The following is a 72089-nucleotide window of genomic DNA, read 5'->3' as shown; positions in this document are numbered from 1 at the left end:
GCTCCCTTTTCCTCTCAGTCTCAAAATGTGCAGATTAGGTGGATTGGTCATACTAAATTGCCAGTAGTGTCCAGGGATGTAGAGGCTGGGTGGGCTAGCCAGGGGAAATGCAGGGTTACGGGGATAGGGTCTGGATTGGATGCTCTTTGTGGGCTTGGTGGGCCAAATGACTTGCTTCCACATTCTATGATTCTAAATTGGACAACTTCCGTTCAATCCAACTATAATCTTCTCCACTCCATAGGGAACCAACCTCATTTCTTCAGTCTATCTCTCTGTATAGAACTGATCACTCCTGATCTAGATTAGAGTGGCGCTAAAAAAGCACAGCAGGTCAGGCAGCTTCCGAGGAGTAGGAAAATCAACGTTTCAGGCAAAGGCCCTTCATCAGGACTCCTAATACCCGATCACTCCTGATACCATTCTGGTTAAATGCCCTCTGTGCTTTCTCACTGGGCTGAATATCTTGCCTCACGTGTGGAAATCTACACCGTATTGTCAGCTGAGGGCCAAACAGGGATTTTAAAAGTTCAGTTAAATTTCCCTATTTTATTATTATTCAAATTCCCTAATTACAAAACGAAGTATCTCATACATTTTCTGAACAATTTTAATAACTTGTCCTGTCATTTCCAAGAATCACACCTCCCCATCCCACTGTCATCTACTTCTTTTGAAATAGAACAATTTGGATCAGATAATCTCCCCAGAGCCCTCCACGTTCTGCTTTTTTAAAAATAAGTATCTTCCCTTTTTTTTAAAATTCCCTTTTAAAAGTTACTATTGAGTCAGCTTCCACCTTTGAGCAAGTGCATTCTCTTGCTAGGACAAACAAATTTCATTATTGTTTGATACTTTTCTCAATTACAGTCCCGAGAGAATTTGAACGTTGCTCTAGGAACAAGAGTTTGAATCCTACCACAGCAGATTAAGTTGAATAGAAATCTGGAATTAAAAACGAGCCTGCCATTGCCCGTATTATCACTGTCGATTGTCATCAAAGAACGTTTAGAGCTGAAATTTGCCGTCCTTCCCTGGTCTGGCCTACATATGACTCCAGACCTACAACAATGTGATTGACTCTTAACTGCTGTCTAAAATTGGCATGGACAGCCAATTGGTTCAAGCGCAACTAGGAATGGGCAACAAATGCCAATGGTGCCCACATGCCATGAAAGAATAAACAAAACAAAAATCTTCATTCTGAGGTCTTGGGTCATCTTACATGGCTCGTGGATTTGATGGTGAATTCTTGTAAACTGCTGTTTTTGCAGCCAACCATCAGCCCTCTGTGACCTTCTGTCTGACAAGATGTTGGGTTAAATTGGGGTCCACTAGCTCTGGGCGGTATCTGAAACAGCTGACTGGCAAACAGCCTCAAAAGCAGGCCCAGTCTGTTCTAAGAGGCTGGTGTGGTGTGCCTCCCACAGTGACAGCAGCTCTCCTGTACAGGAGGGTAACAGAGGGCAGGATTGGGTAGGCCTTAGTGGTGATCATCCTTGGACTGGGCAAGGAGTGGGTAGTCACAACAAGGGACTCGAGTCGTTTCTGTGTAACGGGCACTCCCAGCAACCCAACCTCGGGGCTCAGCATGGGCTGGCGACACATGGAGGGTGAGTTGTGTCATGAGGACTGGTGTAAAATGGTGCCCAGGTGACCAGTGACCAACCAGACCGAGATAGCCAATCTACATCGCCAACAAGGCTCTGAGCCGGTTTCCTGACGAAGGGCTTTTGCCCGAAATGTCAATTCTCCTGATCCTCGGATGCTGCCTGACCTGCTGTGCTTTTCCAGCACGCACTCTCGGCTCTGAGCCGGTCACTCCTGCCGCTTTGAGCCAATCCCTTCCTGTTCCACCATTCAAGGTGCCCCACCCAAATACCTCGCTGACTCATGCTTCTGTACAAATATGGCTTTGCAATTCACCATTTATTATGTAACCGGCTTTGAGAGAGAATTTTTAAAAAAATAAATGAAAAGGCCGAAGGAGGGTAGCTATTGAAGGCCGTTTGAGAATAAGAAATAGACTCTGGATAGGCTATTCGGCTTTTTGATTCTATCCCATCATTCGATGCAACCATTGGTGATCTTCTCGATCAATTCCAGCACAATACCACCCAACCAGTCTTCATACTTTGGCGGGGTCGGGGGAGGGGTGGGAAACCACAAAGTCAAACTCCTGAACACAACAAAAAAAAACTCCCTTCACAGTGCTCCACGCTGCAGCTGAGCTTTATACCAAAAAAGGCATTTTTTCAGCAATGTGTTCACACATTTTCCCCACAGAGAAAACATGAAACCGTTAATTTGGGCATTGGTTTTTAAAATACAACGTAGCCACTTAAGTGTGTAGCGATGTAAGCGTTTTGGAGAAAAAGGTGCGAGCGATCAGATTGTTAAGGAATGCAAATGAGAGGCCGTTTGTCATTTCGTGACCCTGTAAGGCGTGAAATAATTTATCCGTTATCTCAGCAAACTAAGGACACATTGCACAGACTGCATCCTGCTGGGTGTAAACAGTTCGGGGGTAAAGGAACAGACACACTGAGCTCCTCAGACAAGTGGACACTGTGCAAGAAGACAAGATGCAAAGCCAAAAGCAGAAATTGCTGGACAAACTTTGCAGGTCTGGTGGCATCTGTGGAGAGAGAAAGCAGAGTTAACGTTTCAAGTTCGGTGATTCTTCACCTGAAATGTTAGCAGCTAGGAATCCAGAGAAAGAGAGAGAGATGAAAGGGGTAGCTAAACAAGGGGATTATGGCGAGCAGGCCAGGACAGAAGGAATGCTGAATAAGGGAGGTAAGAGTGGGGAATACTCAGGAGGAAAACAGTGGACATTTCTGAGGAATTCCTGTAGAAAGGTGGCTTCGTCAAGGATACACAAAGTTAAAAATCACACAACACCAGGTTATAGTCCAACCTTCCTGACTTTTGCCTGAAACGTTGATTTTCCTGCTCCTCGGATGCTGCTTGACCTGCTGTGCTTTTCCAGCACCACTCTGATCTAAACTCTGATGAAAAAGCAGCGCTCTGAAAGCTAGTGCTTCCAATTAAACCTGTTGGACTATAACCTGGTGTTGTGTGATTTTTTTTTAACTTTGCACACCCCAGTCCGACACCGGCATGTCCAAACCGTCAGGGTATATGTGACAGAGATGGAAAAGCTGGGAGAATGGAATAGAGTCTTTACAGGAAGCAGGGTGTGGGGATGCATAATCTAGGTAACTGTGAGAGTCAGTGGGTTTATGGTGGATATTGGCGGCCAGCGTATCCTCAGAAATGGAAACAGAAATGTCAAGAAAAGGACGTCAAGAGTCAGAGATGGACCAGGGTAGAAATTGGAAGCAAAATTGATTATTTTTCCAATCCCAGATGAGAGAGAACCAACAATGTTGGCTGTCTGCTATATTTAAACAAATAATTAAGGGTCAATTGGCATCAATACCACACCATAATAAGGTTGGCATGGACAGAGTAGATGGGGGCAGATAATTCTTCTTTTCAACAAGTTTTTAAGAGTGCGGTTACTAAGGGCACTGGTGGGATTTGAATTCACTAAATAGCTGGAATTAAGCACGACCACAGATTCTTTATTGATTGTCAGGAAAACCAACTGGTTCACTAGTGTCCTTCAGGGAAGGAAATCTGCCATCCTTACTTGATCTGGCCTACATGTGACTTCAGACCCACAGCAATGTGGTTGATCCTTAACTGTCGTCTGGGTATTTAAAGAAGGACAATAAATGCTGCCCAGCCAATAATGCCCTCATCCTGTGAATGAATCTTTTTCTAAAAAGTCCCAGGATCATGGACCAATTGTAACGAGGCCTGTTTATTGACCTATGTGCATCACATACAGACCATAACTACCTCAACTTTCGGAGTGCTGTGTGTCACATGACTTGATGGTCACTTCCTGTGATGTCATACAGTCACCTACTGACAGACACTGGGATGAATCCTCGGATATCCCGATGTGGACTCAATCCCTGAAGGAAGTATACTCAGTCCTTGTATGACCCAGTTTGATACTGTATTCACCACCCCAGAAATGAAACAGTTTCTGGTTCAGAGAAAATTTCTAACACAGAAGGAGGCTATTCAATCCATCATCTCTCTGCCAGCCCATCCAGTTAAATGCCATTTTCCAGCTCCTAGCCCCACCTCTGGAGTTTGCATCCATTCAAATTGTATATCCAAAATAAAAAGAGGGTTTCAGTTTCCACCGCTGTTTTTAGGCACCCCAAGTAGGATCACAGAGCTGAAGGTTTGGAGACCTGACCACTGAGGCAGTAATTCCTGATCTGAAGCTCTCTGGCTGACTGAGTGATAAGAGCTGTACTCCCCAATCTAACAGGCCTGCCTTCGCAAGCGCCCTCACCCCTCCCCACTCTCACACTCCACTCTGAGGGGCTGTGACATTTTCAAGGCTTGATACGGGGTCATGGTCGAGAAGGGTTTGGGAATCAAGGCTTTTCAGAGAAAACACTTCTCTCAAAAATCTTCCTAACCTTTTTTACTGATTCAATCGACATTTCCCCAGGTTACTCGGTGAAGGGAAGTAGACCCTTCTTCTCCGAGCCCCTCACAATGTTATGCACCTCGATTAAATCTGCCCTCGGCCTCCTTCGCTCTAAAGAAAACATTCCAAGTTCTGAGCTTCTCCAATTCTTTATTCCCTGCAACTTTCTAGAAGATCTCTCCTGTATCCTCTATCATACAAGCTCAATATTCCTATAAATGTGGTGACTAGGGACAGCATCAATTACCCCAGCTAAAGCTTCATTCGTATTTTAGAGAATCCCAGGGTAACATTGCTGCTCTTTTATCCTAGGCCTCAGTTAATCCAGGCAAGTGACTGGGTGCTTTCTTCACCACCTTGTCTTTTTTTATTGTATCATGGTATGTGTGTGTTTCTGGTTGGGCCAGCATTTATTGCCTATTCCTTGTTGCCATTCTGAAGGTGTTGGTGAGCTGCTTTCTTGCACTGCGTTGCAGTATGTATGGTACTTATTGGCTATGTTATGTTCAGGGTAGACAGGCAGGAGGCTGGAGGAACACAGCAAGCCAGGCAGCATCAGGAGGTGGAGAGGTCGACATGTCAGGTTGGTGTAGGGGGGAGCTGCAGATAAAAGGAGTGGCAGGAGCAGGGTGGTGAAGTGGGGATAGGTGAAGACAGGTAGAGGGTTCGACCTGGTTGGTCAATGGGAGGAATGAATCCGGTTGGTGGCAGGGAGGAATGGAAAGGAGGGGTAGGGGCTGGGAAGGGAATCAGGGATGGGAAGGGAAATTGGAGAACTCACCGTTGAGTCCTGTGGGCTGTTGCCTCCAATTTGCGGTTTGGTTCATTGTGGCAATGGAGGAGGCCAAGCATGGTCATGTCGGAAAGGGAGTGGGAATGGGAATTAAAATGGGCAGTGACTGGGAATTCTGCTCCACCGCTGCAGGCACGGCTGAGATGCTCGGCAAACTGTTCCCTAAGTTTATGTTTGGTTTCCCTAGTGTAGAGAAGACCACATCGGGAGTGCCTGATGCAGGCTGGGAGAGAGGCAGGTGAACCTCTGTCTCACCTGGAAGGAGTGTATGGGGCCCTGGACAGAGGTGAGGGGGTGGTATACTGGCAGGTGGCCTGTGGCCCGATGTTCGTCAGGTCCTTGATTCCTTTACTCATTTTGGAATCCACACAGAAGTGGAATCAACTCCAGGAATCAATCCTCAAGAGAGGACAGAAGTAAAGGAGACTAATCATGGGCCTTTGGTTGCAGTGACCCCGATACAGGGCTTGGTACCCAGGGCGCACAGTCTCACTTATTGGGATGATTTGCAAACTGGAACGCATGAGAATTCCTACTATTTCAAAAATAACTAAAAATGTTCCTCAGAATGCTATACTGGATTTGTCTTGGTTTTAGCAGTGTCCTGGCTTAAAGCAGCAGGAGGACTGGGGTCTAGAGATGAGAGGTTCACCCTCAGCACTCCACATACACAGACGTACAAACACACAAGACTGACACACACACACGCTCTCACTCGTGCATACACACATTCACATGCACACACACACAAACTTACAGACTCATTCACACACACACACACAGAAACACACTCACATACATACACAGACACACACATACAGACACACAGACACATATTCTCACTCGTACAGACACACATCCACAGACACACTCATTCACACACACACTCACAAACACAGAGGTAGCATCCTCCTCAAGTAGCTACTGCTTCACTTCAGTGTTGACAGCACTAGGTCTGCAGTAGAAAAATGTTTTGTTTTAAAAAGACGATAACCGCAGGGAGGTTGGAGTATGATTGGGTGTGTCAAACAGGATGCTCAATGGGTTTTAGTGCAGCACTCATCAAGATCAGGAGCAGACTATCAAAGGCCATGCACTGTGTATTGCACAGTGAACATTTAACACCTCAAGGCTTGGAGCTCACAGGTTGTGAACAAACCTCCCCGCCTGAAGGACTGTGAGGTTTTTTACACACACACACGTTTATATTTAGTTTAACATTCAATCAACTCTGCAGCAAAAAGCTCACTTCAGTAATTCCCCCTCTCAAAACAGTGCAAGTTGAATGTCATGTTTCAAACAAGGATGGCTGGTCAGGGGCTTTTTGACTTCCCTGAAAAGTGTCAGGTCGTTCACCCGTCATCTCCAAAGGTATTTAGAGAAAAGCGTTTCATTTCTGTAGCGTCTTTCACGACCTCAGTAATCAGACAGCATTTCACAAGCCAATGGAATGCTTTCAAAGCACAGTCACCACTATAACACAGGAAGTTGGGGTGACAGTTGTGCAATGACAGGCTATTCAACTCTGGATGGCTTCACAGGTTAGCTCATTCATGTTCTCAAATGAAATTCTCTCTCTATCTACACACACACACACACACACACACACACACACACACACACACACACACACACACAGTCCATAGTAAGTCCGCAGGGAACAGTTAAACCCAAAACGTGCATCATGAACAAGAAACAATCGAGTCAGGCGTCCAATTAATATCCGGGACATAACCATATACACATTGACCAGAAAGAGCCCTGAATACCCTGGCTCAGTGTGGGTGAGTGGTGGGGTTTAAATCAAGCCCATTGTGTCAAAGCTAAAACCTCATACCAGAGATCTGTAACAATGCACAACAACACAAACTCCCTGCTCCACCAAGGCCTTGGAACTTACCATGGTGCAGTTCCCCAGACACCTCACCAAACTCGCTCCAGCAAGCATCATGAGACCTGTGAGGGTGAGTGACATCGAACAGATTCTGAGCTCCATTTTCACACCTACCAAGAGACTAAATGTTAGGACACAAACGACAACACAAGCCATTTATCAAACAAATATCTGTACCACTCAAACAATATTAACCTGCATTGCCAGAATAACTGTTCTGAGGTAGCACCACATTTTTGGAGGGTCAGCGCCGGGGAGCGCCACGTTGTCCGAGGGTCAGCACCGGGGGAGTGCCGCGCTGAGGGTCAGTTCCGGGGGAGTGCCACCCTGTCCAAGGGTCAGCGCCGGGGAGCACCACGTTGTCAGAGGGTCAGCACCGGGGGAGTGCCGCCCTGTCCGAGGGTCAGCACCAGGGGAGTGCTACCTTGTCTGAGGGTCAGTGCCGGGGGAGTGCCGCCCTGTCTGAGGGTCAGCGCTGCGGGGGTGCCACCCAGTCGGAGGGTCAGCGCTGGGGGAGTGCTGCTCTGTCCGAGGGTCAGCGCTGGGGGAGTGCCACCGTTTTCTGAGGGTCAGTGCTGGGAGAGTGCTACCTTGTCTGAGGGTCAGTGCTGGGAGAGTGCCACCCTGTCTGAGGGTCAGTGCTGGGAGAGTGCCGCTCTGTCTGAGGGTCAGTGCTGGGAGAGTGCCGCTCTGTCTGAGGATCAGCACTGGGGGAGCACTGCCCTGTCCGAGGGTCAGCGCCGGGGAAGTGCCGCCAATTTCTGAGGGTCAGTGCTGGGGGAGTGCCGCGCCATCTGAGTGTCAGCACCTGAGAAGTACCATGCTTTCGTAGGGTCAGCGCCGACGGAGCATTGTGAAGTCCAAGGGTCAGCGCCGGGGGTGCGCCATGCTGTCTGAGGTTTAGCGCCGGGGGAGCACCGTACTGTCTGAGGGTCAGCGCTGGGGGAGCACAACGCTGTCCAAGGGCTAGCCTGGGTGAGCACCGCACTGTCCGAGAGTTAGTGCTGGGGGAGCACCGCGCTGTCCGAGGGTTAGCACCGGGGGAGCACCGCGCTGTCTGAGGGTTAGCGCTGGGGGAGCACCGCTCTGTCCAATGGTTAGTGCTGGGGGTGCACCGCGCTGTCCGAGGGTTAGTGCTGGGGGAGCACCGCACTGTCCGAGGGTTAGCACCGGGGGAGCACCGCACTGTCTGAGGGTTAGCACCGGGGGAGCATTGCACTGTCTGAGGGTTAGAACCGGGGGAGCACCGCACTGTCTGAGGGTTAGTGCTGGGGGGGGCACCGCACTGTCTGAGGGTTAGTGCTGGGGGTGCACCGCGCTGTCCGAGGGTTAGTGCTGGGGGTGCACCGCACTGTCCGAGGGTTACTGCTGGGGGAGCACCGCACTGTCCGAGGGTTAGCACCGGGGGAGCACCGCACTGTCTGAGGGTTAGCACCGGGGGAGCACCGCACTGTCTGAGGGTTAGTGCTGGGGGGGCACCGCGCTGTCCGAGTGTTAGCACCAAGTGTTGGTGCCGGGTTAGCGCCGTGCTGTCTGAATGTTAACACCGCGCTGTCCTAGTGTTAGCGCCGCACTGTCCGAGGGTCAGCACCGGGTGAGTGCCGCGCTATCCAAGGGTCAGTGCCGGGGGAGCATCACGCTATCCAAGGGTCAGTGCTGCACTGTCATATCAATCCTTAAAATGCAGCAAACAGATGCAGAAAATAGTGAAGAAGGCTCCTGGAATGCTGATCATTCAAGCTAGACACTGGGATGCTGACATTATACTGCGCTTTAAAAAACTCCCAGGTTAGATCCCAGTTGGAGTACTGTAAGCTTGAGAATGTGTATAGGGTATAAACAGCAGGAAAAGAGTTAAGTTCTGAGTTTTGCAAAACATGAGGTTCAGCTGAGTATGACTCCGATCAGGTAAGAACTTACAGTTAACAATGGGGTGCTGGAGGCAAGGGTAACGGGTTAACAAGGTGGAAAAGCAGTCATTATGTAGAGCCATCTAACAATATTGGAAGCATTCAGTATGTAAGGTCAACTAACAAGGGGAGAAGTATCCATTGTAGGAATCCAGTTAACATGGTTAAGAACATTAATTGTATAACAGTAAAGGACTTGGTCTCTGCTATTGATACTCATTGATTGTAACAGTCATCCAATCAATATATATGTTGCCTTTTCTGGATGCTCCTTCCTGTAAAATGACTATATTGAGAAACTGCTGTTCCGGAGAGGAATAAGAACTCATGACCCTGTGCACATGGGCGATTGTTCTCTTCCCCCTTCAGGGCCCAGAATAAAGATGAAGGACGTAAAACTATACTGTGTCTCTGAACGCTTTGCTTCCACTGAGGGGAGAACAGGACAACAAGTTGATCTGGGATCCACACCTTAGGAACGCTATATTGGCCTTGGAGAGGTCAATTCAGCTTTCAAGAACTACACCTGGATTTCAGGGGTGACGTTATGAGGACTGATTACACAAATGAGGTCTGTTTTCTCTAGAATTTCGGAACTTAAGGGGCAAAGTCTTTACGCTATCAAAGTCTTCAAGACGTTAACAGGAAACAACAGGGTAGATAATGATAAAATATTTCCACAGGTTGGGAATTCTCGAACCAGGCGGCACAGAATTAGGGCCAGACTGTTCAGGAGAGATGTTAGGAAGCACTTGTACACACACAGGGTGTTTCACAAACGGCAGTCGGTGGTGGGTCAGTTTTTAAATTTAAATCTGAGGTAGGTTTTCGTTATGAGTCAAAGGTAGGCATATGGAGTTAGTCCACAGATCATGATCTCAATAAGTGGCAGAACATGCTCAAGGGCCTGTACTTAGTGGCCAGAACTGAGGAAGCTGTATATTGTCTGCTGCAGGGATACTGCCAATGCGAGAATCTGTACACCAATATTGCTGAGATGTAACGTTACCCCTACATCAGTGACTGCTAAAAGAGACTCAAACTGAATGGCAACATTGCTCCTGTCTCATGGAGAGTTTTACCACACCATGACATTGCAAGTACCACAACAACCACATCACAAGGACTGCGTCATTGTATCACCAATATTAACACACTGAGACAGAGAGAGAGAGAGAGAGAGAGAGACACAACGAGACCATTCTAGGGTACATTTCCACAGCAACCATGCTGAGGTTTCACAGTGGGAATATGTGATCCCATTGTGGTTAGCATGGTCGATGCTGAATATCGACCACCACACAGAAGAGGACTTTCTCTTGGAGCCCACACTCACTGAAACTTGGCCGTTGTGAGATCTTCCAATGGTCCACCTGAAACCATGGTTACTGCCACTAGCCCCACCCTCTCACCACAACCCAACCAAATGAAATCCCAGAGGGGTGTGTTAAGATAAAGCCCTGGGTTGATGTGCCCTATCTTGGTAAAAACAAGGGCTGCAGATGCTGGGAACCAGAGTCTAGATTAGATTGGTGCTGGAAAAGCACAGCAGGTCAGGCAGCATCCGAGGAGCAGGAAAATCAATGTTTCGGGCAAAAGCCCTTCATCCCTACCTTGGGACAACCATTGGGGACGATGGACTTTCTTGGACTTTGGTGGCCTATGGGCAAAATGTATAATTGTTGCAATATTCTGCATCAACGTGCTTTCATTCACTGCTTTTCCCCACTGTCTCCCATCTTAATCCATCGGACTGGTTTCGCACAGGGATCATGCACCCTACTTTTCTGGCTGCCTGGCATTCAGTGGCCTGTCACAATCCAGCTGAGTACATTTTTCCCATCCTTGAGCAGATTGGTAAACGTTACGCACTGTGGAAGCTGTAACAACACTGCACACTCACGCCACAATGGGACTGTTATACATGCAGTTGTCATAACTCTACCTCACTCTAAATCTCAGCTCACCTTAGCTATGGTCTATATTTATTTTTAAAACCACACCCCAGACCCCGTCAGGGATTATCATATGTTTAAAAAAAAACTCCACATTTGAATAGAATCCAGGATGACCCTCCAGTGTGATATTCCAGGACTGTTCGCACTGTCACTTTTGACCAAGATTAAGCACCCATAGAATCACATGAAAATCCCCAGAGTGTTTTTCGTAGAAAAGCTCTCTTGGCTAACACACCACTGTCATTTAACGCTGCCAAAGTCATAAAATCGGTCGTTGATCTCAAAGCAGTTGATGGGATCTTGCTGTGCAATGACCCACTGTCAGCCTGCAGGACAACAACTGTGGTTCTTCAGATGTGAAACTGTGAGAGCAATGCTGAAAACGTAAAGACACACTGTCACTTTAAGGTATGATGCCTGTGCCCCCCTGCCCCTTTAGACCCTAAACCCAACTAAGATGCAGGCACTGGGGTTGTAGTAGCTTCATCACTCTGAGGAGTTGTGCTGCCCCCTATCTCCAGGTGTGCGTCATTTCTGAAGGTTAATTTTTGATTCTCCCTCCTCAGTGCTTTTTTTTTCATAGAATCTCTTGCAGTGTGGAAGCAAACCATTTGGCCCAACAATTCCACACCGACTCTCCAGAAAACATCCCTGTAACTGTGCCTTCCCTATGGCTAATCCACCTATTGTGCACATCCTTGAACATCACGGGCAATTTAGCGTGGCCCATCCACCTAGTCTGCGCATCTTTGGACTGTGGGAGAAAACCCATGCAGACCAGGAGAGAAGTTGCAAATTCTCTATCAGCCGTCAGCACTTTCACCTCTGACATAGGTTCGGAGTTGCAGTCCATACAAATCCACACCGACTGCAGTGGGGTGGGGGGAGCTGCACTGTCAGAGTAATATGGGAAGGATGCCAAGGCTCTGCCCAATTATCCTTGGTGCCCTCGGCCAATGTTTATCCCTCAATCAACAGTTTACTCTGGTCCCTATATTTATCCTCTCCAGAGACACTATTACACGCCTCTGAAAGGTTTATTTTCCTTAACCCCCCACCATCGAATCGCTGTGGGGTTTGCTAAATGCAAATTGCATGTCTTTCGGAAGTCAGATGAAAGGTGCCTGGAGGCAGCCTGGTGGTCCTGGGAGGCGCTATGCAAATGCAGGCTTCCCCCCCCAAAGTCCGCTGCCGCTACTTCTTTTATGTTCCGGACGCATCTGCGGGCCGACGACAGACACCGAGTAGCGCCCAAACCCGTCCCCGAGGTGACACTTACCGAGCGCTCCACCCCTCCCCACCCCCCCCCCGCCTTTCAGAGCAGTCAGGGAGCGGGGGCTGTCTGAGCCGGGCTGCCCGGCTGCAGGATCACCACTGAGCAGCCCATCAGCCCGGAGGGTTCACTCACCGCTCCGGAACACAACAAGCGGAAACGTAGTCACATGGAGAGACTGAGAGAGCAGGCAGTGTCTCTGTCAGCAATCCAGAGATCCCCCCACCCCCCAGCTCCCACCTCCCAAACTGACTGTCAATTCCACAACAGACCCTGGATGACTGACTTTTTGTCACTTGGTCAGTTGTCCCTCGCTGCACTTGGCCTGTTTCGACAGGATTTGCCAGCAGTTTTGTTTTTGTTTAAGGAGTTAACACTAATCACGCTTCCTCACAAAATATTCACGAGATTCATTGCAACATCAGTCTGTTGTTGTTTTTTTTCCACCCTCACCCCCCCCCCTTCTCTATTTTGGATGGTGTTGAGTCTCTGGTTTTGGAATTGATTCGTCTCTGGGAAACGGCCAGTCAAAAGGCAGATAGATCCAGTTGATCAGCTTCTGATTTCGGATCCCAACTGCGGGTTGCCCAGTTTGAAATTCCGAATTAAGAGAATTTGCCGTACTCCCAGATTTCAGCAGAAGAGATTTGACAGTACCAGCGAGGGGGGGAGCTATTTTGAAAATATCCTCTCATACCTTGAGCTCCTGGTGATTGACAATTTGATAACTGCCAAGTTGATGCTCATTTTGGGTCCGTCTGCTTCTGTGCATTTTGGAGTAATCCTGGGGGTGGGATGGCTGTTAATTTTACCCGAAAGACCGCTGCACAGCCGAGGGCCAATGAGACAACCCGTGGGTGTGTTATTCCAAAATGAGAAACAGCTACCGAAGAAAGATCAGGTCATCGCAGCAGCGTGAAGTTATTTGAGTCCTGACCTTGTATCAGTCATCTTGAGTCTGTGTAAACTGTCAGCGTGTGAAACTGTGCTCTATCTGAAAGTATCTTTGGGCCCACCCATCCTGTTTGAGATGCCCTGCCCGATAGGCAGCAGTTGACACCAGTGCCTGAAATGTTTCTGTGAGAGGTGTGAAAGATAAAACAGCAGCTCAGCGAGTTGCGCTCAGGACTGACAGGCTCACCGTTCTGGGTGTTAATTCCTGTCAAATCTCTTTCCGCTTCTTCGCTCCCACTCTGCGGTGCCTGTGAAATAAACCTCACACCGGCGCGTTTCTCCTCGGTAGGCAGTGCAAAGAGAATTTTGCAAGGCTGCCACTAAGAGACTGGATTGAGAGGCCAGGTCACTCTTACCCTTTGGCCATGGAAAGCTGAGGGGTGGCCTAATTAATTGAGCTTTCATCGCAGAAACCCTAAAGCGTGGAAGCAGGCCATTCAACCCATCAAGTCCACACTCACCCTCTGAAGAGCATCCTGCCCAGACCTAATTCCTTTACCCTATCCCTGTAACCCTGCATTTCCCATGGTTAACCCATATAACCCTGGACACACACAATTTATAGCATGGCCAATCCACATCTTTGGACTGTGTGAGGATACCGAGGCATCCAGAGAACCCCCCCCCCCCCCCCCCCACCCCTCCCCACACACACACACACACACAGGGGAGACTGTGCAAACTCCACACAGACGGCTGCCCGAGGGTGGAATCGAACACAGGTCTCTGGCACATTGAGGCAGCAGTGTCACCATTTGTAAAACCCTGTGACGTTTTGGTAGAGTGAGCGTGGACAGAGTGTTTCCTCTTGTGGAGTACAGCCCAGGCCATCAGTATAAGAGTATCAGCAAGAAATCCAACAGGGAATTCAACCAAATGTGGCTGAGAATGTGGTACTCCCTGCCACAGGGTACAGTGAACATCAGTGCATTTGAGAGAAGGTTAGACCAGGCAACAGGGAGAAGGGAATAAGGGGCAATGTACTCGCCCACTATTGCTGAAGGATGTACAGAGTTTCAAGTGGAACATGAATGCCAACAGGGACTGATAGGGCCAAATGATGTGTTGTACATCCTGTGATTTTTAACATTTTTTTTTCATTCACTCGTGGGATGTGACCGTCACTGGCTGGGCCATCATTTATTGCCTGTCTCTAGCTGCCATTGTGAGGGTGATGGTAAGCTGCCTTCTTGAATCGCTGCAGTTTGTCTGCTAACGGTAGACCCACAATGCTCTTGGAGAGGGAATTACAGGATTTTCACCCAGCGACAGTGAAGGAACAGCAATATATTTTTAAGTCAGGATGGTGAGTGGCTTGGAGAGGAACTTGCGGGGGGTGATGTTCCCATGTATCTGCTGCCCTTGTCCTTCTAGATGGAAGTGGTTGTGTGTTTGCAAGGTGCTGTCTGAGGATCTTTGGTGAATAGATAGTACACACAACTGTTGCTGAGCGTCAGGGGTGAAAGGAGTGAATGTTTGTAAATCTGATGCCAATCAAGCAGGCTGCTTTGTTTTGGATGGTGTTGAGCTTCTTTAGTGCTGTTGGAGCTGCACCCATCCAGGCAAGTGAAGAGTACAGTCAGTTCTCCTATAACGCGGTAGTTCTGTTCTCATGCAATCCCATGTTATAAGAAAATCACGTAATAGCAGCATCATTTAAACTAATGGGGCCGGAATCACGTTATAACTAATGTATGCTTTAAAACTTTGCAGTTTAGAAACAGTGTCCCCAATTTGTCAATCATATTACAGTGAATTCACGTTAACGAACTGTATAATAGCAGAACTCCATCACTCTCCTGACTTGTGCCTCGGGGAGTCATGAGGTGAGTTACTTGCCACAAACCTAGCCTCTGTCCTGCTCTTGTAGTCTCTGCGTTTATGTGGTAAGTCCAGTTGAGTTTTTGTTCAATAATAACCCCCAGGACGTCATAGTGAGAGATTCAGTGATGGTAACACCATTAAATGTGAAGGGGCGCTGGTTAGGTTGGAGATGGTGATTGCCTGCCATTTATGTGGCAATTGCTTATAGGAGCCAAGCTAGGAGCTGGATAATAGATACCACTGCAGAGTGGGAACCGGGATAGGAGCTGGGAATATACACGACCGAGGGTGGGAACCGGGATAGGAGCTGGGAATGTACACGACCGAGGGTGGGAACCGGGATAGGAGCTGGGAATATACACCACCGAGGGTGGGAACTGGATAGGAGCTGGGAATATACACCACCGAGGGTGGGAACTGGATAGGAGCTGGGAATATACACCACCGAGGGTGGGAACCGGGACAGGAGCTGGGTAAGATACACCACCGAGGGTGGGAACCGGGATAGGAGCTGGGAATATACACGACTGAGGGTGAGAACCGGGATAGGAGCTGGGAATATACACCACCGAGGGTGGGAACTGGATAGGAGCTGGGAATATACACCACCAAGGGTGGGAACCAGACAGGAGCTGGGAATATACACCACCGAGGGTGGGAACCGGGATAGGAGCTGGGTAAGATACACCACCGAGGGTGGGAACCGGGATAGGAGCTGGGTAATATACACCACCGAGGGTGGGAACCGGACAGGAGCTGGGAATATACACCACCGAGGGTGGGAACCGGGATAGGAGCTGGGTAATATACACCACCGAGGGTGGGAACCGGGATAGGAGCTGGGAATATACACCACCGAGGGTGGGAACCGGACAGGAGCTGGGAATATACACCACCGAGGGTGGGAACCGGGATAGGAGCTGGGAATATACACCACCGAGGGTGGGAACCAGACAGGAGCTGGGAATATACACCACCGAGGGTGGGAACCGGGATAGGAGCTGGGTAATATACACCACCGAGGGTGGGAACCGGGATAGGAGCTGGGAATATACACAACTGAGGGTGAGAACCGGGATAGGAGCTGGGAATATACACCACCGAGGGTGGGAACTGGATAGGAGCTGGGAATATACACCACCGAGGGTGGGAACCGGATAGCAGCTGGGTAATATACACCACCGAGGGTGGGAACTGGATAGGAGCTGGGAATATACACCACCGAGGGTGGGAACCGGATAGGAGCTGGGAATATACACCACCGAGGGTGGGAACTGGGATAGGAGCTGGGTAATATACACCACCGAGGGTGGGAGCCTGGTTAGGCTCTGAACCGTACAGAGCTGCCAATTTCAATGGGACCACTGGGAGACTAACAACAAGGGAACATTGACCCCCCGTGACACCAGATGTAGAGAAATTAAGTGCAGCTGGTGAGCAGTTTACACAGTTCCTCATTAGCCCTTCTGGTGTGAACAGTGAGTTAAAAACAAACTCCTAAAATGAGGTTGCCCTTTGTATGAACCTTGTGCTGAGAGGTTTTTTTCTTTTGTTTCTCTGAGTTATGAAAAGTTCAAAGAACTGTTAGCGACGGTGGTTGTGTTGGTACAGGAGCTGTGTCATTCAGTGGAAACCATTTAAACAGAGTGGCAGAAGACTCACCAAGTTTTGTCTCAGACTCTGACGTTACGACAGATATAATACTTCACAATCCACTTTGTTGGCAGGGAAGTACATTGAAGGCGTTAAATTAAAACAAATCCTTTCCCCTTTCCTCTCAGAAGCTGTCCTCTTCCAAATAGCCCACACACTGTATTCCTGGAGATTAATCCCATCTCAGTTTTTAAAACCATGGGATCAAGCTCAATGCCGTTTGATCACCATCAATAACATGGAACCATCAACGCAGTCTCTCAATTTGCTGTTGTCTTATTCCCTCCAAAATTCACCTTTGTTACTGAGATGAGGTACTGACCAAGACCTCATTCCTACTTCTGTAAAATACAAAGCAAGTGCAGCAGTAGGCTGAAATAACTCCACAGAGGCGTGTATCCTGTCACCAAGTCACCCTTTATATACACGTGGAGATTCCTCGATATTCACCCAGCTCCCTCAGAGCCAGCTCTCAGAGTGAACAGAACCTCTGACACTCCTGTTCTTATCCATCAGCCAGGGTTCCTTGATTGGACCAGGTTAACAGCCCCAATCAGGGAACTCATATTGTATGAGATCCACCTGGCTGACCTCATTACAATCACTGCAGGCTATTCAACCCACCAAGCCTGTTCTATCATTCAAGACAACCACAACTGAACTCGGGCTTTAACTCCACTTTCCTATAGCCCTTGATTCTCTAAGAGACCTCAACTTTGCCTTTTCTTCTGCTTTGAATTTCATTTCCACCCACAACACTCTGTGGTACAGAATTCCAAAGATTCACATCCCTTTAAGTAAAAAAGCTTCCCCTCATTTTTTGTCCTTCATGAACTGCCTCAGTCCTGAAACAGCATCCCCTTGTTCTAGATTCCCCTACCAAGGGAAACATCCTCTCAGTGTCTACTCTGAGTGTGGGTGAGAGAGAAGTGGTGAAAGCGAGAGTGAAAAGGAGAGAGACACACACACAAATAAAGACAGAGTGAGATAGAGAGAGAGAAAGAGAGAGTCAGAGTGAGGACAGACAAATGGGCGGCACGGTGGCTCAGTGATTAGCACTGCTGCCTCACAGCACCAGAGTCCTGGGTTCGATTCCCACCTGTCTGTGTGGAGTTTGCACATTCTCCATGAGTCTGTATGGGTTTCCTCCGGGTGCTCCGGTTTCCTCCCACAATCCAAAGGTGTGCTGGTCAGGTGAATTGGCCATGCTAAATTGCCCACAGTGTTAGGTGTGTTAGTCAGGGGTAAATATAGGGTAGGGGAATGGGTTTGGGTGGGTTTCTCTTCAGAGGGGCGGTATGGACTTGTTGGGCCGAAGGGCCTGTTTCCACACTGTAGAGAATCTAATCTTAAAACAAAAGAAACAGAGTAGCAGAAAGAATCAGAAACAGAGAGTGTGCGCGAATGATTGGGAGGGAGGGCAGAGAGAGAGTGGGTGGAGAGGGTAGGATTTAAAGATGATCAGGGTAGAAAGCGAGAAAGTAGTGAATCTCTAGATGCTAGTGTTGTAACTGTACTGGAACAGTTTGCGTGCTGTGGAAAGTTCTGGAGCACAAGCATTCAGCACTATGCCAGAATGTTGTCAGACCCCACAGCCTTTGTAGTATCCAGTGCCTCCAACTGTTTCTCATATCATGTGGAATGAATCAAATTGGCTGAAGGCTAGTATCTGTGATGCTGGGAAAAACTGAGGGAGGCAGTTTGGGGAAATATAAATAAAACTGAAGTTTGAGAATGAGGGCCCTGGTTCTAATAAATATCACTCACACCGAGTGTACAAACCAACCCTAATGATGCAGCAGTTTTGCATCTAAATAAGGGAACTGAAATTATAGCACGTTACTTCCAAAGTGATCAATCCACTTGGCTGAAAGATGTCTCATTCCCATATTCTTCAATATCACACCCAATCTAATTCTCAAAACCCTTTAATATCTAACTGGGTCTAATAACACTTGCCTGATTGTCACTTCTAATCTTTAATCTCCCACCTGCTCTAAATCCACCCGCTTGCAACACCAACAACAACTTGCATTTATATAGCTTACTGTATAAAGCCTTTGTGGTAGCACTATCCTCCAAAATGCTACACAGAAGTGTTACTGAACAAAATGTGACACCAAACCCACATACAGTCAGTTCTGCTCTAACACATGTTTCTTCAATGCGAATTGGCTGCAATGCAGACAGAAGAATTTAGACCATTATTTGTCGTACACAAACTTTCCTTACCTGTACTGGACATAACGTGATTCCAGCGCCATTGGTTTAAATGGTGCTGCTATTACACGATTTTCTTATAACGCGGATCGCACGGGAATCAACTATCGCGTTATATCAGAAAAAACTGAGATATCAAAGCAAAAGTTTGGTCAAATGGTCAACTTTAAAGAATGTCTTAAAGAAAGAGAGAGAGAGAAAGAGAGAGAGAGGTGTGGAAATAGAGATGGAAACCTATAGCCTAAGACTTGGTCAGTTAATGCTGGCAAATGAGACTAGATTGGGTCGGTGTGGACTTGTTGGGCCGAAGGGCCTGTTTCCATACTGCAGTGAATCTAATCTAACCTAAAAGCACATTCACCACTGATGGAGTCAATAAAATCAGAGAAGCTCGAGAAATCAGAATTAGAACATTGCAGATATCACAGAAGGCTGGAGAAGAATACAGAGATAAGGAAGGGAGAGGTTTCAATGTAAGGATGAGAATTTTTAAATCAAGGCATTGATTTACCCAGAGCTAATGGATGTCAGTGATGACAGGGATGATGGGTAAATAGTATTGTGTTAGATAACCATGGTCAGAATGTAAGGATACCTTCAGCAAACCTGCTCAGGATATTATCCTGCTATCATAGCATGTGATCTGAGGATATAAATGTCTCAGACTCCATCTTATTCTGGGATCATTTGAAGCATGACATGCTACTGGAGCATGCTTCTTTTTTATAACTGACGAACATTAATGTTGGCCCGGATTCTGGTGTGCCTGCGGATGGGATGATTGTCCAGTGTAGCCAGTGTCGGATTCTCCAATACTACGATGGTCCCATCCAGTTTCTTGTTATGAGGGATAGTGTAAGTATTGCTGCATCAGGCAATATACCCTTTTTGAGGTAAATTCACATCGAACTGCAAATTAAGATGCATGGAGCAAGGTTTATGGTGGGGAGAACATTGGAAGATAGTTAGGGTTGCATTGAAATAATAAACATGAAGCAATGAGCTGAGGCGGGAGTTGAGTTAGGCAATCTTACAGGAACAGAAATAGACCGGCTTAATGATGGATATGCGAGCAGGAGATAAACACAGAGGGAAATGGGACACTAAAGCTGGAAAGGAACTGCTTTAGACTCAGACAGTGGCCAGGGTGATCAGGATTGTGGCTAAGGGGTGGAGTTTGTGGCAGGAATATTTTGTTGGAGGAATTTTCTGTTTTTTGGATGATATCACCAATCCTTGGGGCAGGATCAGAAGGGGAAACCGTTGCAAGTGACTCTCTGGTGATAACTAGATAGAAAAGAATAAATCCAAGTGTCCTCCCTACCCAGCTGAACGATGATGGAGAAACATTGGAGGAAGATGGTATTGTCAATTGTGTCAAAGGCTCGAAACTGTTCAAGAAGGATAATGAAGGAAAATGCAGTCAGTTACATAGGATGTCTTTTGTTCAGAATCATCTTGGTACTGGCGCAGGCACAGACATTTGACCAGACACATTCAGGCATGCAGTTCCAGGAAAGCTGGGAACGAAATTGGAAGGGAATAATATATTCAGTGACTTTGGAGAAAAAGAGGAGGTGAATGATTGGATGATGCTTTACAAGTGAGGGTGGAGGGAGGGCTGTTGTATCACTTTAGGAGTGATGTCCCTTTAAGAAACTTGGCATGCAGATGAGCCATGTAACTGGATGCCGTCACATGACCAGAGGCTTTGGTCAGTTTGCACGGATGTGTTTAGAAATTTCTCTATACTATCTGTACTAGTTTAACTGCAAATGAACCCAGCAGAGATCTTCATGTAGGCAGAATTAATGTACCTCATTTGTGTTACAACTTGATATCCCAAAAATATGTCACATGGTGTAAACTGATGATTCCTCTCTTTACCTCCCTTGCCTAAGAGAATGTATCCACTTCTGCCTTAAAAATATTCAATGATCCCACCTTCACCTCCTCCTTAGACAGAAAGTTCCAAAGTCTCACAACTCTTGGAAACAAAATAAAATATTCTCCTCATGTCTCTCCTAGAAAGGTGACTGCTCTCTTTAAAACAGTGCCCCATCATCTGGACTGACTCACAAGAGGAAACATCATTTTCATGTCCACCTTTTCAAGACCATTCAAGATCTTACACACTTTGATCAAGTCACCCCTCACTCTTCTAAACTCCAGGGGAAACAAGACCGGTCTGCCCAACCTTTCCTCACCAGACAACTCACTCTTTTCAGGTATCAGTCCTCCTCTAACCCACCTTCAACACACTTCCATCAGTCCTTCAATAAAGAGATCAAGATTCCACTTGAGATATGGACTCACGAATACCTTGTATGAATTAAAAATAACATTCTTCATCTTGTGTTCAATTCCACTTGTGAAAGAATGATAAGCATCCTATTATCCAGACTCATTGTGGTCAGAGCAGTTGAAGAACTCATTTCTCATAACGGGTCACAGTATGTGGGCAGGACTTCCAGTGATAACATGGGTCACAGAGGTCATGAATCGTGTCACATCCCTATCACATTACCCCAGATCAAATGTTGTCACCAAGCAAATGATTCTCACTGTTAAGTTGCTCATCCTGAAATAAGATGTTTATGTTGCCTATGTTACATCTCGGAGCTATACCTCTGGAGATGGGGTTACTGGAGATCATATTCTGAAGACAAGGGAGAACTATTTACCACCATCCAAATGCTCCAAGAAGCAAGATCAGCAAATGAGGGAGAGGATGGTGCATGGCCCACAAGCAGATATGGAACTATCTCAGCTACTCACAGGACAGATTGTGAGAGTCATCCACCCTACAATGGGAACAACCTTACTACAGAGGCATTGAGCCCAGGTCTTAGGAAGTCATGACACCTAATGGATCAAACAGGGAGAAAACAGTCTCAAAAAAAGGATCAATTGCAACAACATTGGGCACCAGAGAACAGAATCCAGATGATGAGATCAGTGTGGTGAAATGTCAAGGCAACAACCAATGACATCCAGCCAAGGGGGAAATCAACATCTCTGGAGGGTTACACTATAGCAATATCTGGAAAAGTTGTCGAGTTTTCAATCCTTATTTCTGCCTTTCAGCAGTTTAGTGGCAGTAGGATTGCAGGAAGAGTCCATCACGACCTCATGTAAGGTCTGCACTCATTGATTCTAAAGGGGCTGAGATCAGGACTGAATCAGGAGGAAGAGTGATTACAGAAATGCAGTGGTGAATTGACAGCCTTCAATTTGACAGAGTTTATTTTGACAGAGCAGTTGTAACTGAGAGGTTGAAACTGACGTTTTGATTTCCCAAGGTAAAACAGAGGGCAGTTGGAGTTGGGAGGATTGAGGGGCATGTGCTGGAGAGTGGCACTGGAGCTAACACCACTTCACTGTTTGTTTGTTCCTTTTCACTCTTAATACCTTTCCTCCCCAGTCTCCTCACTCTCTAAAACCTATATCTCACCCTTCCCCTCACCCTAGAGATGATTGAGTCATTTGGAAAGTATCCACACCTCACTGTGTAAATAGATGAAAGTTGATGTGTAGCCTCGTTTCCTGTTTTGTGGGGACTGTTTTCTGATTATTTGCTGGCTTGACAACAGGCATCAGTCTAAAATAACGGTCAGTGCAGCTGGCTGCTGCTGCCAGCTTGTGTTTGGTGCATTGCTGTATCAGAGGGTCTGCACAGGCTCCTGACTGATTATACATCGCATCTAGTCACTTTTCTGTGAGGTATGTTTATGTTAATGAGTAACTGGAATGAGTGGACCATTTGGAGACCACTGCTCCCCGGGTATACACACTTAGGAGTTTGGAGCATTTTTTTGTTTGTTTGGATAGAGTGTTTGTTTGCTTTTTTGATGCATTATTATACAGAACCGAACTGCATTTGTGACAGCGTATACATACAAAGATTTGTTTTTACGAAAAAAGTACATTTTTGAAATAAAACAGAAGTTTAGAGAATTGATTATTTCACAAGGTCCCACATGAGAAACTGATAAAGGAGGTAGAAGTTCACAGGATCCAGGGTAACCAAGATGGATCCAAAAGTGACAGGAGACAGAGAGTGGTGGTAGAAGGCTATTTGTGTGATGGAAACCCAGTGTGCAGAGGTGTCCCACAGGGATCCATGCTGGGTCCCTTATTGTTTGCGATATTCATAAATTACGCAGATGAGAATACGGAGGTGAGATGATAAATAGGTTTACGGACGACACAATGACTGGCCAGGGTGGTTTACAGTGAGGAGAAAGGTGTGAGGTTAGGAGAATGTAAATGGATTGGTCAGATGGGTAGATCAGTGGCAGATAGACTTTAACCCTGATAAATGTGAGATGATGCACTATGGAAGAAGGAACAAAACAGGGGAGCAGTCAATGAATGGCGCGACACGAGGAAGCTCAGAGGAACCTTGGAAGGTTCCACACAGCCCTGAAGGTAGCAGGAAGGTTAATACAATAGTTAAGAAGGCTAATGGGATACTTACCTTTACCAGTCATGGCAGAGGTTATCAGAGCATTAAGATGATGTTGGAGCTGTACAGGACTTTGGTTCAGCCCGCAGCTGGAATACTGTGTGCAGTTCTGGTCCCCGCTCCATAAGAAGGATGTGACTCCCCTGGATTTGGAGGAGATTCACTAGGCTGTTACCTAGGCTGGATCAGATTAGTTATGAAGAGGGACTGGATAAGCTGTTTTCTATACAGCAGAGAAGGGTGAGGGGGGACCTAATGAAGATGTATAAGATTATGAGGGGTATGGGCAAGCTGAAAACAGCTGTCCCCATTAGACAAAGGGTCAATAACAAGGGGACATAGTTTTAAAGTGAAAGGTAGGATCTTGAGAAGGGATTTGAGGGAATGTTTTTTTTCACCCAGAGGGTGTTGGGGACCTGGACTGCACTGCCTGGGAAGGTAGTTGAGGTGGGAAACCTCCTAATCTTTAAAATGTACTTGGACACACTGGATAGTGTCCTTATCTCTGAGCCAGGAAACCTGGATTCATGTCCTACTGCTCCAGAGGTGTGACTTCACATGTCTGAACAGGTTGGTTAGGAAAATATCAACAAACATGGACATTCAAAGGATCCAATTCGACTGAGAAAGATGGACAGAGTTAAGGCTGGGCTGGGACATACCCAGTGAAGAGGTCATCAGGCTCCTTAATCAGCAATAGTGGGCCATCAACAATATAAAAGCCTCGCTTCAGGGTGTTTCCATCACATTTGCCCTTGAATCTGTTGAACTCTCTCAATGAGAAAGCTTGAGTTGGTTACACAGGCATAGAGTCAGAGAGATGTAAAGCATGGAAACAGACCCTTCGGTCCAACTTGTCCACATATCCCAACCCAATCTAGTCCCACCTTCCAGCACCACCCCGTATCCCTTCCTATTCATATACCCATCTAGATGCCCCTTAAATGTTGCAATTGTACCAACCTCCATCACTTCCTCTGGCAACTCATTCCATACATGTACCACCCTCTGCATGAAACAGTTGTCCCTTATCCTATCCATGCCCCAAATGATTTTATAAACCTCTATAAGGTCACCCCTCAGCCTCTGATGCTCCAGGGAAAACAGCCGTAGCCTATTCAACCTCTCCCTATAGCTCAAATCCTTAAATATGCCTGTAAATCTTTTCTGAACCTTTTCAAGGTGGTGAATTTATTCCATGATCTTCCCTATGAAGTCTGGCTGAAGGATCTGAAAGTTCTTCTGAAGGGACTGGGGCCCAATATTACAGGAGAGTTTGATCACTGATGGGATATGTGTCATGTCTGAGCCCAGGCAGCTGATTTAAAGTTAGAATTAATTCAACTAGGAGGATAGAACTTTCTCTTTAAATCAATCTTCAAGCTGCCTCTAACTATCATTCACCCTGAGGAGTAACTGTACAGATACCAACTATTCCAGGGACGAGGATTGAAATAGAGATTGAAAGACATGTGAGTGAGCTCAGTGGCTCTCACGCCTCACTACAGACTGAACATTGGGGTGGGTGACAGACCCAGCTGAAGAGAGTTGAAAGCAGAGCAGGTCATGCTGAGAAACAAGATCCTCAGGAAGTACATTCCTGGGAATTAGATTAGATTTGATTCCTTACAGTGAAGAAACAGACCCTTCGGCCCAACCAGTCCACACCGACCCTCTGAAGAGTAACCCACCCAGACCCATTTCCCTCTGACTAATGCACCTCGCATTATGGGCAATTTAGCATGGCCAATTCACCTGACCTGCACATCTTTGGACTGTGGGAGGAAACCGGAGCACCCGGAGGAAACCCACGCAGACACAGGGAGAATGTGTAAATTCCACACAAGGCTGGAATTGAACCTGGGATCCTGTTGCTGTGAGGCAGCAGCGCTAAGTACTGAGTCACTGTGCCTCACGTTCCCCACCAAGTCACTAACCCAACTGACTCGAACAACATGACCATGTTTTTAGCATCATTGGGTCAAAATCCTGGAACTTGCTTCACAAGAGCACTGTGGGTTAAATTGGTACAAAAAGGTAGCTCACAATCACCTACCCGCAGCAGCTCATCAATGTCAATGTTCAGCCATTTTAACAATCACACTTACAGTCCAACAAGTTTATTTGGAAGCATTAGCTATCGGCTCGCTGCTCCTTCATCAGGTGGTTGGAGCGGCGCTCTGAAAGCTAGTGCTTCCAAATACACCTGTTGGACCATAACCTGGTGTTGTGGGATTTTTAACTTTGTACACCTCAGTCCAATACCAGCATCCCCAAACTATGTTCAGCGCTTTCTTACACCCCTCTGGAGCAGTTGGGACTTGAACCTGGACCTCCTGACTCAGAGGTAGGGACACTACCACTGCTCCACAACAGCCCTGCAGCAACTAGGTAATAGGCAATAGATGGTAACCTCGTCAGCCACAATCACAAATTGAGAACAGATAGACAGACACTGGCGGAGTCTTGACTGTTTTCTCATGTAAACCTGTCTCACTGAAAAACAGAGACTTTTGAATATCGGGAGTCTGCCTCGCACCTGGCGACACTAAACACAGCAAGGAAGGGGAGAGCACGACTGGCTGAAGGAGCTCAAAGGGAAGCAGCGTTTTGTACCTTCCTCTTTCTGCCTCCCGGAGCTGAGCCTGCCCGACGAGCAAAGCACAGGCCGCCTCATAGAAGACCCTTCTTCAATGGACCCTGCTCCCCCTCCAGCACCATCCCGAAGAACCGTATCCCACGTCCGTCTCTCACGTTGCACACGGGGGTGTCTGTGCAGACGGTTTCTGTTTCCGTGCCTCTATAATGTGGTGTGTATGCACCTCCTCCCTGTGGGCAATGGTTACGAGGTTTTAATTTTTGACCAGCATATTCCACTCTGCTCTTGCACTGTTACTCGTGGCTTTTCAGGTTAGGGTGGCTTGCGGGAGAGTGCTGGTAAACCACTCCCACAAGTAATGCATCCTCTTCTTCACTAACTCACAGTTACAGAGAATACTTGTGAAACACTGGGCTCTGTCCCAGCCAGAATACTGTATCGTGTCCCGTGTTTCTGCACACCAGATCTGACGGCTCCTGAGAGGGTGCAGAAAAGACTTACAATGGTTCCGGGACTGAGCCGCTTTGCTTTTGTGGATAGATCGGTGAATAAGGGACGATAGGATTGAGAGGGAATGTGATTGGCTTAGAAGAGTCTACACAGTAGTTAGGGCAAACCATTCCCGCTGGCAGAAGGATTGAGAAAAGGATCCGGTCTTGCCTTGAGTTGAACGATAAGAAAGGAAGCAATAACGTGAGGAGAACATCTTTTACAACGACTAGTTGTGACCTAGGAGGCGCTGCCTGAGTGTTTGATGTGGGCACGTTAAATCTCGGCTTTCAAAACCAAATTTGATGAAAAGAAATCAATTTGAGGGGTTGGGAAGACAGGGTGGAGAGCTGAACTGCTCTTTCAGAGAGGTGATGGGCCAAATGTCCTCCATCTCTTGTCTCAATTCTACTGTTATGAGAGAGACCTGCAACAGCAAGCCTTTTGATAAACTCAACTGAGTCACTTGAAATAGTGGGAGACAGCCCCCCCTGTGGGTATACTGTGGAAGAGCCAACTCTCTTCACCACAAATCCAATAAGACAGATTGCTTCAGTATGAACAATTTCCCTTTATTAAGTTATTAAAAGGACAAGTTTCTGTGGTACAGAAGATGTATTTGTTCCATGCTGTGATAATTAAAGGGTATGTTGAAGGGTGTTCTGTGTCCAGGCCAAGAATCAGAACCTTAAAACAGAGCCAGAATGTTTCAGGGCTAATGTCACGAAGCACAAAGGGAAAAGTGAATCTGGAGCTCTCTTCCCCAAAAAGCTGTTGAGGTCAAGTGAAAATGCCAGAACTGAAAGTGACAATACTTTTACTTCACAGAAACCTAAGTGGCTTAGAGAGAAGGCAGGTAAATGGAGGTTAAGGGAGAGACCAACCACAGTCTAACTTAAGTGATAGAGCAAGGTCAGGGAATAAAGAGCCTCTTAAAGTCATAGAATCATATAGCACAGAAACAGACCCTTTGGGACAACTTGTCCATGCCAACCATAATCCCAAACTAAACTAGTCCCATCTCCCTGCATTTGGCCCATAACCCTCCAAACATTTCTTATTCATGTACTTATTCAAATGTCTTCTAATTGTTGTAACTGAACCCGCATCCACCACTTCCTCTGGAAGTTCATTCCGCACACAAACCACTCTCTGTGTAAAACAAATTGTCCCTTATGTCTTTTTAAAATCTTTCTCCTCTCTCCCTAAAAATATTCCTCCTAGTCTTAAAATGTCCACCCTAGTGAAGAGATACCTGCCATTCACCTTATCTATACCCCTCATTATTTTATAAGCCTCTGTAAGGTCATCCCTCAACCTCCTACACTCCAGTGACAAAAGTCCCAGCCTATCCAACTTTTCCCTATAACTGAAACTCTCCATTCCCACCAACCTCCTGGTAAATCTCTTCTGAACCCTCTCCAGCTTCATGATATCCTCTTCTTTGTATTATCATTATAAACATTCCAATTCTGTAAAGTTTGAGGCTCACACTCTTTTTAAAAAAACTGAAAAAAACTGTGGCCTTTGGAACTCTGAAATAATTTGAATCGATGAATTATTTAATTTTGTAATGATCTGCTGCAGTGTGTCTTACCAGATGATAATGATAATGTTATACAGAAATAAAGTTAAAAGTCACACAACACCAGGTTATAGTCCAACAGGTTTGTTTGGAAGCACTAGCTTTCGGAGCATCGCTCCTTCATCAGGTAGTTGTGAAGCAGAATCATAAGAGGGTGAGCTTGCCAATTGGATACAAAATTGGCGTTACAATAGGAGACAGAGGGTAGTAATGAAAGGTTGTTTTTCAGACTGGACGCCTGTGATCAGCATAGTAATCAGTACGGGGTCCACTTTTATTTGTCATTTTATATAAACGATTTGGATGAGCATAGTCAGTAAATTTGTGGGTGATACCAAACTTGGTAGCAGAGTGGACAGCGAAGAAGATTATCTGAGATTATGAAGAGATCTTGATCAATTGGGACAATTGGCTGAGGAGTGGCAGATGGAGTTTAATTTGGATAAATGTAAAGTATTGCAATTTGGTAAAACAAACATGGGCAGGACTTACACAATTAATGGTAGAGCCCTGGGTACTGTTGTAGAGCAAAGAGATTGAGGGGATCAGGTACATAATTCTTTAAAATTTGTGTCACAGGTAGACAGGGTGGTTAAGAAAGGGTTTAGCCCTTAAGAAAGCACTTAAGAAAGTGCTCAGACATTTGAGTAAAGGAGGTGAGATGTTATGTTGAGGTTGTACAGGATGAGGCCTCTTCTGGAGTACTGTGTGCAGTTCTGGTCACCCTGTCATAGGAACGATGTTATCAAACTGGAGAGGGTTCAGAAAAGATTTACCAGGATGTTGCCAGGAATGAAGGGCCTGAATTATAAAAATAAGCTGGATAGGCTGGGGCATTTTTGACTGGAGTCCTGGAGGTTGAGGGGTGACCTTATCAAGGTTTATAAAATCATGAGGGGCATAGATAAGTTGAAGAGCAAAGATCTTTTCTCTAAGGTTGGGGAGTTCAAAATGAATAAAGGTTCCTTTTGAAATAACATTTCATTTGCTGTCCTTATTACCCACTAAACTTGGCAGCTAGCTTTTTGTGATTTAAGCAGTTTTTCTCCATTTAAATAATATCGGTTCCTCTACTCTTCCCGCGAAGTGAATAACCACACAGCCATAAGATGGAGGAACAGAATTAGGCCATTCGGTCCATCAAGTCTGCTTTGCCATTTGATCATGATTGATATGTTTCTCCTGCCTTCTCCCTGTTACCTTTGATCCCCTTAATAATCAAAAACCTATTTCTGTTTTAAATATACTCAATGACTTTGCCACCATAGCCGTCTGCGGAAATTAGTTCCACAGACTCATGGCTGATGAAATTCCTCCTCATTGCAGTTATAGAGGACCATTCCTTCACTCTGAGACTGTGTCCTCATGTCCGAGTCTCTCCTAATAATGGAAACATCTTCTCTACATGCAATCTATATATAATATTCACTTTTCTCATCCAAGTCATTAGTACATAGACAGTGAAGGTATTCTGCAAGTTTCAATCAGATCCTCCCTCTTCCTTCTAAATTCTCTTGAGTATAGGCCCAGGGACCTCATCCGTTCCTCATATGTCAAGCCATTCAGCCCATGGACCAATCTTGCACTCCTCCAAAGCTGTTCACAATATTCCAAATATAGTCTGACCAGACCCTTTTCAGCCTTGGCAGTACATCCCTTCTCTTGTATTCTACCCCTCTTGAAATGAACACTGCATTTGCCATCCTAACCGCCAACAGAACCTGCATGTTAACCTTAAGAGAATCCTGAAGTAGGATTTCCAAGTCCCTTTGTGCCTCAGATTTCCACAGCCTTCCCTCATTTAGAAAATATTCTATGCTCCTATTCTTCTTACCAAAGTGCATAACACTTTCCCACATGGTATTCCATCTGTCACTTCTTTGCTCACTGATTTTTGTACACAGTATTCCATTTGCCCACTTTCTTAATCTGGATATCTCTCTGCAGGATCTCTGTGTCATCCCCACTTCCCAGCTATTTTTGTGTCATCTGCAAACTTGACTATAATACATTCACCTCCTCTTCCAGGTCATTATTATATATTGTAAATAATTATGACCCTGACCCATCCTGAAAATGTCCCCTTGTCATTACTAGTGAGCCTTCTGTTAGCCAATCCTCCATCCAAGCTAATATACTACCAAGTATCCCGAAGTCTATTGCACCTATTAATGATGACATGCTGATTTGTACCTCAGTTCTAATTATCCACCTATGCTCCAGTTTTTTAATGTATCTGAGCGATGACATCCTCCTACAATGTAGTACTCCACTGTACTGCACTAGGGTATCAACTGGGTATCAATTTTTGTGTTCAAGCACTATTAATACATTTATGATTGGAATGCAGGCATCACTGGCTGGGCCAGCGTTTATTATCCATTTCCATTTGCCTTTGAGGTGGTGTAGGACAGCTGCATTTTTGAACTGCTGCAGTCTTTGGGACATAGGTATAATGCTGTCAGGGAGTTCCATGTTTTTGACAGAAGTGACAGTGAATAGATAGTTCCAAGTCATATACATAAATGATTTGGACACAAGCGTAAGAGGTACAGTTAGTAAGTTTGCAGATGACACCAAAATTGGAGGTGTAGTGGACAACGAAGAGGATTACCTCAGATTACAAGAGGATCTTGACCAGATGGGCCAATGGGCTGAGAACTGACAGATGGCGTTTAATTCAGATAAATGTGAGGTGTTGCATTTTGGGAAAGCAAATCTTAGCAGGACTTATACACTTAATGGTAATGTCCTAGTGTTGCTGAACAAAGAGTCCTTGGAGTGCAGGTTCATTGCTCCTTGAAAGTGGAGTCACAGGTAGATAGGATAGTGAAGAAGGCATTTGGTATGCTTTCTTTGTTGGTCAGAGTATTGAGTACAGGAGTTGGGAGGTTACGTTGTGGCTGTACAGGACATTGGTTAGGCCAGTATTGGAATATTGTGTGCAATTCTGGTCTCCTTCCTATCGGTAAGATGTTGTGAAACTTGAAAGGGTTCAGAAAAGATTTACAAGGATGTTGCCAGGGTTGGAGGATTTGAGCTATAGGGAGAGGCTGAACAGGCTGGAGCTGTTTTCCCTGGAGCCTTGGAGGCTGAGGGGTGACCTTATAGTGGTTTACAAAGTTGAGGGGCATGGATAGGGTATATAGGCAGTCTTTTCCCTGGGGTGGGGGAGTCCAGAACAAGAGGGCATAGGTTTAGGGTGAGAGAGGAAAGATATAAAAGAGACCTAAGGGGCAACGTTTACATGCAGAGGGTGGTACGTGTATGGAATGAGCTGCCAGCAGAAGTGGTGGAGGCTGGTACAATTGCAACATTTAAGAGGCATTCAGATGGGTATATAAATAGGAAGGGTTTGGAGGGATATGGGCCAGGTGCTGGCTGGTGGGACTAGATTGGGTTGGGATATCTGGTCGGCGTGGACGGGTTGGACCGAAGGGTCTGTTTCCATGCTGTACATCTCTATGACTCTAAGTCTAGATGCTTTATAGCTTGGATGAGAAGTTTCAGTGGTGGTTCTCCTTTCTAGGTGGTAGAGTGGTGTTGATGGAACCTTAGTGAATTATTATCGTGCATTGTAACTAGCTTTGTAACTAGTCATTTATGTACAGTTCTAGCAGATCTCAAATTCTATGCATTACCTCAGAAATGCATGTATTGTGATGCCTGCTTGACTACCTTATCTACATGCCTCATATTTTCAGGGATCGATGGATATGCAATCCTTGATCTCTCTTCCTTTCAGTATCCTACCATTTATTGTGTATTCCCTTACCTTGTTAGTGTTCTCAAATGCATTATCTCATTCTTCTCCAGATTGAAGTTTGTTTGCCACTTTTCTACCCTGCTGACCAATCAATCAGTATCTTGCTGAAGTCTATACATTTTTTCGTTAATGATGACATAACCAATTTCTTAATCATGATCCCCTACATTTAATTCTATGTCAAAATCAGATGATTCAGCCCAACAGCTTCATACTGACCTTTGTGCATTGTAGGAGTCTCTATCCAGCTAATTTCATCTTGCCTTATCAACATATCCTTTTATTCCTTTCTCCCTCTTGCATTTATATAGCTTCCCTTTAAATGTATATATGCTGTCCGTGTTCACTATTCCATGTGAACAAGTCCCACATTCAAATCTCTGAATGGAAAAACTTCTCCTTAATTCCCTTTTAAATTTATGTTTTGGACATCTCCAAAGTTCAAAGTTCAATACAGGGTGAATATAATTTCCAGCAACAGCAGAACCTATGGTTGGTCCAGTTAGAAATGGCGAGCTTTTAAATGTCAATGGTGAAGCAATCAGAAATCGTAGAATCCCTACAGTGGGGAACAGGCCATTTGGCCCAACAAGTCCACACCAACATTCCAAAGAGTCACCCACTGAGACCCATTCCTCTATTACTCTACATTTACCCCTGACTGATGTGCCTAACATACACATCCATGAACACTAGGGGCAATTTAGCATTCCGAATTCACCTGACCTGCACATCTTTGGATTATGGGAGGAAACCCTCACAGACACGGGGAGAATGGGCAAATTCCATGCAGTTTCCCAAGCTAGAATCAAACCTGGATCCCTGGTGCTGAGGCAGCAGTGCTAGCCACTAAGCCACTGTGCTGCCCTTACTTTAGACACCATGAGGTGGTGGCTAGATTCCCTTATTGATCCACTTGTTTAATATTAATGTAAACACAAGTTAATCACGCCAGTGCTGCATAAATTTGAGTGAATGCACACCAGGTTTCTTACTTTCCGTACTTGTGCACCATAGTTTTAGCAACTTGTGTACAAAGACCCAAAGTCTGTCTGCTGCTCCATGAGTGCCTTGTTCCATTAGGAGAAAAAGTGAGAGATTTATCTTTCATGAATCCAAAATGAGTGTTCTGATACTCTTTCACAGATTAGACTTCAGCCAGTTTATACCCACTCACTAAATCTTTTCACATCTCTTTTTATGTCTCCTGCACTCTGCTAATCCACTTATGGTGCCTTGTAACTCAGTATCTTTTGCAAACTGGATCTGTTCCATCATTGACAGAAATAGTATAAAGTTGTAGCCTAATGCAGATCCAGAAGGAATACTACTTAGCTCATGAATTCTATCTCTACCCTTTGTCTCTTGCTTCTCAGCCACTATCAGAAGGTTACCCTCAATTCTAAGTGTTTCTTTTTCCTAATAATCTCTTATATGGAAAGCTAATAAAAGCCTTCTGGATATCTATCTGAACAACATTGACAGACACTTCCCTAAGCATTATCATCTCTATCCTCCTGTTCCAGTACCCATCCAATGAAAACAATTCTTCACATTTTAATGTCTATTCTTATTTGGAATATGTGCACCTTGTTGATTCACTAAGGAAAGCTATTGAGCATCTGAGATAAATGATAAAACAAAATGGCAGTGGTGAACAGGAGGGTTACCTTAGGGTACAACAGGACCTTCTTAGATAGGCAAATGTGCCAAGGAACAGCAGTTGAATTTTAGTTTTGATAAATGTGAGGTGCTTCATTTCAGTGCAACAAATCAGGGCAGGACCTGTATACTTAATGTAAGGTCCTGGGGAGTGTTGCCAAACAGAAGAGCTACCTGAGCTACAAACCTTGCCATCCGAGAGTTCCACCCGCGAACAACTGTACTTCCTGCATGAATGTTTAAGAAAGCAGGTACTGCCACCTCAACCCTAATCAGGAGGGGCCTTGGGGCACAGGTTCATAGTCCTTCAAAGGGGAGTTGCAGGTAGACAGGGGAGTGAAGGTAGCGTTTGGTATGCTTGCCTTTATTGGTCAGTGCATTGCGTATGAGTTGGGAAGTCATGCTGCAACTGCACAGCATATTGGTTACACAACTTTTGGAATACTGCATTCAATTCTGGTCATCCTGCTATTGGAAAGATGTTGTGAAACTTGATTCAGAAAAAAATTACAAGGATCTTGCCGGGGGGAGGGATTAAGCTATAGGAAAACGCTGAATAGGCTGGGACTATTTTCCCTGAAGCGTTGAAGGCTGAGGGGGACCTTATAGAGGTTCATAAAATCATGAGGGGCACGAATAGGGTAAATAGTCAAGGTCTTTTCCCAGGGGTTGGGGAGTCCAAAACTAGAGGGCAAAGATTTAAGGTGAGGGGGGAAAAAAAAAAGACTTTAAAAGGGACCTAAAGAGCAACGTTTTCATGCAGGTGGTGGTGTATGTGTGGAATAAGTTGCCAGATGTGGTGGAAGAGGTTGATACAATTACATTTAAAAGGCATCTGGATGGGTACATTAACAGAAAGGGTTTAGAGGGATATGGGCCAAATGTTGATGAACTGGACTAGATTAATTTAGAATATCTGGTTGGCATGGCCGAGTTGGACCGAAGCCGTACATCTCTATGAGTCGATAGAGTCTATGACTCTATTTAAATGCTGAGCTAGGCTTTCTTTTAATGCTATCATTGCAAGAGAAACAAATTCCAGCTGCAAGACCATTGTCCAGACTGAAAACTACTCCAGATTTATTTACAGATAAAACTATGTACAAAGGCAGAAATAGATAGGTCAGGTAAATTTCAGCACAAACCAAAAACAAAAGAGACACTCTGGATTGACTGCTTAAAATCGAAGACTCCTCTAGGTGAATCTCTGGTGAAACGATTTCTCCAGGGTTCTCATTCTCTCCCTAATACAGAAATGGCAACTGAAGTATCTGAAGGTCAGATGTCCCCTTTGGATCATAAGGACACTGTCTAGTTTAGTACACAGAAACAGATATTTGAGGATCTTATATTCTAAACTAGCTAAAGCATAAACAAAATGATTTTACTATTTGACAATAGAAAGCCTGAAAGAATAGGCTAATTATTACACTTCCCTCAAGTTCCTTTGTAATTTATTTAACGTGCCAGTTGTGACTTTTGAGCTAAAGCAGTGATGACCTTATTCTAAGACACATGAGGTCATGTTTTACATGAGGATAACTGGAAAACATACATTTAATATAGTGCAGAATTCCAACTCTCCTCATTGTGTCTTAATGCCCATAAGAAAGGTGTAGTGTATTGTCAAGCAGCCTCAGCCATGCTCTGCAATCTCACGGTCAAAGTTAAAGATCTCTCATCTTTTACCAATTCATTCTCAGGGTAAAATGACTCCTTTACAAAGTCTGTGCGAAGATTTGTAGCTCGGGTGCTCATTGTTGTGGTTCTGTTCGCTGAGCTGGGAATTTGTGTTGCAGACGTTTCGTCCCCTGTCTAGGGGATATCACCTAGACAGGGGACGAAACGCCTGCAACACAAATTTCCAGCTTGGCGAACAGAACCACAACAATGACTCCTTTACGTTACAAAACAAAAATTCAGGTCATTTAAAACTGCTCACAAATTAAAATCCATGACATATGCACAAATAAAAGATCGTAAATAGCAAAATACCATGTTCATCATGTCCGTAACACAAAAAATTAATCAAAGTTACAAAAATACACAAAAATAACGGAAATACAATTCTATAGCAGCAATACATTTCATCAAGACTGCCTTGTAGTAGACAGAAGTGCGCAGTAAATCCACAACTTCACATTTGGATACTTTCTTTTCCAAATAAATACCCTCCCATGTTCTAATTGGAAATTCAAATTAAAATCAGGCCCAGTTGTCATTGTACAATAGTTGGGCTAAAGGTGAAGGCTCCAGGCCTAACCACTGGGGTTGCTCTCATCTACCGAGTAGCGTATTTCTAAAACAGACTACTCCAACTCCACTGGTATGGAAACCGGATCAACAAACGGACCCCCAGAATCAAATGAAATTTGTGGGAAACCTGAGAGGGGGTTGCACTATATAGCCAGGGCATATCTCCATTTCCTGACCCCAGGAATGTTTGGAAAGCTTTCCAGAGAAATTTCAGGTGTATAAAATGGCACCCAGTACCATTCCCCAGAATGCCTAAAATCACTTTGCAATCCTGTTTGAAGATCGGGGCCTTCTGAGAAAGGGTGACTCGACCTGAAACGTTAACTCTGATTTCTCTCCACAGATGCTGCCAAACCTGCTGAGCTTTTCCAGCAATTTCTGTTTTTGTTTCAAATTCACAGTGGAATTAGATTCTAGTCCATGCTGTATGACTCTTTAGTCCTGTACATTTTATTCAGGCGCTCCAGCAAGATTCAAACAGAAACAAATAACATGAATAACTCTTTAACTGGTGCATTCATCAGGGAACTGCCGAAAGTTATGTGCACTTCAGCATACAACATGCATCTGAATTTGTCAACTGGCTGTATTCATCGCAGAGCTCGCAAAACAAACTCATTTTTTAAAAAGCTGAAATGTTGACCACTAACACTGTCCAACAGCCCCGAGAATAAGCCACCCAGTTCAAAAGAACTTGTCAGTTTGTGCTGCAGCTTTTGATGGGTTCGGTGAAATTGAAGTGAAACTGGATATTAGGTCAACCCCCTTGCAAACCATTTTCTAAACAGGCATGGCTCAGATTGTACCATTAGATACAACTTTGCACTTTGCTCTGTAAAACTTGAAATAGGAACAAAGAAGTAAATGAAGAACTGGTGGTAAAGAGGGCAGAGAGAGTTCCTTTACCGTTGATAACACAGCCTGAAATTGGATCAACAAAATGTGATCAAGGACAAGAGAATCAGGATACTGTCAAGTGGCAAAGTGTCAACTGTTTCTTTTAAGGAATCAACTGTTAAAACGTTTACATGTCAGTCTCCACCACCAACACCTACCCTTTGGCATAGACCTGCCATGCAGCGATCCACGAGACGTTATCCACACTACTTCATTCAAATTCCCACCCTCCCATCCCCAGAAGATACCTCCTTGCGAGTCCAGCCCGTGTCACAGTAATAAATAATTTAAAATCCTGAGCTGTGCAGCATTCGATCACAATCAAATGTGTTTCAAGATGCAGCTAGGGTACACAATTTTACGTGAAATCTCCAGTTAGCAAAATGATTTGAGTTACAGCCTGACTCTGTTCCCACCCCCCACCCATCATTATAGCGAAATTGTACACAGCATGTTACAGTAAAACAGACAGCCAACATCACTACATACGCACAGATTATTTAGACATATATACAATGGTGATCCAGCCATATGGGTTCTGCCGGTTGGCAGTCCTCACTGCACTCCCTTGGACTACTGCACATCGCTCCTTTTGATTGCCGGGAATTGACAAGACTATCCACGGCCCTTTGAGCAGCTTCCTTTGGTTCTAAGACGTAAACTCATGCAGTTTGCCCACTATCAACCATCAAGTGGTTTGCCCAGATACACCATAGTCACCTCAGTGTTACCATAAACCGCTGATACCGCCGGATACAGACATGCTTTTGGCAAGCCTCGGAAAGCTACACCAAGGAATTCATAGCCTCGTTCAAATGCTAAAGTCTTGTCTTCCATATCGAGAATGACACGTATCCTTTCCCCAATCTGTAGAAAGAAGTAGGCAACAGATTTATAAAAAGAAGAGACAGAAGATTCATCAATATAATCAAGATTTATTTCCATTTGAGATTTCAGCTGAGTTTCTCTCTGTGTATAGTCAAGGTAGAGTTTAACTCCCCAGAGTACTACGATTTTGAGGGTCACTTTTTAGTATATTTGGCTTACACAGTATTTCACACAACTTACAACACAAGAGCTATTCATTAACGAAACAGGTTATTTATGTTCCAACTCCGTATACTTATCTTGCTACAGCATAATGTTCTTTCTCATGTTGCTAATCTAGCCTCCTTTTATATATGCCAATGTTGGATGCCTTGGCTAATCCACATGGTTACAAATTCCAGATTCTCACCACTTCCTGGGTAAAGACTTTCAGATTCACGAATGACTAGCTCATTTCATGACTCCTTACTGTGGCTATCTTCTCTGTGTGTTCAATAAAACTATGTCATAATTAAAGAGTTCTATCAGATCATCCTTTTGCGTATTACCACCACTCCCCCCCACGCAAGTGTTTATACCTTATAGAAGCTAGGAGAAAGTGAGGACTGCAGATGCTGGAGATCAGAGCTTAAAAACGTGTTGCTGGAAAAGTGCAGCAGGTCAGGCAGCATCCAAGGAGCAGAAGAATCGACGTTTCGGGCATAAGCCCTTCTTCAGGAATGAGGAGGGTGTGCCAAGCAGGCTAAGATAAAAGGTAGGGAGGAGGGACTTGGGGGAGGGGCATTGGGAATGCGATAGGTGGAAGGAGGTTAAAGTGAGGGTGATAGGCCGGAGAGGTCGGGAAGAAAACTGAAGTTTCCAATACGCTTAGTCCTTTCAAGAACCTAGGGAATTTTGGAAGATTACAACCAATACATTACTATCTATTCAGGCTTTAGTCCCATTAGGTTTCCTGGTACTTTTTGTTTCGTGATTGTGCTTGTTTGAAAGCCCCTTTTTGAATCTTGATTTTCTACTGTTTTTAGAATTGTGCTTGCACCTTCTACTGTAAAGATACAAGATATTTGTTCAATGTCTCTGCCATTTTCATATTCATTATTTCATTATTCATTCCCCAATCTCATTTCCTAAGGGACTGACACTTACTTTAACTACCCTCCTTTTCACATATTTGTAGAAACTTTTACTTTGTTTTAACATTCCTTATTAGCTTCCCACATCAAACTTCTCCCTTTTTAAAAAAAAACATCTTTGCTGTTTGTAAAGTGTTATTGCTCTGGGCGACAACGAAGCTTTTTAGCACCATACTTCTTTTCTATCAATTTGATACAATTCTAAATTAGCCTTAGATGATGCCTGCATCTCATGGTACCTCCCTTTCTTAACAGAGTGCATCTTTTGAGTTATAGCTCCTTAAATGTTTGCTATTGCTTCGCTCTCATTTTTAAACCAATCTTCTCACATTAAACTTCAGTCATTTCTGCCTCTCTATCCTTACAATTGACTTTGCTAAAGTTTAAAGACACTCATTTCAGATCAAAATTACTCATCTTCAAACTGAATGCTTTTATTATGATTTGACCACTCTTACCCCAAGGATCCTTTACTATGAAGTCATTCATCAATCCTGTTTCATTAGACATTACAGGTCTAAATTAGCATAAATCTGGTGACGAGAGGAATTGTGGATGCTGTTCCTTAGAACACAGGAAAGGAAATGTTAACTCTGATTTCGCTCCACAGACGCTGCCAGACCTACAAAGCTTTTCCAGCAATATCTATTTTTGTCTCATAATCCTGATGACATCTGGTCTACTAATCCTAAGAAACAGTATTCTCCTATGAACCCACCCCAACTGTTTCGTTTCAAGCTCTCTACGCAGTGCCGTTCTGATTTCTCTCTTTAAAACTTCAAGTAGACTTTTGATATTAACAGGACATAATACCTTTCAAAAGAGAAATCCACACCTGCAGATATTAACTATTTTAATTAAATTTGCATCAGTATTTACTGTGGAAAAGGATATGGAAGATATAGACCGTAGGGAAATAGATGGTGACATCTTGCAAAATGTCCAGATTACAGAGGAGGACGTGCTGGATGTCTTGAAACGGTTAAAGGTGGATAAATCCCCAGGACCTGATCAGGGAAGCTAGAGAAGTGATTGCTGGGCCCCTTGCTGAGACATTTGTATCATGGATAGTCACAGGTGAGATGCCGGAAGATTGGAGGTTGGCAATGTGGTGCCACTGTTTAAGAAGGGTGGTAAAGACAAGCCAGGGAACTATAGACCAGTGAGCCTGACCTCAGTGTTGGAGGGAATCCTGAGGGACAGGATGTACATGTATTTGGAAAGGCAGTGACTGATTTGGGATAGTCAACATGGCTTTGTGCATGGGAAATCATGTCTCACAAACTTGATTGAGTTTTTTGAAGTAACAAAGAAGATTGATGAGGGCAGAGCAGTAGATGTGATCTATATGGACTTCAGTAAGGCGTTTGACAAGGTTCCCCATGGGAGACTGATCAGCAAGGTTAGATCTCATGGAATGCAGGGAGAACTAGCCATTTGGATACAGAACTGGCTCAAAGGTAGACGACAGAGGGTGGTGGTGGAGAGTTGTATTTCAGACTGGAGGCCTGTGACCAGTGGAGTGCCACAAGGATCGGTGCTGGGCCCTCTACTTTGTTATTTACATAAATGATTTGGATGTGAACATAAGAGGTACAGTTAGTAAGTTTGCAGATGACACCAAAATTGAAGGTGTAGTGGACAGTGAAGAGGGTTACCTCAGATTATAACAGGATCTGGACCAGATGGGTCAATGGGCTGAGAAGTGGCCGATGGAGTTTAATTCAGGTAAATGCGAGGTGCTGCACTTTGGGAAAGCAAATCTTAGTAGGACTTTTACACATAATGGTAAGGTCCTGGGGAGTGTTGCTGAACAAAGAGACCTTGGAGGGCAGGCTCATAGCTCCTTGAAAGTGGAGTCGCAGGTAGATGGGATAGTGAAGAAAGCATTTGGAATGCTTTCCTTTATTGGTCAGAGTATTGAGTACAGGAGTTGGGAGGTCATGTTGCGGCTGTACAGGACATTGGTTAGGCCACTGTTGGAATATTGCGTGCAGTTCTGGTCTCCTTCCTATCGGAAAGATGTTGTAAAACTTGAAAGTATTCAGAAAAGATTTACAAGGATGTTGCCAGGGTTGGAGGATCTGAGCTACAGGGAGAGGCTGAACAGGCTGGGGCTGTTTACCCTGGAGTGTCGGAGGCTGAGGGGTGACCTTATAGAGGTTTACAAAATTATGAGGGGCATGGATAGAATGAATAGACAGTCTTTTCCCTGGGGTCGGGGAGTCCAGAACTAGAGAGCATAGGTTTTGGGTGAGAGGGGAAAGATATAAAAGAGACCTAATGGGCAACTTTTTCACACAGAGGGTGGTACGTGTATGGAATGAGCTGCCAGAGGAAGTGGTGGAGGCTGGTACAATTGCAACATTTAATAGGCATTTGGATGGGTATATGAAGAGGAAGGGAATGGAGGGATATGGGCCAGGTGCTGGCAGGTGGGACTAGATTGGGTTGGGATATCTGGTTGGCATGGACAAGTTGGACCAAAGAGTTCAACTCAAAGATTTTGAATAGATAATTTGATTATCTAGAGACACAGATAGTCTATTTATAAGCAGTCATCCGCATCTTCCGGTATACAGCAAAGTACATTAATGGAATGTGCAATAGTGTCAACATTAGAAGTCACTAATTCTAATGGCATGCAAGTTTCATCTATTCAGTCAGTAATTGACCTCATATAACTGAATCAATATCAAATGCTATTATGTCAATTGCAAGCTGCCTCCACGAAGGCTGGCTATGAGCAATTCAGACTCTGATTTTAATATGCAAGGTTTCCTCTTTCCTCTCTAGTCATTAGAAAGGGTGAAAATGGTCTTGCTGTGTCAGTTTGTTGCTTGGTGGGTCTTGTAGTTTTAGTTTATAGGATACGTCAAACATGAATAAAATTACCGCAAACAAAATCTCCTGAACACGGCAGGAAGAATTTTTCCCCCCAGCACCATGTAGTAAGTGAAGGAGAGTTATATAATGCAAATTATCTGTGCAAAATCCATCCCAGGTACTTCCAGCAACATAATATTTGGGTTTGATTGACAGGGGATTCCATTCATTGCCACTGAGGCCAGGATTTGTGATGTCATGATTTGCAGCTGAAAACAAAACATAATGCGTCTAGTTGAATTCTGAAAAAAGTGATAACCTTGTCTAATGGAGGGTGGAGAAGCTACATTGAAATGATGCACGAGTTTGCTGCCCTACATATTTTCTTAATGTTGGAAGCTCATGGAAGACAACATGCAAAGATCCAGAGTTAGATGCTCAAAAGGTAGAAGAAACATAAAAGGCGAGTAGAAATGGCAGTTAAAAATCTGAAAAGTTAGAATGAGAATGCAAGTGCATATGACTAGAGACAGTAAACACACATTGCAAATGAGGTAGACAAATGTTCATCCTTGACATTGTTAAGTGTCATATAGTGCATTGAAAGGGTTTGGAAAAAAACTTCTCTACTTAGTAAAAATTGTGTTTTGTTTGTGTTCCTGAAAAGTAGTGAATTTCTGCTATCAAACATGCAATGTTTTCTCTTGCAGTATCACTACACAGACATGCAGGAAGCAAGCTAACCCATCTGTTGAGATGTATGAATCCATAAAACACATTAAAAAATCTTCTGACTCCTCTACTCTCATCTCCCCTATCTCTCCCCATCGTCCTTTCTCTAAACCCTCCTCCCCCCTTCCGTGTCTCCCTGAACTCGACACTCAATTCCTACTGACACCCCTACCCCATTCCTTGAGCCTCTACTCTCCCCGACCTCCTTAGACACTCACCCCGATCTCCCTCCGTCCTCTCCCCAGCCCTTACTCCTTTTCCCCAGTGCTCTCCCCTTGTCCCTCCAACATTCCCCCCCCCCCCCCCCCCCACCTCAGCACCAGTACCTGGTATTTGGGCGCGTTGTTACACTGCGGGAAGCTGCCGGCCGCCTCGCCGCTGTGCAGCAGGTTGTTGTCCACCAGGTTCCAGCCCCAGCTCTGGTCGTCGCTGCCCAGCAGGGCCACGTAGCCCTGACACTGGAGCGGGGCGCGGCGGGTGGCCACACCGATGACAGCCACGGTGCCCAGGGGTCCCTCCCACCAGATCTCCCAGGCGTGGCGGCCCTCGCTGAAGCCGATGTGAGCGCGGGCACCGTCCGTGCTCTGGGCGATCGGGTTGCGGTGCAGGGTGAAGCCGTTGCGCTTGATGTAGACGTTGCGGGAGCAGTCTGCCGAGCTCCAGGCGTGTCGCAGGGCCCGGGCCTTGGCCTTGTAGCTGCTCAGGTTACACAGGATGTCCGAGCTCAGCGCCTCTTCGCTCAGCAGCCGCTGGCACACGCTCCTCCAGACCTCGCTGTTCTCGTCCGCCTCCAGGCAGCGGTTCCAGTGGCGGCAAACCAACGAGCAGCTCAGCAGCTCGGGCAGCTCCAGGTAGGAGAAGAGCAGCTCCAACACCCGGGCCGGCAGCTTCCCGGCCGCCATCTTACCCCGCGCCCCCCCCCCGCTGGGGAGGGAGGGCGTGCGTGCGTGCGCGGTCCCGAACTTCCTGAGTGCGCGTCACACCCACCACTCAGCCCGGCAGGCGTTCGCGCGGGGCTGTGATGTCATGACGCACTGGCGGGAACGTGCCCAGCCCGCCCCGCAGCCGTGACTCCACCCCGCCCCGCAACCGTGACCCCGCCCCGCAGCTGTGACTCCACCCCGCCCCGCAGCCGTGACCCCGCCCCACAGCCGTGACCCCCGTCCACATCAGGACAGTGACACAAGAATCACAAACCGGAAGTGACCCAAACCTTCAACACATTATCTGGGCTGACGCCAATTGTTAAAGTTAACCTGAGAATGTAACTTTTTTACAAAAAGATTTGTGATTTAAATATGAAAGAAGTGAAACTAACACGGTCATCCTAACAGATGAGAGACTTAAACAATCAAGGTAGTTTTTAATGTATAATTTCAGTTACATCACTTTTGCTATCAATTCTGTGTCTTACAATTGTGATCTTTAACTTTGTACCAACCAAAGAAAAGCAAGAAGTGCTGGAGAGTGGAGAGTGTTGAAGTTTCCAGTCTGCTCTGAATCTTCATCAGAACTGATGCAACTAGGAAAAAGTAATATTTATGCAGAAGATGGGTTGCTGAGGCAGGTTGAGTGCATAGATGGAGGCAGAGTCCACACAGAGAGAAATGAAAGAGGTAGACAGATTATTGATCAGCCAGAACAGAAGAGAAGCCGAATAATTGATAATGAGTAGGATGGAATGGGTAGGTTGGGCTGAAAGCAACCTGTGTCATTGAAAGGACCACCATGGAAAAGTGGGTAGAAAACTTGGAAGGATTGAATCAAGTTCTAAAGTTATTGAAATCGATGTTGAATCTAGAGGCTGCGGGGTCCTCGAGTGAAATATGAGATGCTGTTCTTGGGGCTTGCACTGAGGCCTATGACAAAAGTGTTGGCTAGGCAACATGGTGGCATGAAGTGGCAGGCAACTGGAAACTTGAGGTTATTTTTACAGACTCTATCCCTTTCTCTCAGCTCTTTCGCCTCTGCTGCATTTGTTCCGATGAGGCCACTTTCCAAAGTGGTGCTCTTAATATGTGCTCCTTCTTCTCTAACTGTGGCTTCCCACCTATAGTAGTCGACAGGGCTCTTGACAGCTCTTGACATCTCCTGCACCACGACCCTCACTCCCTCCCTCCCCTCCCAGAACAAGGATAGATTAGATTAGATTACTTACAGTGTGGAAACAGGCCCTTCGGCCCAACAAGTCCACACCGCCCCGCCGAAGCGCAACCCACCCATACCCCTACATTTACCCCTTACCTAACACTACGGGCAATTTAGCATGGCCAATTCACCTGACCTGCACATCTTTGGACTACGGGAGGAAACCGGAGCACCCGGAGGAAACCCACGCAGACACGGGGAGAACGTGCAAACTCCACACAGTTAGTCACCTGAGGCGGGAATTGAACCCGGGTCTCTGGCGCTGTGAGGCAGCAGTGCTAACCACTGTGCCACCGTGCCGCCCACCGTCCCTCTTGTTCTTACCTTTCACCCCACCAGCCTTCACATGCAAAGAATAATCCTCCACCATTTTCATCAACTCCAACACGACACCACCACTAAACACAGCTTCCCTTCTCTTCCCCTGTCCCTCCAGGACAATCTAGTCCACTCCTCCATCACACACGGCACCTTCCCATGCAATCGCAGAAGGTGCAACACCTGCCCCTTTACATCTTCCATGCTCACCATCCAAGGCCTCAAACACTCATTTCAGATTAAGCAGCGTTTCACTTGTACCTCTTTCAATTTGGTCTATTGCATTTGTTGCTCCCAATGTGGTCTCCTCTATAGCGGAGAGACAAAATGCCGACTGGATGATCGCTTTGCTGAACACCTTTAGTCTGTATGCAGTCAGGTCCCGGACCTTCCCGTGGCTTGCCACTTCAACACACAATCCTGCTCCCATGCCCACATGTCTGTCCTTGACCTGCTGCAATGTTCCAGTGAAGCTCAATGCAAACTGGAGGAACAGCATTTTATCTTCAAACTACCTGCCGGTCTCAACATTGAATTCAACAACTTCAGATGATTATCCCATCTTGACCCCTCTGTTTTCATTCTGCTCCGTAATTTTATTTCATTTATTTTTAAAATATTTTTTCACTGTTCTGTACCTCTTATTTATTGACTGTCTCTCTCTTGCTCCCCACTCTCTCATCACCTTTTTCCTCTGATTTCCGTTTTGCCTCTGCTTCACCCATCCCCCCCATATTTTGTCACATAGCACTGGCTTCAGCCTTGGTCATTCACAGCTCCTAATCTCCCTATAATCTCTCTATGCATTATCATTATCACCTCTTTATTGCTACCTTTGTTTCTGGAGCCATGACTCACCTTCTCTTAGTCTAGTATAAATACCTCCCTATTTCTCCCTCTTTTTAGCTTTGACAAAGGGTCAGTTAGACTCGAAATGTCAGCTCTTTTCTCTCCTTACACATGCTGCCAAACCTGCTGAGATTTTCCAGCATTTTCTCTTTTGGTTTCAGATTCCAGCATCCGCAGTAATTTACTTTCATCCAGAAATATCACATTTTGACGCCAGGCAAACCCATCCTCCACCCCGACCAACACTGCCGATCAACTCCATCAGACCTGACCCAACATGATATCCCCCAATCCCAAATCAACATTTTGATCAATTTTGAAATATTATTGCCAATTTGAGGAAGTGCACTGGATTCATCAGACTTGTCCTATGAAGAGAGATGGGGGAAGAGGCAGCCTGTATTGCATAAAGTTTATAAGAATGAGAAGTGATCTCATTGAAATTTACAAAATACTTATGCTTCCCCTAGTTGGAGAGTCTAGAACGAGGGGCACAACTTCAAAATAATGGGGATGTCAGATAAGACAGTGATAAGAAATTATATTTATTCAGAGAGTGGTGTAACTTTGGAACTCTCGACCCCAAAGATCTGGGTTTAGTCTTTGAGTAAGTGTCAGGTAAAGATTGATAGATGTCTGATTATCAATGGTATAAAAGGTTATGAGGTTGCCCACATTAGCTACCTCCTAATGTGGTCTTTTATCCTTGAGTTTACAGACTGTGGTTCAACACAGTTCTGTTGCTGCTGATGGCCCACAGCACCACATGGATTACCAGTTTCAAGTTTGCTGGATTTGTTTGAAATATATACCAGTCAGCATGGTGCTAGTGTCATACAACACAATGGCGTGTTATCCTCAATGTGAAGACAGAATTTCATCTTAGCTCAGACTGTGCAGTGGTATTCACCAAAATTAGAATTAGATTAGATTGCTTACAGTGTGGAAACAGGCCCTTCGGCCCAACAAGTCCACACCAATCCTCCGAAGAGCAACCCACCCAGACCCATTCCCCTATATTTACCCCTTCACCTAACACTCTTGGATAAATGCATCTACAATAGATAGATGGTGAGGATGGGGGTCAAGTAAGTTTTCCCTCTGCAATTGTTTTGAAGATGAACAAAAACGAGGTGTTGCATTGTTATTTTGGTAAGATGCTTTATTGCACAAGAAGTAAAACATATAGAACATGAAATATGATTAAAGTCAATTGATACAATCAGTCTCTGTGTATTGTTCCAAAATTAATGTCCATGCTTACAACAGACCACTTGAAGGATTTGTATTTAACTTAGAGAGAGGCATGTGCTCCACAATCTGACCAATTGACGTGCAGGGGTTATTTCTCTCTCAGTCTCTGCCACTGCCTCAACTTTTTTCAAACCCAGTGTATTGACCAAGATTTATGGCGTTGATTTGAACTCCTGGAGTGAACCGATGATAACCCTGCACAAAATGAGTCAGAGCCTGAGCAATTTTTATCTTGCAGGCTGACAGGCCATTTCCTGTAAAAAGCAGCAGCTGATTGGTAGGCAAGAATGCTGGTATTGGAAGAATGCTACCAGTAACGAGGGCAAGGTGGAACAGGGAGCACTGCCACAAATTTGCAGTTGGGGGAGAAGTAGAGTCCAGACCAGCAGAGGTCCCAAGAGGGGAACCCAGGCAAGAAGCCCAAATATTTACAATGCTATATGCCTTTGATGAGGAGTCAATCCTGTTGTCCAGAGATAAGAACATGGGCAATAATGCTCACTGACTACTCATACCTGTCAGGCCAGCACAGCCTGACAGCATAGCACAACTCTAAAAGCTAAGAGTCCTTTCTTTATGAAATTGTAAGACTGTAAGATGGGTGCCCAATTTCAGCACTCGCACTTTCCCCCAACAATCTCAGCCCTGTTAAGATACTTCTCAAAATTATGGCTCTTCTGTGTCTGGGTTTAGATGTATTTTGATCATCAATCCCTTACCGATCCACAGAGTTACTCAAAACTAAAAGTAGTGACGACCACCCATAAAATAAGATACTGCTGGAAGACCAGCATAGACCTGGAAAGACTGGAGAGTTACAATACTTCAGCTGGGACACTTGTCTGAACTTCACTTTTAGATTTCCAGTGTTCAGTTTCTCTTTTTAACTCTGCTAATTCACATATAACACAACAACAAGCAGAAGCCACATAAAACCATGCTTTACTTCTGTCCAATCCTCCTCCCTCCTTTCTTGCTTGATAACACAATATAATTCCACACAGAGCTGGACAGGGAATATCAGCTCATCACTCAGTATTTCCCAATGGTCTGCACAGTGGTGTAAAGATTCAACACTCTGCTCTGAAACTCGCTCAGACTCCTGGACTGAGGTTGCCCAGTCTTTTGACTATAAGAATTCTGTATGAACTTTATGCAGACTCAATCAGTTCGTAGTGGACATGGGCCCATTGACAAAACATGTCACAGTGCCTGGTCACCTCTAAGAAGCTGGTGGCTTTAAAAGGGCTGGGCTGGGTAGCTAGTTGTCAGCCTTGCCTCACTGTGCCTTACCTCAGATTGCAAGATTATGGGTTCAAGTCTCAATCCAGAAACCTGCTTCCAGTGCATTGCTGAGGGAGTGCATTGTCACCGAAGTCCCATCTATTCTTGAGGCGAGTGTAAATTCTGAAGAATAGGAATAGATGTCTCGCTAGAATATTGGCCAATGATCAATAAAAAGCTGAAACAGATTATCTGGTCATGATCACACTGCTATACATGATGTGCATGATGAACTTGATATACATGGAACTGGTTTCCAGGTTTGTGTAATGACAACAATTAAACAGAAACTAATTAACTATGAAGTGTTTCAGCTCTCCCTGAAAGTGCGAGATAGATACACGTTCTATTTTTCTTCAAACAGAAGTGCAACTTGGAATTGATACTGTGTTAATTCTTCCTCAGCTGCAATTGTCTCCATCATGATGAGCACAAAATTAGCAAAAATCAAAATCTTGCAGCCAGGTCTTCTAATAAAATCTATGTTCTCATAAGTGAGTTCACTGAGTGAAGGCTGGGAGGGTTTTATAGGGATTTAAAATTCCTTTTGGATCCAGAATCGCTTTCATCTGCTGCATCATGTGCACTGCTGCCCTGGACTTACTGAAATAGATGCAGTTCTTCTTTTTGAAGCCAAGTCCATGCTCAGCACTGATACTGCCACAATGTTGTGCGATCCATTCATACAGATAGGGTTCAATGGAGTCCAGCAACTGCTGGTCAAATGCGGGAGACACAATGTTCAAATGTAAGTTTCCATCGCCTAGAGGAAGTTAAAAAAAAGACCTTTAAATACTGACAGCCCATTCCTCGCCTTTAATTAGTGATGTTGCTAATTATGTATCACTTACTTGTTTAATTATATATTCAGGCAATGGGCATTAATGAGGTTCTTGTCTGTGCTCTGGCCAAGATTCTTGTGGCATAGTGGTAGTGTCTCTACCTCTAGATCAGGACGGCTCGGTTCAATCCCACTTACTTCAGAGATGTGCCATTATGTCTCTGAACAGGCTGACTCAAATTATTTAAATTACAAATCAGGGGGTGATATGGCAGAATGAAAAGTTCCTATCTCCAAGCTAGAAGGTCTGGCTTCAAGTCCCATCACCAGCTGTGATGGCCATAGAGGTATCATGACATGTCAAATAGGTTGGCCCAAGAAACACACAAGGAGACTAGGAGGCCTTGAAGCACAGTGGTAGCTACCTCTAAGCCAGAGATCTAAGTTCAAGTCTCATCTGCCCCAGAGATGTCCCATACATTCCCGAACAGGTTGATTAAAAATAATTTAAAGGAGCAAATTAGTGGAGGTGTCGTTGGGCGAAAGTATACAATATGTAAGATTGGCTCTATAAATAAACAACTGGAAGTGTAAAAGTCATTTATATAAATGATTTGGATGTGAACATAGGAGATATAGTTAGTAAGTTTGCAGATGACACCAAAATTGGATGTGTAGTGGACAGCGAAGAGGGTTACCTCAGATTACAACAGGATCTTGATCAGATGGGCCATGGGCTGAGAAGTGGCAGATTGAGTTTCATTTAGATAAATGCGAGGTGCTGCATTTTGGAAAAGCAAATCAGAACAGGACTTATACACTTAATGGTAAGGTCCTAGGGAGTGTTGCTGAACAAAGAGACCTTGGCGTACAGGTTCATAGCTCCTTGAAAGTAGAGTAGCAGGTTTGAAATTAGATTAGATTACTTACAGTGTGGAAACAGGCCCTTCGGCCCAACAAGTCCACACCGCCCCGCCGAAGCGCAACCCACCCATACCCCTAACCTAACACTACGGGCAATTTAGCATGGCCAATTCACCTGACCTGCACATCTTTGGACTACGGGAGGAAACCGGAGCACCCGGAGGAAACCCACGCAGACACGGGGAGAACGTGCAAACTCCACACAGTCAGTCGCCTGAGGCGGGAATTGAACCCGGGTCTCTGGCGCTGTGAGGCAGCAGTGCTAACCACTGTGCCACCGTGCCACCCACGGTAGATAGGATAGTGAAGAAGGTGTTTGGTATGCTTTCCTTTATTGGTCAGAGTATTGAGTACAGGAGTTGGGAGGTCATGTTGCAGCTGTACAGGACATTGGTTAGGCCACTTTTGGAATGTTGCATGCAATTCTGGTCTCCTTCCTATCAGAGGATGTTGTGAAACTTGAAAGGGTTCAGAAAAGATTACAAGAATGTTGCCAGGATTGGAGGATTTGAGCTATAGAGAGAGGCTGATAGGCTGGGGCTGCTTTCCCTGGAGTGTCAGAGGCTGAGGGGTGATCTTATGGAGGTTTATAAAATCATGAGGGGCATGGATAGGATAAATAGACAAAGTCTTTTCCCTGGGATGGGACAGTCCAGAACTAGAGAGCATAGGTTTAGGGTGAGAGGGAAAAGATATAAAAGAGACCTAAGGAGTAACTTTTTCACGCAGAAGGTGGTATGTGTATGGCATGAGCTGCCAAAGGATGTGCTGGAGACTAGTACAATTACAGCATTTAAAAGGCATCTGGATGGGTATTTGAATAGGAAGGGTTTAGAGGGATATGGGCCAAGTGCTGGCAAATGGGACTAGATTAGGTTGGGACATCTGGTCGGCATGGACAAGTTGGACCAAAGGGTCTGTTCCCATGCTGTACATCTCTATGGCTCTGCAGTATTGGGAAATGGGTTTGGGTGGGATACTCTTCAGAGGGTCGGTGTGGACTTGTTGGGCCGAAGGGCCTGTTTCCACACTGTAGGGAATCAGGGAATCTGTGACTCTATGACCCAGCTCCAATTCTGTCCTTCACACAATTTGTATTTTCTCTTCACCAAGAAAGATGCAGCCAAATTCATAGTGAAACATAATGTAATTGAAATGGATAAAGAAAGCTAATGTCACCAGAACAAGGATACTGAGGGACGTAAAGGTAGAAATTGTGGAATTACTGTCCATAATCATCGAATCTTCTTAGATACAGGGTTGTTTAGGAAGACTGGAAATTTGCAAGTATTACATATTTGTTTAAAAAAGATGTCAGGATAAACTTAGCAATTACAGAACAGTTTATTTAACCTCATAATTGGGGAAACTTTTAGAAGCAATCGATTCAGACAAATTTAAAGGTCATTTGGACAAGTATGGATTAATTAAGAAAAGGTAGCATGGACTTGTTAAGGCAAATCACATTTAACCAACTTGATTCAGTTTTGAGATGAGCAATGTGGTTGATGTGTTGTATCTGGATTTCCAAAAGACATTTGAATAAGTGCAACATTTGGCAAGAAAGTTGAATCTCGTGTGAAAAGAGGATATATTGTTGGCTGACTAAAAGAAACAGAGTAGTTAACAGTTGTTTCTCAGTCTGGAGGACAACATACAGTGGGTTTCCACCCAGTGGTTTCAATTAAGACCTCGATTTTCCAATCTACATACATTATATAGACAGGCACAGTATCAATATTTACAGATAATACAAAATTTGAAAACATTGTGAGCTGTGAGAAGAGTAGTGATGTACTGCAATAGGACATAAACAGGGTTAGTACACGGAGTGAACCCCAAGCAGATGAAATGTAACATGGGGAAATGCAAAGTCATACAGTCTGGTAGGAAGGACAAAAAGAGGCAATATTAACTAAAGGATACAATTCTAGAGGGATGCAGTAACTTGTGCACAAATCGGTGAGGGTGACAGGGCATGTGTAAGAAACTGCTTAAAAAGACAAATAGCATTCTGGACAAAAACAGTGAATATTTTATAAAACACTGGTTTGAATTCAATTGGCATATGGTGTCCAACTCTAGACACCAAACATGAGGAAGGATGTGAAGAGTTTGGAGGGGGTGCTGAAAATTAATTATGAGAATATCTCCAAGGATGGGGGATTTCAGTTACATAGATTGGAGAAGAAAAAGTTGACTAGCTGTTCATAACATTATTCTGAATATTTGCTGTCTTGAAAACTCTTGATCAGTAGTTAAAAGGGACCTGAGAGACAACTTCTTCCACACAGAGGCTGGTACATGTATGGAACGAGGAAGTAGTAGAAGCAGGTACAATCATTTAAAAGACGTTTGGACAGGTACATGGATGGGAAGGGTTAAGAGGGATATGGGCCAAACGCAGGCCGATGGGACTGGTTCTGTTTAGGATATCTGGTCAGTATGGACAAGTTGGACTGAAGGGTCTGTTTCCATCCTGTATGATTCTAAATATACTCCTCTAAATAGTGCCAGGGAGGCAGCAAGTTTTAAAAAAATGTGGAGTAGCTTCATTCTAAACACAGTTCTGACAGAAGAGGCAACATGTTTAAAAAAGTGTGCAGAGAGCAGAGATCGACTTCATTCTGAACACAGCTTCAAGTCAGGACACGGCAAGTTTAAAAAGAGGTTGGACAGCAGGGAGTGGCGGGACAGAGACAGGGTGTGAAAAAAAAAGTTAAAAGGATTGTGTCTATGTAATGGAAGTTCATAAGGGGTTGGAAAAAGTTATAGAGGAGGGCGGCTTAGGAGAGTTTAATCCAGAACAAGTAATAGCACAGGAAATATGGCAAGTGCCAGGAATCTAATTTCAGGCACAGTGGGTAAGGGAACAACTATGGGAAGGGCGCCAGTCAGTGCAGGATTGGGGGTGTTGTTCTTAAATGAGTGCACTATAGTAACAAGGTATTGAGCTTGTAGCGCTGATTAAAATTGGCAAGTACAATGTCGTGGGTATCACAAAGATGTGGCTGCAAGGGGATCAGGGCTGGGAACTCAATATCCAAGGGATACACATCCCATCATAAAGAAAGGCAGATGGGCAAGTGTTGCCTTGTTAGTAAGAAATGAAATTAAATCAACAGCAATAAGTAATCTAGGGTTGGAAGGCATAGAATCTGTGCGGGTAGAGTTGAAGAACTGCAAAGGAGAAAAGACCCTGATGAGAGTTATGTACAGGCCTTCTAGTAGTGGTCAGGATAGGGAGCAGAAAATAAATCAGGAAATAGAAAAGACATGAAAGAAAGGCACGATTACAATAATCACGGAGGACTTCAACATGGAAGTGGCCTGGGAAAATCAGATTGGTAGTAGATAACAAGAAAAAGAATTTTGGAATGTCTCCCAGATGGTTTTCTGGAGCAGCTTGTGGTAGAGTCCACTGGGGCAGCAGGCAATTCTAGATTTGGTGATATCTAATGAGGCAGACTTGATGAGGAGGTTTAAGGTGAAGGAACCCCGAGGGGGTAGCAGCCATAATATGTTAGAATTCACCCTGCAGTTTGAGAGGGAGAAGCTGGAATCAGATGTAAAGTAATACAGCTGAGTAAAGTTAACTACAAAGACATGAGAGAGGAGCTGGCCAGAGACGATTGGAAGAGGAAGAAGATGGAGCAGCAATGGTAGATGTTTCTGGGGATAATTCAGGAGGTGCAGCAGAAATTAATGCCAAGGAAGAACAAACATACTAAAGGGGAGGATGAGACAACCATGGCTGACAAGGGAAATGAGGGTTAGCACAAAAACAAAAGAAAAAGGATACAATGTGGTGAAGATCAATGGGAAACCAGAGGATTGGGAGGCATTTAAAGACCAGCACTGAATAACTAAAAAAAGCAATAACGGGGAGAAGACGAAATATGTGGATAAGCCAGCTTGTAATATAAAGGAAGGTTGCAAGAGGTCTTTTAGATATCTAAAAAAAAGAGAAAGATTAAGGCCAATCAGGGATAATAGTGGGAAGTTGTTTGTGGAGTCCAAGGAGATAGGGGAAGTGCTAAATAAATATTTTTTGTCAGTATTTGCACTGTAAAAAGACAATGTTGTTGAGGAGAATATGGAGATACAGGCTAATAGACAGGATTGAGGTTCACAAGGAAGTGTTAGCAATTCTGAAAAGTGTGAAAATAGATAAGTTCCTTGGGCTGGGTGGGATTTATCCTAGGATTCTCTGGGAAGTCAGGGAGGAGATTGCAGAGCCTTTGGCTTTGATCCTTATGTTGTCATTGTCTATAGGAATAGTGCCAGAAGACTGGAGGATAGCAAATATTGTTCCCTTGTTCAAGAAGGGGAATAGAGACAACCCTGGTAATTATAAACCTGTGAGCCTTACTTTGTAAATGGGTAAAGTGTTGGAAAAGGTTATAAGAGATAGGATTTATAACCATCTAGAAAGGAATAAGTTGATTAGGGACATGGTTTTGTGAAGGGTAGGTATAAGACTCTGTTCAGGCTGCATTTGGAATATTGTGAGCAGTTTTGGACTCCTTATCTAAGGATCTGTTGGCATTGGAGGAAGATGCAGAGGAGTTACAAGAATGATCTTGGGGATGAAGGGTTTGTCATATGAGGAACAGTGAAGATTCTGAGTCTGTTCTCGATAGAGTTTAGAAGGATGAGGGGGGATATCATTGAAACTTACAGAATACTGAGTGGCCTGAATTGAGTGAACATGGAGAAGGTGTTTCCACTAGTAGGTCAGACTGGGACCCAAGGGAACAATCCTAGACTGAAGGAATGACTCTTTAGAACTGAGATGAGGTGGAATGTCTTCAGCCAGAGGATAGTGAATCTGAGGAACTCATTGCCACATTGTGGACTCCAACTTATTGAGTGTATTTAAGACACAGATAAATAGGTTCCTGGTAAGTCAAAGGATTAAAGGTTATGGGGAGAAGGCAGGGGAATGGGTTCAAGAAACATATCAAGCATGATTGAGTGGTGGATCAAGCTCTATAGGCTAAATGGCCTAATTCTGCTTAAATCTATGGTCTTATGCATTGGAGTTTTAATGAGTAGAGTTATATTATTCATAACTATTTACTCATCGCTAGAGTCAAACTACTTGTACCAGTAATTTTTGTTATGTATGGAAACCCAGTCTTTTCTTTCTATCAACCTGGGTCTGGAAATCAGGTAAATTGTGAATTCTGCATATTTTTCAAAATCTTCACCTCTTGTGACGACTTGTGTGAATTGTGAGGCTTGATTTCCAGGCCACACCAGTGACTCGTAACATCTAACAAAACTGACAAATGGGACTCAATAGTTTAGTATATTCAGATTTTCAGAAAGCTTTTGATAAGGTTTCCCACAGAAGGTTGACTACAAAGTTTAAAGCACATGGTATAAAAGTATAAAGCACATGGTATACTGGCTTGGATTATATGGATGATACAAAGCAAAACAGGAACATCTCATGTGTGGAAGATGTAAAATACTTTCAAAAGGATTTGAATAGGCTTAGTGATTAGACAAGAACATGTGAGATGGAATATGATGTGGAAAAATGTGAAGTTATTTGGTTGGAAGAACAAGGATGTACAGAATATTTCTTAAGTGGTGAGATGGTGGAAAGGGACTTGGGTAACCTTGTCAATAAGTCGGTGGAGACTAAGAAGCTATTGGAAAAGCTAATAGAATATTAGCTTTCATTGCAAGAGGATTTGAATATAGGAGTACTGAAATCTTGCATAATAACAGAAATACAAACAAAAGTAAATAGGAACCTATCTGAAAGGAATTCTTACTGTCTACCCAAATAAGCAGCACATCAGTAAATCTCACCAAGGTGCCCATAGCCAACGACACGTTTGGCCCTCACCCCCAGTCTGTTCCTCATGTCAATGACAATCTCATGGAATCTCTCCAGCGGTAAGGAGATGTCATATTTGTATACAAAGCCATCGTGGACCAGTGCTTCGGTGATGCGTTCCCGTAGAGCCCAGAGTGCCTTCAGAAAAGAAACAATTGACATATTAGAATACACAGAACCTCTAGCACATAAATACATCCTTGTGAATCCTCCTAGCAACTACGACTGACTGATTCCGACATCGTGTTTCCTTTTTACGGTTTAGCTATATGATGAATGCTTTCTCCACCATATACTTTACACTGTCCCCAAGGAGACAGTGAGTCAAAAGGCCTCTTTCTATGAAATGCACATCACTGAGAGAATCATTAAACTGAACCTTCAGTTATTGATTAATGCATGCCCACCCCACACAAGGCAGGTTTAGTTGCTCTAGCAAGTTACAGTTCAGAGGAAAAGAACAGGTTATATATACAAAGAAAAGCAAAAATACTGCTGATGCTGGAAATCTAAACACAGAGAATGTTGGAGAAACTCAGCACATCTGGCATCATCTGTGGAGAGAGAATCAGAGTTAACATTTAAATTCAATATGATTCTGAAGAAGAGTTTGTGTTTGTTCAGTTCAGTATACACACAGATTAGTGAAAGGTCAGACCTACAATAATGGTCAGGCAGTCTCATGGTGAAAGAAGATCTCACCTCATTAAGAACGGTTTTGGCTGTCCCACATTTTTGAGAAGGTGACCTCCACCTGTTTGTGGTCTTTGCATTATAAATAAAAGTACCCTCTCATTTACAGAGGTACCATCTGTCACAAAACGCTACCATCCTTGTGTACTCTCCTCACTGTTTTTCAGTCAATGGAATGGTGAAGGGTTTGTTACAGATACACATATGTCTCCTTGATTAAAGACAGGAGCAATATAGACACTAAAGGCAGAATTTAATCAGTTAGGCATGGGTCCCAACTGTGGAAGCAGAAACATGCATCACTCCTGTTGCATATAGACAGAAAAAACTTCAAGTTTAAAAGACATTTAGATAAGTACATGAATAAGAAATGTTTCGAGGGATATGGGCCTAGTGCAGGCAGGTGGGATTGGTTTAGTTTGAGATTATGGTCAGCATGGACTGGTTGGACCAACGGGTCTGTTTCATGCCGTATGACTCTATGACTGCTTAACTGGAGAACAAGGTTTGCGGATTTGGAAATTCATCTGGGAGCCAATCCTTGCTGTCTTTCTGCAGCATAAATATTTCACCTCCATCATTCACCACCGTCACCCTCCTCACAATTCTATAATTGACTGGGATCCTACCATTTCCACACTCTCCTGCAGACCAAACATCTCCTGGGACTACTGCCCATCATTCCGCACTTGCTGGGAATTCCTTATCACCTTCTTCCTTCCCCACCCTGTGCTTTGTCCTTTTTGCAACTGAATCACCTCTGAATCACTGTCTTGTCTGTTAATTCACCCAAAGACTGCATGTTTCGATATTTTCTTACTCAGAACTGCAGAACAGTGTTGTAATTAGAAACTGACATGTTACTTCAAGATGTTGTGGTTTATGAATCATATCACAACACACAATAATTAAAGATTTTACGCTAACAAACAACAAAACTGTAATAAATGGGCAGAAATCTAATAATCAACAATCAAATCAGCCAGATTATGCTGCTGATTTACTAACCCTTTCCTGTTTGCTCTATTGTATTCTCAAAGTTAGTTTCCATCAGAGCTGAAATCTGGGTTAAATGCACTCTACCTTGATCTTATTTTCCTCAGTAGCCACAGTTCCATCAGCTACGAGACCAGAGGTCATGACCTTCTCCAGGAAATGACTGAGTTTCTCTTGATCATGATCATCATTGGAGCCTGATGTTTCTATCAAGATGTAAAACGGTGTTTCTAGAGAAAGGTGAATAAGAGAATCCGTAGTTAATGGCAGCAACAGTACCAAATAGGAGGAGGAGTAAAAAGAGATGGATTGACAAAAGTAAAAAAAAATAAAAAGGAAGATGATGGGAAAGAGAGAAGCTTATCAAGGAAAGCCTGAGGAAACAGAAAAAAAGATATAGAGGGGAAGGATTTGCAAATGAGAGATATAAATAAAGAGAACGAAAATAAATAAGGTAAATCTGATCAGAGAAAGTGATAAAGGTTAAAACTCTACCCCATCTACACAGACTAGAAAGACCTGACACTCAGTACAATTTAATGTGGAATTTGAGCAATAATCAACTGCAGTTGCAAACATAATTAGACTTTAAATTTAAATTGTATTTTCACGACTGACTGTCAGGAACGATTACACATCCATTAAAAAAAGAGGAGGTCCTTGTTGATTTGTATATTTTACAACATTATTATAGAGTGCACTCCCCATGCACACGAGACAAGCATACAAAACATTTACGTATCAAAGTTAGGAAGCGCAACAGAGAAGCAGCGAGTCACTCAGTTGTATATTTTCTACACATAGTCGAGTGTGTATTTCCCACATCACATGATGCCCACATTCCTGAGAATTAATAAAAGGGCATTTAATATCACCATCTTCTGTCACTGTTTTACTGTTACAGAGTAACATCCTTTTATAACTCCATTCATCCTCAAGACAATAAAATTGTGACTGTCAACAATCGGTTTAAGATGAATTCCTTTTACAAGGGAATGAGAGCTTAGTGATAACGGTGGTATGTTACTGGACTTGTGACATAAGGTAGTATGAACAAAATAGTGCTACACAAATTGCTCAAATTGGTTAAGTTAGCCATCTTCAATCATATTGTGCCTGAAGTCTAACTCGGTTAATTCCAGTCAATATCATGGTCATCTCTGACTATAAAGGACAAACATTCCCCAGATAGTAATCCAGGGACCTTAATTCATATTCCATTGACAAACAAATTCAAAATCCACCATAACAGCTGTGGATATGGGGATAGATTTTAAATATTTAAAGTCAGTAGATCTGGAATAAAAAGCTAGTCTCAGAAATAGTGACCATGAAACTATCACTTGTTTCTAATATCCTTTAGGGAAGGGAATCTGCCATCCTTCCCCAGTCTGTCGACACGTGACTCCAGAACAACAGCAATGTGCTTAATATTTGAGTCATAGTGTGGAGTCACAGAATCACACAGCATGGAAACAGATCTTTTGGTCCAACTCGTTCATGCTGATCAAGTTTCCCAAATTAAACTAGTCCCACGTGCCTGCGTTTGGCCTATATTCCTGTGTGTTGCATCACAGAAGGCAGTGGCTACCTCCAACAAGACAAAATCTACCGACTGACTCTTGTTGCATTACCATCCCAGAATCCTTGACCATCGACACCCTGACAGTTACCACTGACCAGGAACTGAACTGGACCATTCAAATATATGTAACCTAAGGGCAGATCAGAAGCTGGGAATCCTGAAGCGAGTAACTTACCTCCCAATTCCCCAAAGCCTGCCCACCATCTACAAAGCACATGTTCAAGAGTGTGGTGGAATATCCTCCATAGTCGGTATGAAATGTAGCTCCAACAACAATCAAAAAGCTTAAGACTATCCAAGATAATGTAACCCACCTCTGTCATATTCAAAATTCACTCTCTCCACCACTGACGTACATTTATCTGACATCCAAAAACCAAAAAGCTCAGAAATCCGAAGGTTTTTGTGAACTTTTTTCTCATTGTTTGGCGTGCAAACAGTTAAGCCGAGTCGACACCTACTCAATGCGTGTCATTCAGATGCGAAGCACCGACTGGCCTGTCCTTTCTTAGAAATCTGCTCCTCCAGTAAGAAATTTTAAAATGTCACCATTAATCTGTTATTTATTCTGAAAACCGAAAAATTCCAAATTCCAAAAAAACAGCTAGTCCCAAGCATTTCGGATAAAGGATCGTCTACCTGTACCATGGAGGTAGTTTGTACCTGCTACAAAATACAGTGCACTGACTTGTCCAGGCTCCTTTGACAGCATCTCTCAAACCTTTCCCGAGGGCAGTAGATACATGGAAACACTGCCACCTGCAATTCCCTTCCAAGCCACATACCATCCTGACTTGGAAAAATACTGCCGTTCCCTCACTGTCATTTTGTTAAAAATCCTGGTACTCCCTTCCTACAGCACTTAGCCTCACGGACTGCAGCAGTTCAGAAGAAAGCAGCTCACCATGACCAGGGCATTTAGGGACAGGAAATAAACAGTGATGCCGACATCCTATTAACATTTTTTTAGAAACATCCAGTCTATACTGCAAAACTGTGTATGAGACATTGCTGTTGTCTCAGAACTATGAGTAAAGAGGTTACAGTCAACTGAATTAAACAAATGTGATGTTAATTACCACTCTTCACATCCACTTAGCTGTGAAATAAAACAATCAGCCAGCTGTATCAGACCTTGTTTCACTGAACAAAAATAGAAAATTGCTGGAAAAACGCAGTTTTGGTAGCATCTGTGTAGAGAAAGCAGAATTAATGTTTCAGGTCTCGTGACTCTTCTTGAGAAATTGTTTCATCAAATATTTGTCTGAGAGTTGAAGTACTCGTGCGAGAGAAACAACATTCAGTTCAGGTCATTAACTCCTGCCAACTGTTTAAGTAGTTATGTGGATATGTGATCACTCATAGTCTGATCGAATGGTGCAACAGGCCTAAGGAGCTGAATGCCTACTCCCATTCATCTTTGAGTTAACTCCCACAGTAATAAGAGGTCTACACCATTTATGGCATCTGCTGCCATAGATCCAAGGAAACCTAGGATCCTTTTACCTTGCAGTGGGTTTCGCAGTTTAAGGTGCTCGCAGACAACCTCTCTACAACTGTAATCCAAGAACTCAAACGCAGAGAGAATTTCACCCAACATGCTTTTGGATTCCTTGAATATATCCAAGATCTTCTCAAAACTGTCACAACCTTAAGAGACAAAACAGATCAATATTGTATATATTGTACAAGGTCAAAATACTCTGCTGATAATAGCTCTACCTCAGCAATATCTCCTCCACTGCCATTAAGTTAGCAGACATTCAGTACTGGAAGAGCAATTATTCTCCCAACTAAGTATTGGGAAGACAGCCTGTTTATTCTCTAGCCACTGACTGCACTTCTCTCTCAACAACTCCTTGAGGCTGAAACAGACTTAGTATCACATTTGACCCTGAGATGTGATCATGACTCCATATCAGCACAATCACAAGAATGCTATTTCAACATCCTTAACAGCACCTAACTCTATCCCTTCCTAGGCTCATCTGCAGATAAAACCCTCACCTCTACATTTTAGCCCAATCCTTGCTATTGTAGTGCATTCTTGGCTAGTGTCCCACAGAGATATCTGCCCTCATCTAATTCTGGCCCCCTAAGCTTGCCCAATTTTAATTGTTCCATCAGTGGCCCATGTGCAGTCAGCTACCCAGTACCCAAGCTCTAGAAATCACTCCATAAATCACTCTGCACCTAGACCTCTCTTTCTTTTTTGAGGTACTCTTTATACTCTCAGCCATGTGCCTTAATATCATTTAATGTGGTTTGAATGTCCAATTTCACATCATAATTTTTCTGTGAGCTACCTTGGTTCATTTTGTTATGTTATAAAGCAAACACTATAAAGAAAATATAACACCAGGTATATTTTAAAGGATAAAGCATGTACACTTTACAGGGTTAGCACACCACATGACTATTATACATTACTGCACAGATATTCTGTACATTGAGGTCATTCTGACTGAGATACGTTATTGCTGAAATATTATACAGGGCTTGGAAGGTAATCAGACAGAGGTACGTATCATTTGTTAAAACAAGGGAAATTTTTTTTTGATTCCCAATACATCCAAAGCAAATGTGTTTGTCCAATATGGACACAGAACAATGAGCTAAGAATGATGTAGCAGGTCCTATACAAGGGGGAAATTAAATAGTTGGAATGAGTCAAATTGTCAGAGTGGGTCATACACCACTTGTCCCCTCACTAGTGCTAAGCTAACTGAGAGTCTGGGGACACAACCTAGTGAAATCAGCCAGCAAGGGAAACAAGACTTTGGGTGGCACAGTGGTTAGCACTGCTGCCTCACAGTGCCAAGGACCCAGGTTCAATTCCAGCCTCGGGTGACTGTCTGTGTTGAGTTTGCACATTCTCCCTATGTCTGCTGGGCTTCCTCCCACTGTCCAAAGATGCGCAGGTTAGGTGGATTGGCCATGGCAAATGCAGGGCTATGGGGACAGGGTAGGGGGTGGGTTTGAGTGGGATCCACGCGTCACTTCAGATTCACCACTGGTTAAGGGACTGAATATCAGAAGAGGTCACCTTCCGGGTGAATTTGGGATAGTCAGCTTCTAAGATTGGACCCATGGGAAAAAGGCTGAACTGTTGCATTGAGCTCAAGTGGCACTGATCCCATGAGGTAACAGTAAGGTTGAAGATTTCCTGTCTGCTCCCACCATATAACTGGCTGAATCACTCAACTGTGCGTAGCTAATCATCTGGCTATAATATGACAGTATGTGGTTAGCTCTCCTGCTCATTTCCAGTCCTTGCTTCATCAGAACCTTGCCAATGTACAGATTCCACACTGGGAGTTCTGGTGTGTGTACGACTTCTGGAGTTGCTGTGGCGTGGGGAGGTGGTTTTAAATTTCGATGGCCTCAGAAAAGGTATTATTGATCACAGGAGGATCACCAATCACTCAGCTTTTAATATTTCAGAACAGTGGAATGTGAGCATTTTACAAAGACAGCAGCACCAACACAAACAAGATCCTCACTGGGAACTTCTTACTCAGCGATATCAGCTGGGTCTGAAGGGTGCACATATGGATTACGCTGCAGTTATTACACTTCCAAACATATGTATAAATACTGTCTTTACCTAGTAGTGCTACATTGACAGCAGGTGATTTTCTTGGACATAGAATAGACACAGCAGTGATGATTCCAAGTGTCCCCTCAGCTCCTATGAAAAGCTGCTTGAGGTCGTAACCTGTATTGTCTTTGCGAAGGGATGATAGACAGTTCAAGATGGCTCCATCTGCAAGTACCTACAAGCAAGAACAGAATACGAGTGAATGATGTATGAGAATAATTGAAATGACATTCACTGAGCAATAAGAACACAGAGGGGCTAAAAGATCCCCCACAGATCGAGTGGTAGCTCGAAATCAGTCATGACAAAAAAAAAAGCCTTATTGTTCCTGCTGTGGGAACAGTGAGAAACTGAAAGAGGTAGAGCACTCACAGATTTGACAGTGATGAATGTAAAGGTGACAGGGACAGGTTTGGAGCATGAGACTATTTGAGTAAGTCTTTGGGACATGGTAAGGACACAATGGGTCGAACAGCCTCCTTCTGTACTGTAAAATACTATGATTCCATGATTTCACAAGAAATCATGGTGCTAGAGAAAGCCAGCATTGCCTCTGATCCTGAACAGTCTGGACAATAACAGGAATAAATTAACAGAAGGAGTCACTTCACTCCTCAAGCCCGCTCTGCAATTCAGTAAGATCATGGCTAATCTGTGAGCAAACTCTGCTTATACACATTATATCCAATGATACCTTTGATTAACAAAAATCTATTAGCTTAAGATTGACCTAACTAACTGTCCTGTGTCAAAGAGAGTTCTAATCTTGTACCATCAAGTACAAATGTTTCCTAAATACACTGCTCAATCCTGGTTCTAACATTTAGACTATGCCCCCAGTCGTAGCCTAAAATAAATAGCTTCTCTCTATTTACCCTCCTGGTTCCCCTTAATATCTGAAAACCTTAATCGAATGATCCCTTCACTTTCTAATCTCCAAGAAACACAATCGTAGTTTTCGCAAGATCTCGTCATAATTTAACTCTTGGAATATAATTACCATAAATCTGTGCTGCACTCCTCTACATGCATTTCACTCAACTTTATTTTCTGTGCTTACCCGCAACATTTTACTTGGACTCCTAAGTCTTTCAGGATCTCCACCGTTCCTAGTGTTTCACCACTTAGAAACTACTCTGAGCCATATCTCTAGGTTTAACGTGAATGATCTCACACTTCCTTACACTGAAATCCATTTACCATAGATTTTTTCAACTTAATTAATTAATTAGTTTCTCTTTGTAATGTAATGCTTTTATCTCCACTGTTTACAATGTCATCTATCTTTCTGTCTTCAGCAAGCTTGAATATGAGGAAGGGTCACCGGACCTGAAACGTTAACTGCGATTTCCTTTCATAGATGCTGCCAGACTCACTGAGCTTTTCCAGCAACTTCTGTTTTTGTTTCTGATTTACAGCATCCGCAGTTCTTTCGGTTTTTATTGAACATGTGGTTCTTTATGCCATCATCTAAGTCACTTATAAATAGGCACTTATTTGAGGGACTGGTACCATTAGTCACATCCTATCCATTACCCCTACTCTCTGAATTCTGCCGCTCAGACAATTTTCTAAGCAGGTCAATAGTTTCCCTCATTTCTATGACCTTCAGGTTTAGTGAACAGTACCCAGACTTAGAAGAATGAGACGGTAGAGACAGAGATGGATCTGGAAGTGTATGTTTCAGCAGCAAGGGATTCACAGTAGTTTATAAAACTACTGGATTGTATCTCATCACTGTCAATGAAATATCGCAATTTCTTACCACTTCCAGTCCCAGTACTGTCCCACGCAGGGAGCCATATCTCAGCAGTCTCAGTCCACCAGCATTGGTTGACACATTCCCACCAATGTGGCAGCTCCCTTTCGACCCCAGGTCAAGGGGCATGATGAAATCTTGTTCCTCAAGGTAATTGTTCAAGTTTTCCAAAATGCAGCCAGCCTCACAGGTAAGCACTCCTGAAAGCACAGAGACAAAAGAGTTTGAATACCATCCCTATTTTATGGCACCTTATCCTATATTTTCTGCTCTCCTGTCATTGGGGTACAGTTCCCGCAGGGACCAGACTCCTTTCTGAGCCTCACCCACATGGTCCTATATCACACAAATCTGGGCTGCAGGCACAGGATTGGAGGTCAACACAACCATGCCTGATTCCTTCTGACTCAACAGACACTAATTTGCAATCCCTCCCTCTGTCTCTGTCCTGCAGATTCTGAGCACTGTTGAGGGCAGCCAATTCCACATCAACCTGTTGTATTTGAGACTGAACAGTCAATCTGGACTTGGACAGTGAATCCTGCCATTAACTTGTCTGTGACAAGGGGAATATTTCTGTATTTGGGGGAGTGTTGCAGTGTGAATAATTAGTTGGAATCACTCACAGGATTTAACATTCTTGAAATAATAGCAGTTATTGGCCAAGGGTTGAAGGTTACAATTTACAATTGTCAGCAATGAAAATTATTCTTACCAGTGGTACTGTTGAAATTGATTATGTTGTCCATTTGAACGGTTGAAATAATTATCTCATCAAACACTGGCACACTCCCTCCCACCAATCCAGTGTTGCCACCCTGAGGATTCACAGCCAGGTTCCGACTGTTACAGTATCTGACCAAAGGAAATAGTATACTGTCATAGTCAAACATACCTGATCATCTTAATCATTAACAAAGTCAATCCCACTATGAACGTTAATGCCATTCCCACAGCGAGTACCAGTATCAACCACATGTCCAAGGTTATCAATAAGTACAATACCACTTTATGCAATTAAAATGATTATGGCACAGAAGGTGGTGATTTGGCCTGTCATGTGTATAGCAGCTATCAGCAAGAAAATGTATGTTTGTCCCAGCTTTTCCCCATAACCCTGCAAATTATCATTAGAAAGTACTAAGATTTATTAGCATTTATCAACAGTCAATCACACTACGTGGTAACCCCAATCACACTGTGATACTCAAGACTTTCACACACAGGGTCCCAATGAATGTATTTCACCCTTGCTCTGTTTTCTCCCGATAGTCTGCAATCCACACAGGACCTCAGGCATACCTGTAAGTCATACACTGTTTTGCTATGATAGACTTGAGGCTAGTCCTGGCCCACTTGTGCTTCTAGAAGTCAGTTTGTAATCAACAATAACATTAGGTGAAACGATGACTGAAAGTGCACTTACCTTAGAATCTGAGAAACCTCCTCCGTTGTCCGAGGTCGCAGTAACAGCTGGCTGCGCCCTGTAATTCAAAAATAATTTAACTGAGTTACTGATCAATGAATAATTAAATTAGTGTAATCATGTAATAAATAACCATTACCAGCATTCTCAGTGACATTCACGCTGTAAACTAAAAGCTTTGAATACCAGTTAGCAATACCCAGCCTTGTCTGCTCCTGTAGACTGTCTCAATCTTGCTGGATAATTATATCTACAGTTATGATCCAGTATCAGTGCTGCTGAATAGAAAGAAATAATTGTCTGAGATAACGTTAATGTTTCCAGATTGTATATCACTCCTGGTGTTGTGCAAAATATGAATCATCCATGAGGTCCCAGGCAACATCCTAATTTCCTTCCCCTAAAGGACACTGTTTAACCAGATGGATATTTATAACAATTGACAATGACAGTTGCCATTAGGCCAGTTTGCTTTTTTTAGACTTTTATCAAATTCAAATTTCACCATCTGCCACGGTGGGATTCAACTCCATGTTCCAGAAGCATTACCCTGGGGTTTTAGATTTCTCATCCAGTGACAGTGCAAAAATGCCACTGCATCCCTGAATGGGGCAGTGGTAACAATGGTCATTTACCTATTGGCCACTACTGACCACACTCCTGCTGTTCACACAATTGGAATCAGGACCTACACCAAGCTGGTAAAAGTCTTACTACTCAGCAGTATCCTGAGTAGTCTCCTCTCCACTACAACCTCTGTAGAACAATCATGTTCTTCCTGTAATATAGAGAACAAAACTACACACAGCATTTTGAACATTTTCAACATAACCTCCTTCTTCATGTATTTAGATCAAATTCCCTACAATGTGGGAACAGGCCCTTCAGCCCAACAAGTCCACACCGACCTTCCAAAGAGTAATCCACCCAGACCCATTTCCATCTGACAATTGCACCTAACACTATGGGTAATTTAGCATAGCCAATTCGCCTGATCGGCACGTTTTTGGACTGTGGGAGGAAACTCACGCAATCACAGAGTGAATGTGCAAACTCCACACAGACAGTCATCCGAGGCTAGAATCAAACTTGGGTCCCTGGCGCTGTGATGCAGCAGTGCTAATCACTGATCCACCATGCCGCCCCAGCCATGTAGGTATTCTATCAACTAGGCAAAAGTGAGGACTGCAGATGCTGGAAATCAGAGTCTAGATTAGAGTGGTGCTGGAAAAGCACGGCAGGTCAGGCAGCATCCGAGGAGCAGGAAAATCGACGTTTCAAGCAAATGCCCTTCGTCAGGAATGAAGGCAGGGAGCCTCCAGGGTGGAGAGATAAATGGGAGGGAGGTGGGGCTGAGGAGAAGGTAGCAAAGAGTACAATAGGTGGATGAGGGTGGGGATGAAGGTGATAGACCAACTTCATCCCCACCCCCATCCATCTATTGTACTCTTTGCTACCTTCTCCCCAGCCCCACCCCCTAACCATTTCTCTCTCCATTCTGGAGGCTCCTTGCCTTCATTCATGACGAAGGGCTTTTGCCCAAAACGTTGATTTTCCTGCTCCTCGGATGCTGCTTGACCTGCTGTGCTTTTCCAGCACCACTCTAATGTAAGTATTCTATGCCTCAGCTAATAAATCACATATGCCTTCCTAACTACTTTATTTATTTCCTCCTATCTTCAAATATATACACCACGGTACCTCAGATTGTTGGTACTTTACAGGGCCCAACCATTCATAGTATAATCCCTTGCCTGTTATCTCTCCAGGTGCATTAACTCTCACCTTTCTGGGTTGAATTCCATTTCCTACTATCTGCCCAACTGACAAGCCCTTTGGTATCCTCCTTAAGTTTACGACTATCAATTTTTGTGTCACCCACAAACTTCTTAATCATATCCCATACAATTAAGTTCAAATAATTAACGCACATTATAAACAGTAAAGGTCCCAGCACCTAACTCTGCAGAACCTCAGTGGAAACAGACTTCCATTCATATAAACATCCCTGTACAATCACCTTCTGCTTCCTGCCACTCAGATCAAATGAGCTCTTACGTTCTTGACCTGTCCTCCATGAAGAACCTCATCAAAAGCTTTGTTGAAGTCCATATAGGAGAAAGTGAGGACTGCAGATGCTGGAGATCAGAACTGAAAATGTGTTGCTGGAAAAGCGCAGCAGGTCAGGCAGCATCCAAGGAGCAGGAGAATCGACGTTTCGGGCATAAGCCCTTCTTCAGACCATATAGACCACAATAAATGCATTAGCCTCATTAACACTCCTGGTTACCTCCTGAAAAAAGTTATTGCATTTGTTAAACATAACCTTCCCTTAACAAATCCACACTAACTATTTCTGATTAATCCATCTTTCCAAGTGCAGATACGTTCTGTCCTTTAGATTTCTTTCGAATTACTTCCCCAACAAGGAGGTTAGATGGACTAGCCTGGAATTTCCTGCCTTGTACCTTCTTCCCTTTTTAAATAATAGAATAATATTAGCAGTTCTCCAGTCCGCTAGCAACTCACCCTTTGGCAGAGAGGCTTTGAAATTATGATCAAGCCCATGCTCTCTCCTCCCTTAAGAGTCTGTATTATCTCATCTCGGCATGCAGACTTATCCAGGTTTAAGGCTTCTAAACCCCTTAATACTTAGTATCTCTCTCTTTCTGTCTCTGTTAATTTCATCTGATATTTCACCATCCTCCATTTTATACCTACGCCATAGCACCAATACATGTATTCAATGAGGACTACCAACATCTTCTGAGTTCACACACACATATTACTTATATGGACCCTAATGGGGCCTACTCTTTTCTTAGATATTCTCTTGTCTTTGAATATTTAAAATATCACTTTAGGTTCACCTTTATTCTACCTTTACTTCTCATACACTCTCAGCTTTGCGAGTTTTCTTCTTGAGATCCCCCTGTATTTTGTATACTCCTCCAACAGCTCTGCTAGGTATCCCTGGGTATCTGCCTTAAACTTCTTTTTCTTTCTTAAATACTAATCTTTATGTCCTTTGACATCCAGAATTCCCCAGTCTTAGTTTAATTAGCATTTCCTTCCCAGCTCATCTTCAGCTTTTTTCATAGCTATCCCGAACCTAACTGTGTTACAGTCACTAAAACTAAAATGCTTCCCTCCCGACTGATTCCCCTTTCACTTGACTGGACTCACTTCAAAATATTAAGTCCTCTCTTTTGCTCGGCGAAAAAAAAATCCCCTGGAGGTAAGTTAAGAATTTTGGCCCATCTATACTTTCCATACTAAAACTATCCTAATTAATATGTAGATAGTTAAAATCCCTGACTATTACTGTCTTATTATTCTTTCACTTTTCTGAAATTTGCTTGCATATTTGATCTGCCAACTCTCCTTGACTGTTTAGGGACCTATAGCAAATCTAATAGCATGTTTACACCTTTTGTGTTTCTTTACTTCTCCCCATATAGTCTTATTTTGATGACTCTTCCATAAATCTCGTCTCTCCTCTGTGCTATAATTGAATCCTTGATCAATACTGCTTCTATCTCCTTCTCTCGTTTGTCTGAATACCCTACAACCAGGAAAACTGAATTGCCAATTCTGTCCATCTTTTAGCCAATTTTCAGTCATAGTTATGGTATCATTCCCATACATGCCCTCAGCTCATCTGATATATTCCTCAGGCTCTTTGCATTAAAATACATGCCGTGTTCACTGACACAAATAATTCAACCGTGTCTGCTCATTGCTGATTTTTGTCAACTATTAAAAATTAAAATGAAAATCTTAATTTGTAAATCACTATTTTTCTCACACAATAGCTTCCATTAGCATTTTTTTCATTTTTAGGTATTTCCTGCTCTTTGCTTCAATATGTTTATGAGAGATATTGATGTTAGCACACACATACTCCTGGGCGTCACAAAGAGCAGCCTCTTTCTTATCTCGTCTCTGCCTTCCAGTCTCACTGATTTACATTTTAGCTGCGACATCCATCTCAGCTCTGTCCCCTCTAACTACTTGTCAGACTCCCAATCCCTTGCCAATCTAGTTTAAATCTATTGCAATAGCATCAGCAAACGTACCCGCAAGGATGCTGGTGCTGTTCCTGTCCAGATGTAACCTGTTAATTAAACATTTGGTTAAATTCCTCCATGTGAAAAATCAGGTAGAAGTTGTAGTTAGTACACAAGAAAAGATTAGGACAGCTCCCTGCTTGAGTAAAAGTCAGAGAATCCACCCAGGGGACAAATTCTGGGATGATCATGTTCCTTCACACTCTTGCCTGAACACAACCAATACAAATGCAGCTGTACCTCGCATTGTCCGCAGCCAGTCCACATTGCTCGCTTCCAGAATATCGGGATCAGTCACCACAGAGCCAGGCAGGAGTCCATTGAAGAATGCTATGTCTTCTGTTGTGACAGCAGCAAATCCTAACCGTTGGACATTGTATCGGACATGTGTGAACTCCACATCTCTGCTCCTGTAACCAGTGGTCCAGTGGAACTGTCTCTTCCTCAGCTGTGGCTTGCTGAGCATGGATGAGATGTGGAGATGGGCTGAAGATGCCATTGATTTTCTGCCAGAGAGATGCAGCCACCGTTTACACAGAGCTCTGCGGCACTGCATTGCACAGCTCAGGAGGACAATGGCATAAGCCATGAATGCCTAATGCACTGGAGACAAAAAAAAACATCAGCAGAACCAAGCAACAGGAAGATGGATGGACATCTTAAGATAATCCAGAGATAGAAAGGATAAGGGGCAACTCACTAAATCCAATGACAGGAGGAGACAGGGACAGACCATGATATCCTAATCATAGGAGTATAACAATTTACTAAACTTATCATGTGTGTGTGGCTGGAAGAGCTAACCAGCCTAACCACATTTTTGGCTCTTGTTCTGTAGCCCATTTCAATGTATCAACACAAAGATAGACGGTATTATGACCTGTGCAGACAGACAAAACTACACAGAGGTATTATAGGTTCTGAATGTGGCAAATAAATTTCAATGCTTGCAAGTGTGCAGTCATCTTCTTTGGGCTTAAGGGGCTGAAGGTGGTACTCTTTCAGAGGCGAAAATCTATAAGCAATGGAAATCCAAAGAACTCAGACATTCTGCTATCTAGGTCATGTAAGTATATATAAAGGGTGATGGTGTTTATGTCGAGAGGTCTAGAACACAAGGGAGTAAAAGTTGACATCATCTGTACAAAGACTTGGTGACACTTCACCTGGAATAGCTGTAACCAATTCTACGCATTGCAGAATGATGCATTCACCTGGAAGGATGTACAGTGTAGAATGACTCCTAGACTTCAAGAGTTAAATTAGGAGAACTGACAAACTGGGAGAGGAATATATTTAGAGTCATACAGCACGGAAACAGACCCTTTCCCAACTCGTCCGTGCCCACCAGAACAAGTCCCATTTCCCTATGTTTGGCCCCTATCCCTCTTAACCTTTCCCTTCCATGTACCTGTCCAAATGTCTTCGAAGTGGTGTAACTGTACTCACCTCTGCCACTTCCTGTGGTTCCATACATGCACCACCCCCTGTGTGAAAAACTTGCCCCTCAGGTCCCCTTTAAATATCGATCAATAATTTTCAAGATAGCAAAGGCTGAGGGAAACTATTTCTACACATTAGAGTCCAAGATGAAGCCACAGTTAAAATAGAAGACCATTCAGGAGTGAAAATTAGCAAACACTTCAGCAGGTAAAGCTGGAACCCTCTCCTGTAAACAATGCCCTGGCGATTGCTAATTTTAAATCTGAGGTAGAAACATAGACTGACAACTGGTGGATTTTTGCCATTGAGAGGAGCAGAAGAGAGAGCAGCAAGTCTGACGGGCTGAACGGCCTCCAGCTGTACCGGGAAGATGTCAGACACTCTCCCCGCGGGCTGCAGCAGCCGTGGAGGGAGCGGGCAGCCTGAGGGGGCCGGGGTGATATGCCAACCTCGGCCCGGCCAAGGCGGCTCCTTCCTCCGCTAGGCCTCGGCCTCAGCCTGGACCCTAACCTACTGCAGCTGCCGCCTGCAGCGGCCTTCAGGCCGGGCAAGCGGCTTCCCGCCAAACGGCGGCGCTCGTACCGTGGCTGGTCGGCAAGAGGAGCAGCCGCAGCCGGAGCCTCCGGGCCGGGCCGGGACTGGATGGTGGTGGGAGGAGCGTGTTGTCAGGAGGAGCGAGAGGGCAGCAGCAACATGGGACAGGCCACAGGGTCAGAGGGACTGGGAGAGAGGGATAAACAAAGGCAAGTGTGTGTGTAAGACAGCTCAATCACTGGACAAGCCTCAAGGCAGCCAACTGAGATGGGCTCCTACTTATTTTATGCTATTCTATGTCTCAGGGTTATTCCAACAGCAACAGAGG

The 72089-nt window shown here is 44.1% G+C and overlaps 3 protein-coding genes across 7 annotated transcripts in view; all 3 read right to left on the bottom strand.

Annotated features, from left to right (window-relative positions):
* The window catches only part of nrros (negative regulator of reactive oxygen species), a 29391-nt gene extending 2900 nt beyond the window's left edge, over positions 1-26491 (bottom strand). The window contains exons 1-2 of one of the 3 annotated variants that reach the window (XM_072573158.1): positions 26086-26491; positions 7216-7319 (exon numbers count right to left, since the gene is read on the bottom strand). In XM_072573158.1, the coding sequence (XP_072429259.1) occupies positions 7216-7319; positions 26086-26146 (165 nt within the window). In that variant the 5' untranslated portion in view covers positions 26147-26491. Of the gene's footprint in view, positions 1-7215; positions 7320-12356; positions 12419-13047; positions 13334-26085 lie in introns of those variants that run through there. The other 2 variants (XM_072573159.1, XM_072573161.1) reach the window with 2 other exon arrangements.
* An 8132-nt stretch (positions 26492-34623) lies between these two features.
* Positions 34624-43173, bottom strand: fbxo45 (F-box protein 45). The gene is made up of 2 exons (XM_072573157.1): positions 42569-43173; positions 34624-37590 (listed from the first exon to the last, which is right to left on the bottom strand). The coding sequence occupies exons 1-2, from the start codon at positions 43142-43144 to the stop codon at positions 37405-37407; spliced, it is 762 nt and encodes a 253-aa protein (XP_072429258.1). The 5' UTR covers positions 43145-43173; the 3' UTR covers positions 34624-37404.
* Positions 43174-46715: 3542 nt separating this feature from the next.
* On the bottom strand, positions 46716-71880 carry d2hgdh (D-2-hydroxyglutarate dehydrogenase). Of its 3 annotated transcripts, none has more exons than XM_072573155.1 (10): positions 71810-71880; positions 70025-70387; positions 65715-65772; positions 65004-65143; positions 64295-64488; positions 62536-62704; positions 60435-60578; positions 57431-57573; positions 55627-55792; positions 46716-48858 (listed from the first exon to the last, which is right to left on the bottom strand). In XM_072573155.1, the coding sequence occupies exons 2-10, from the start codon at positions 70371-70373 to the stop codon at positions 48596-48598; spliced, it is 1626 nt and encodes a 541-aa protein (XP_072429256.1). In that variant the 5' UTR covers positions 70374-70387; positions 71810-71880; the 3' UTR covers positions 46716-48595. The 3 variants fall into 3 exon arrangements, with proteins under 3 accessions (XP_072429256.1, XP_072429255.1, XP_072429257.1); XM_072573154.1 differs by having other exon boundaries at positions 71234-71876; XM_072573156.1 differs by lacking the exons at positions 70025-70387; positions 71810-71880 and adding an exon at positions 69794-69812.
* Positions 71881-72089: the final 209 nt, after the last annotated feature.

The sequence above is a fragment of the Chiloscyllium punctatum genome, chromosome 6 (genome assembly GCF_047496795.1).
Source record: "Chiloscyllium punctatum isolate Juve2018m chromosome 6, sChiPun1.3, whole genome shotgun sequence".
In the NCBI taxonomy this organism is placed as follows: domain Eukaryota; kingdom Metazoa; phylum Chordata; class Chondrichthyes; order Orectolobiformes; family Hemiscylliidae; genus Chiloscyllium; species Chiloscyllium punctatum.
Note: the sequence above shows the minus strand (reverse complement) of the source record. Positions and strands in the feature narration are given on the sequence as shown.

Bases quoted from the DNA above. Each gene is read 5' to 3' on its own strand.
- fbxo45 (XM_072573157.1), bottom strand. From the start codon at position 43,144: ATGGCGGCCGGGAAGCTGCCGGCCCGGGTGTTGGAGCTGCTCTTCTCC. The intron at 37,591-42,568 runs GTACTGGTGCTG...TTCTTTCTACAG, and splicing joins ACAACGCGCCCAAATACCAG to ATTGGGGAAAGGATACGTGT.
- d2hgdh (XM_072573155.1), bottom strand. From the start codon at position 70,373: ATGGCTTATGCCATTGTCCTCCTGAGCTGTGCAATGCAGTGCCGCAGA. The intron at 60,579-62,535 runs GTAAAGACAGTA...TTGTCTCTTAAG, and splicing joins TGTCAATGTAGCACTACTAG to GTTGTGACAGTTTTGAGAAG. The intron at 57,574-60,434 runs GTAAAAGGATCC...ACCTTTCTCTAG, and splicing joins ACTGCGAAACCCACTGCAAG to AAACACCGTTTTACATCTTG.